The 72089-nt window shown below is 38.4% G+C and overlaps 3 protein-coding genes across 8 annotated transcripts in view; 2 read left to right on the top strand and 1 right to left on the bottom strand.

Moving 5' to 3' along the window:
* The first annotated feature begins 28833 nt into the window (after nt 1-28833).
* Nucleotides 28834-49637, top strand: ppp1r12c (protein phosphatase 1, regulatory subunit 12C). Its single transcript, XM_079431564.1, has 21 exons — nt 28834-28942; nt 29115-29290; nt 29795-29954; nt 31650-31780; nt 33585-33703; nt 34514-34667; nt 36349-36493; nt 37258-37332; nt 40832-40908; nt 40980-41092; nt 41270-41316; nt 41407-41537; nt 42659-42746; nt 42895-43012; nt 43150-43262; nt 44302-44351; nt 44592-44640; nt 44741-44845; nt 44956-45006; nt 48115-48165; nt 48426-49637. Exons 2-21 carry the CDS (start codon nt 29124-29126, stop codon nt 48510-48512), a joined length of 2031 nt encoding a protein of 676 aa, XP_079287690.1. The 5' UTR covers nt 28834-28942; nt 29115-29123; the 3' UTR covers nt 48513-49637.
* A 10115-nt stretch (nt 49638-59752) lies between these two features.
* On the top strand, nt 59753-67081 carry LOC306879396 (UPF0193 protein EVG1 homolog). Of its 2 annotated transcripts, none has more exons than XM_079432314.1 (7): nt 59753-59868; nt 64281-64358; nt 64456-64518; nt 64627-64800; nt 65613-65741; nt 66031-66131; nt 66633-66779. In XM_079432314.1, exons 1-7 carry the CDS (start codon nt 59844-59846, stop codon nt 66750-66752), a joined length of 690 nt encoding a protein of 229 aa, XP_079288440.1. In that variant the 5' UTR covers nt 59753-59843; the 3' UTR covers nt 66753-66779. The 2 variants fall into 2 exon arrangements, with proteins under 2 accessions (XP_079288440.1, XP_079288441.1); XM_079432315.1 differs by lacking the exon at nt 59753-59868 and adding an exon at nt 64090-64189 and having other exon boundaries at nt 66633-67081.
* A 1016-nt stretch (nt 67082-68097) lies between these two features.
* The window catches only part of LOC306879394 (MICAL-like protein 1), a 16701-nt gene continuing 12709 nt past the window's right edge, over nt 68098-72089 (bottom strand). For all 5 annotated transcript variants that reach the window (XM_079432296.1, XM_079432299.1, XM_079432298.1 and 2 more), the window contains 5 exons: nt 72016-72089; nt 70054-70127; nt 69823-69937; nt 69660-69706; nt 68098-69582 (listed from right to left, as the gene is read on the bottom strand). The exon at nt 72016-72089 is cut by the window's right edge and continues 17 nt beyond it. In XM_079432296.1, coding sequence (XP_079288422.1) covers nt 69458-69582; nt 69660-69706; nt 69823-69937; nt 70054-70127; nt 72016-72089 — 435 coding nt within the window. In that variant the 3' untranslated portion in view covers nt 68098-69457. The remainder of the gene's footprint in view (nt 69583-69659; nt 69707-69822; nt 69938-70053; nt 70128-72015) is intronic.

The raw sequence follows: 72089 nt of genomic DNA, 5'->3' as shown, positions 1-72089 counted from the left end.
ATCTCTTTGACCATCAATCTTGATTACTTGCCCCAAATTTGACAGTCTCCTTCCTGAGTTGGGATTATCAATGTGATCTTTTTGTGTTCATGTCGTAAGCTGTTCTGTGAAAGAGACTTGTTGGTTAGGCTTGCTCCAGACTCATGGCGCCAGGGTATCGTGGACAGATTTATGACGTTGTCTTGTTATCCGGGGCCTCTCTGTGGAATTTGCTGTTTTGGTGTTTCTAAAATCAATCTGATCGATTCTTAAATTGTCTGATTCGCTCTGATATCCTACACCATGTAAACATAGTCATTGGCTTTGCCAGCAATTTTGCACTGGACCATCTTATGGTCAGTTTAATTTAGTTACAATACACTCGAATGGAATGGAAGTATGCATCAACCTCCCCTTCACAAAAAATGCAGTACCAGTTTTACATACTTATGTCAAAATCTGGCTCAACTGAAACAGGAACACTAGCAGAGGGAGAGCAAGACTAAGTTACCAGAACCACCTTAGCACCTGGACACTGACATCTAACATCCTCAGCTTAATATCTCAATCTGCCTCTATCTATCTCCAGTATCATGTTCCTGCTACTTCAGCTCCAGATCTTTTAAACCAAACACAATCACAGGATCACAATCTGAACCCCTTCCTCTGTCCTTGGAACCTGCTTTTACCAATGCCTGCTTCCATAAGTTTACTGTACAATTCTTTTTTTGATAATTAGTTTCTTTGCAGAAACAGAAATATTTTAAAAGTCTGCAATCTAATAAGATATTTGTTCAACAACTGTTTCATTACTCTAATGTTGGAGAAAAAGGAAACATTACCGAATAAAACCACACACTTTACTCTCAGCATACTTTGAGAAGGGCAGTGCAAGGGCAATCTGAATATACATAGAGATCTTACACTGTAAATCCAGATTAAATTGCTTTGTTTCAAAACCTAGTGAGCTGCCAAGCTGTTTACTTCCGACATAGGCAACTGGCTTATAAGGCAGTATGTAGGGTGTTTGTCTATTGCGCAAAAAAAAAAAAAAAAAAAAAAAAATACAATTCTTAGTGTTTTTTTCAAGTACAAATATCTAAAAATTCTTAAATCAAGATACATTTACTTGAGCAGCAAAATAATAAGATACTGTCTTATTCTGTCTTTTTTTTAAATAAAAATTACCGGTAATTACTTTTTTGTTGTTGCTAAAAACAAGACAAAAAATATCTGCCAATAAGATCAGAAAATTAAGGTCAAAGGTGAAACAAGATTATTTTTCATACCCCACTGGCACATATTTTTTTCCTCAAGCTCATGCAATTTAGAAACATTTTAGAGAAAACAAGACTTAATATCTTATGTAAATTCCAGTACAAAGATACAATGAAGATACATTTACTTGAAAAATAAAATTATATTATAAAATAGAAATAGAAAGACTTTACAAAATGTTACAAAAATATTAAAATATTATAAAATATTAAATATTGTTATTCAGTTTATGCTTAATAAAATGGGGCCAGAAATATAAACTTAATTCAGAGGGAAAGCAAGATTTCTGTCCACACAACAGTTGTTTTTCTTTTTTTTAAGCATAAACTCACTTAATTGTGATACATTCTTAAGAAAATAGGACTTAATATCTTAAGTAATTTTTCTTCTCATACATGTATCTTGAATTAAGAATTTTTGATATTTCTAATAAAAATAAATAAATAAATGTTAAGAAAATATATTTTCAGTTCAAATTTTGGGGCAACAGTCCAATTTCAATTATATTAAAATATTCAATATATTCAGTATTGAATAAAATATGTTTTTAATCAATACTTCTTATTGGATATGTTAAGTTTGTTTGACCAAAAGAAGTATCTTAGAAGGCAGCATAGTTCTGATGCTGTCTATCTAGGGTGCGCACTAGGTTTTGGACCAGAGCCCAGTGAGCTGAAGTGTGCTCCTGCGGCTCGTGCAGAATATAGCAGCGTTACAGGAGCATCACGGGGCCCGGCGGAGGTGATGCTGCCTAAATGTTTGCAGATGAATCTGACCGATATTTAATCACTGGGGTCAGGAGTCAGCTGAGCTTAAAGTCACTGGAGAATGATGGCTCTACAGCAAACTGTGCAGAGAGATGGCATGAGCTCAGGATACACAGGTTATCACAAGACATGACAGACTGACAGGGAGACAGGTATAAATCCAATGAGCAGCCACCGCGTGAAGAAATGAAAACAAAACAATTGGAGAACAGACTGGAAAGGATAACTAACTAATTGACAAACTGATTACGCAGTTTATACACAAGATAAAAGGATTAAAACTCATATGTCATTATGAAAAAAAACAGCATATGCTGGTTTGGTATGTTTTGAAAAATGGCTGCTGGTCTGAGCTGGTCCTTAGCTGGTCATGTGCTGGTCTTAAGCAACTAGCTCCTGCTCAGGACCAGCTTAGGACCAGCACTTGACCAGCTTAAACCAGCTCATAACCAGCTAAGGACCAGCGTCTGTCTCAGTGACAGTGTCTAAAGTGAACCAAACACATCAAAACAAGCTAAACAGCGTGTTAAATAGGTGGGTTAAATTGATTATGGTATTTAAGTCTGCAAGAGACTGGCCCTCCACGGCTGAAGCTGAAGAGCCCTATGTTACACCTTAACAACCTGCTTCAATATCATGATGGCTTTCGAATTGCAAAACATCATGTTTCAGCATTTGATGAATAAGGTTCTGGCAAGCTTTCCTAACTTTACTTTCATACTTAGACATTATTGTAAGTATGACAATATCATAATGTGTATTAGTACAATTGGGATGAATATCTAAAACTGCTCTTTTCAATGTTTTACCATTTACATGCTTTGTTTACATTAAATGTAAATTCAGAAGAGCCACAGTTACCTATTATAAGATTGTACTGTAGCTGTTAAAATGCAGACTATTGTGCAGTTTCCTGTCCCAGATATCAAGCGGCAGTTAATTTTTATGGAACGCATAATACATTGGATGGTGATCATTCAGGAATTTTAAAGGGATAGTTCACCCAAAAATTTAAATTTGATGTTTATTTGCTTACCCCCAGGGGATCCAAGATGTAGGTGACTTTGTTTCTTCAGTAGAACACAAACAAAGATTTTTAACTCAAACCGTTGCAGTCTGTCAGTCATATGATGGCAGTCAATGGGACCCACAGCTTTGAGAGTCAATGATGCGAATTTCCCGTTCCACCACATCCCAAAGGTGCTCTATTGGATTGAGATCTGGTGACTGTGGAGGCCATTTGAGTAAAGTGAACTCATTGTCATGTTCAAGAAACCAGTCTGAGATGATTTGAGCTTTGTGACATGGTGCATTATCCTGCTGGAAGTAGCCATCAGAAGATGGGTACACTGTAGTCATAAAGGGATGGAGATGGTCAGCAACAATACTCAGGTAGGCTGTGGCGTTTGAATGATGCTTAATTGGTACTAAGGGGCCCAAAGTGTGCCAAGAAAATATCCCCCACACCATTACACCACCACCACCAGCCTGAACCGTCGAGACAAGGCAGGATGGATCCATGCTTTCATGTTCTTTACCCCAAATTTTGACCCTACCATCTGAATATCGCAGCAGAAATCGAAACTCATCAGACCAGGCAACGTTTTTCCAATCTTCTATTGTCCACTTTTGGTGTACCTGTGCAAATTGTAGCCTCCATTTCCTGTTCTTAGCTGACAGGAGCGGCACCGGTGTGGTCTTCTGCTGCTGTAGTCCATCTGCTTCAGGTTTCGACGTGTTGTGCCTTCAGAGATGGTATTCTGCATACCTTGGTTGTAACAAGTGGTTGTTTGAGTTACTGTTGAAAGAAAGTTAAAAAAGTTAAAAAAGAACAGCATTGATAATAAATCAGGTTTGAACTTCAGCAAGTCGTCTTCACCACATCTAGCTGCCTAAATGCATTGAGTTGCTGCCATGTGATTGGCTGATTAGCAATTTGTGTTACCAAGCAGTTACACTAGGTGTACCTAATAAAGTGGCTGGTGAGTGTATATCTATTGGCGCTTTTCCACTGCGTGGTAAGATGGCACGGCTAAAAACGGCATGACACTGTTCAGTTCGGCTTGGTTTGTGTTTCCGCTTTAGAGTGGGCAGGATTATTCACGTGTAGTAAAAGTTGTGCCGCCTCTACTGCCGTGACTCCTGAAAAAACTTTTGAATTCTGTGTAGCTCCATTAAGCTCTTGCTGGATCCGCTCCTTGGCTATCACAGAGAGGATCGTCTGTACTTCCTCAACAGACAACGAAACAGACATTTTTTTGGTTGTTTAAAAAAGGTGCGCTCATTCAAAACATTTGCGTTCGATCCTTCGCTGGCTGTGCCGATTTAAATCTAGCGGGTTTGTTGTGTCTCGCAAGTTCAATGATGAAGGCAGTGACGATTTTCTCGACTAATCAGTGAACATCAGAGTTTATACATCATGTTTTGGTAACGGTATGGCTCGCTTGGAACCTTGGCTGAGGTGGTACTAAAAAAAGGACCATGTACCAGGTACTGTACCCAGTGGAAACCCCCCCAAATGTTAGCTGTACTGAACCGTACCGTGCTGTACCATGCAGTGGAAAAGCGCAATATGTAGTAGACGCATGCGCGGAAGCAATCTAAACAATGAGTGATATATACGCGTGACAGATCGCTTCCACGTATGCGTCTACTATGCCAGAGCATGTTGAAGCGTCACGCGCTGGCTGTTGTGAATGCGTTCAGGACAGTTGGACATTGTGGTGGATCAGAGGTAAAAAATTATATAAATACTGTTCAGTTTTTTGCACAGACTGATTGTTTCATGTCTTAAGACCTCAATCTATCGTCACGAGCCACAGGGTTTAATTTGGTTTTGTCTGTGTATGTTTTTTTTACTCTCAAAGCCGTGGGTCACATTGACTGCCATTATATGACTGACAGACTGCAACGGTTTGAGTTAAAAATCTTTGTTTGTGTTCTTCTGAAGACACAAAGTCACCTACATCTTGTATGCCCTGGGGGTAAGCAGATACACATACAATTTTCATTTTTCGGTGAACTATCCCTTTAAGTTCTTAGAGCCAGGATTAGTTTCCAATGGGACATAAGGGGACATAAGGGACTGCAACATCCTTTGTTTGTCAGAAACGTGGCTTTCGTCCATGGTCCCGGACACTGCTGTAATGCCGAGTGATAACTTCTCTGTTTTTCGGACGGACAGAACAGCAGAGGTCGGTAAATCCAAGGGTGGAGGAGTGTGTTTCATGATTAACAAGAAATGGTGTGATCCCAGGAATATCTCCATTCTGTCGCGTTCCTGCTCGCCTCATCTGGAACATCTTTCCATTATTTGCCGCCCATTTTATCTGCCCCGGGAGTTTTCATCAATCATAGGTACTGCTGTGTAGAGGTGGTGATGGCGCAGTGGATAAGACACATGCCTTTGGTTCGAATGCACTGTGAGACACCAATGTGTCCCTGAGCAAGACACTTAACCCCTAGTTGCTCCAGAGGCGTGCGACCTCTGACATATATAGCAATTGTAAGTCGCTTTGAATAAAAGCGTCAGCTAAATGAATAAATGTAAATGTAAATGTAAATGTGTACATTCCACCACAGGTGGACACCGGCTTGGCTTTGTCTAAACTTCACGATGTGCTCAGCGGCTACATTAACAAACATCCTGACGCTGCCTTTATCATCGCGGGGGACTTTAACAAAGCCAATCTCAAGCAGGTCATGCCGAACTTTCATCAACATGTATCCTGTCCAACTAGAGGACCAAACACACTGGATCACTGCTACACTCAGTTCAAGAATGCCTACAAAGCCCGCTCACTACCGGCTTTTGGCAAATCGGACCATGCCGCCATTTTTCTAACACCGAGATACAAATAAAGGCTCGTTCAGGAACCTCTGGTGCAGAGAGTAGTGACGCGCTGGTCCTCCCACTCGGAGGCTATGCTGCAGGCGGCTCTTGATGACGTCGACTGAGACATGTTCCGGGCGAGTTCATCTGACGTCAGCGAGTTCACGGATGTAGCATTAAGCTTTCTAAACACGCTAACCGAGCAAGCTATAGAAACAATAACGATAAGGACATTCTCCAATCAGAAACCGTGGGTGGACAGATCAATCCGTGCTGCGGTTAACACACGCACTGCAGCTTATAATGAGGCTCTTCTGACCGGGAATATGAGCGAGTACAAAGCATCGTGGTATGCTCTCCGACGCGCAGTAAGAGCCGCTAAACACAGATACAGAGAGAGAATTGTGTCTCATTTCCAGCTCAATGACTCTCGACGGATGTGACAGGGACTGAGGACCATCTGTGCCTTTGGAAACAAATCCTCCTGGCCGTGTTCTGAGGTCCTGCGCTGATCAGCTCGCTGGTTTGTTCACTTCCATCTTTAATGAGTCCCTTGCTACCTCCATGGTTCCCACCTCATTCAAAAAATCTGTCATTATCCTGTGCCAAAGAACAATAAACCCTCTTGCCTGAATGACTATCGCCCAGTAGCCCTCACATCTATAGTCATGAAGGTTTTTGAGAGACTTGTAAAGATCCACATCTGCTCCTCCATACCTGATACTTTGGACCCTCTTCAGTTTGCCTATCGCCCAAACAGATCTACGGACGATGCCATCTCTCACGTCCTCCACTCTTCCCTCACACACTTGGACAGCAACAATGGGAATTATGTAAGGCTGCTATTCATTGACTATAGCTCAGCTTTCAACACTATCAAGCTGGCTTCTAAACTCACAGACCTCGGCCTAAACTCCTCACTTTGTGACTGGATTCAAGACTTCCTCACCGGCAGACCTCAAGTGGTGAAAGTTGGCCAGTTCACCTCAAACCCCGTCACCCTGAACGTAGGAGCCCCACAGGGCTGTGTCCTGAGTCCCCTGCTTTACTCTCTCTACACGCATGACTGCGTGTCCTCTCACAGCTCCACATCTATTGTCAAATTCGCTGATGATACTGTGGTTCTGGGCCTCATCTCCAACAACGATGAGACCGCTTACTTGGACGAGGTAGAGAGACTCACATCATGGTGCCAGGACAACTGTCTCTCTCTGAATGTGAGCAAAACTAAAGAGCTGATCATTGACTTTAGGAAGAGACAGCAGCAGCCCTACACTCCTCTTATGATCAGTGGGACCCCTGTGGAGAGGGTGAGTAACTTCAAGTACCTAGGTGTAAACATCTCCGCGAACCTGACTTGGACTACACACATCCAAACAAAGGTTAAGAAAGCCAGGCAAAGACTGTACCATCTGCGACAGCTGAGGAAATTCAGGGTCTCACCAGCAATCCTGAAAACCTTCTATTCAGGGACCATAGAAAGTGTATTGACTCATTGCATCTCAGTGTGGTATGGAAACAGCTCCAATCAGGACTGCAAAGCACTACAGAGAGTTGTGCGCTTAGCTGAGGGTCTGCTCTCCCCTCTCTGCAGGACATCTACCTCAAACGCTGCAAAAATAGAGCTGTCAAAATAATCAAGGACTCAAATCACCCTGGTAACCGTCTATTCACTTTGCTTCCATCTGGTAAGCGCTTCCGTAGCCTGATGGCAAAAACTGAGAGACTTAGGAGGAGCTTCTTCCCCCAGGCCATCAGGCTCCTAAACTCTAACTCTGTGTCATAACATCACATGACTCCATGTAAATATTACCATATCAATAAGCTATTCATAATTTTTCTCTACCTCATATTGCTGCTATTTCAATACCCTGGACAACTTTTTGCACATTCTTTTTGCACATTCCTCTTATTACTATTTAAGTCAACAACATACTGACCTGCACATTTATATTTATATTTTTTATCTTTTATTTTATTTTATTCTCTTATTTTTTCTACTTTATAATTGCACTGTCCTTGGAGCGGACCTGACCTACATTTCACTGCTGGTTATACTCTGTATAATTGTGTATGTGACAAATAAAAATATTGAATCTTGAAGTTTAAGAAGCAAAAAGTCAGTGTTTGTATGGCTTGTATCTAGTCTGTGCGGACATCTGTGGACCCCCCAATGTTGAAAATTACATAATGCGGAGAGTGTTGGACCGTTAAAGATCACGAACAGCCACAGTATACTTCGTATCTTCTAACCTGAAACTATTAAACTAAGAACCTGATATTTAAAGAGTTCAGTGACAATGTTTTTTCTTACATTGGCCAGAATTACAGGGGGTCTTACTCTCCATCACTGTAACGTTGATGTGACAGTTTCCCACTGTCTATAAAGATATTCATAGTTTCAGCTGCTGCCCAATGGGATCAGGGAGGGACATACTGTATGGTGCTTGCTTAAAATTTAAAGACCATTTTTCACATAAAAAGCAAAACATAAATATCTAAAGCAAAACATAATGTCTAAATGGATAAAGTGGAAATGGTGCTTAAAATGTAACCTCAGGAAAAGCTGCATTATGTGCCATTTATAATTCTTGAAGAATCAAATTTTATTGCTTTGACCTTGAACAGCTAATCTGCAGACAAGTGAGAAATATAACCCCATCAAAAACAAAAGCTAAATCTAAACACTATTTGAATTATTAATGATATTGGTAGAAACACTGCTGCAGTCTGGAGAGCAGAAATATCAATGACACATATTTCTGCCTCCACGATGCAATGAAAGATGATCTATGTTCCCATTTGAAAAACACGTAAATATGATATGTGTTGTAAAATCTTTTACTATATACAGATTGTGTTGTGTTGTGTGTATATGACACTCCTCTGTTTGCCTTCTAACATATTTATTTTCCATTGTCTTTACCATAGATTTTGTTACTATATTTCTTTGCTATTGAAATCTGTCTGTCTGCTATATATGTTTAGTAGATTTCAATGGCAGAGAAATATGGTAAACTAAGATGGTATTCTTTAACTTGGCAAGGTAAGAAAATGGAGCTATTTTGACCTTATTGACCACTGCAATAAATAGCAATGCTCGTAAATGCTACTCAGGAGCTGCTGGAAGATTTCAAGGAAGCTCAAGTCTATGAGAATGACTTTCATATATATTTGAAAATTTGTTATATGGAGAATGTGTTTTCTGGCTATGGTGATAATCCAGATACTTATTCTCCAAACCAGAAAGTTCACATTACATTTCAATGTGTAAGGACTCAACAAGATTATATTGTGGTGCTTTTCTTTAGGCACAGCTGAAATCATGTGCTGTCCATGCAGTGAACTCTTCTTCACATACTTGCATAACTGTTGCTAGTGTTTATCTCATAACTAGTGACAAGGCAACATCTTTATTGGTCAGTTTAATGAAAGGATAGACTGATGGACATGAACACTTACAACAGTATTACTAAAACATCTGAAAAGAGCTGATTATGACATGATTACCACAGTGCTTTCCTGTGAGTCTTTAAATGAAAAATGTGATAGTAAATTGAAGACCTAGGTGTATCTACAATTAACACAGTGCTATTTGAAGTAATATGATAGTAAATTGAAGACCTATTTTTATCTACAATTAACACAGTGCAATTTAAAGTAATATATTAATAAAGTAAAGTATATACGAAGAGTTGGTTCCAAAACGCGATAAACGCCATTTAAAAAGAAAAAAAAGAAAAAAATAAGAGTTTCCGCCAAAATCAGTATTGTATCTGGTCGGTATTGAAAAGTCAATTTTTAATTTCACGCAAAATGCAATATATGCCGTGTTATTCTGTCATATTTTCTCCCTTTTTTTCCAAACCGCGATAAACGCCAGTCTCCCTTCTCTGCAGAATGCGATAAATCCGCTCAACCAATCACAGCGCACCATTCCACACAATGCAGCGGCGCTCTAAATACACCCGGCATCCTAGTTCCCCTTCAATTCGGTCATTCTACATTGCTATGGGAAATACCTTTTTCTCGAATACTACTGAAGCCTTATTGAATCACACCAGTGAAACCGGCCAATGGCGTTTAAGCGCGCAAAATATGAGCGGGAATCCCACTCTATATAAGGCAGTGCTTGTACGTCATCCATTCAGAATCTTTTTCTTCAGCCAACCTTCTACTTGAAGCAGAAAACCTATCAACAAGAAAAAAGAGTTGGAGTGGGCGCCTCCTGCCGAGCTGGCCAGAAGCCGTCTGGACGAGTGGTACTTCCAGTCGGATCGCGGCCGCAAAGACACCCCGCAGAGACCCGGCCCCTTTTTCCCTGAGGTGCACAACGAGATAAAAAAGTCGTTGAATGCACTCACCAGTCGGGTGCATCCTCCCTCCTGTCTTCTGTGGATGGAGCTGACCAAGTGGGGTATGTCAAACTTCTCCCCGTGGAAGAAGCCGTCGCTGCCCATCTCTGTCCGTCAGCCGCGGCGAACTGGAGAGTGAGAAACAACGCGTCTCTCTCCTCTAAACCTTGCCGCGCCACTGCAAACCTCGCCGGCAAGGCTTTCTCCGCGGCGGACCAGGCAGCTTCAGCACAGCACGTGATGGTGATACTCCAGGTATATCAGGCTGTCACGATTACCTAGCTCACAGTAGCAATGACATAGGGGAGACCACACCGTTTGTTATATAAATCCAAAATAATTTATTAAAACTTTAAATCAATAAATGTATCAAGTCAGTAAATGAAAAAGCAAAAGAAAACTAATCAAAAGTGTAGTGCAAATCAGTCAAGTGTAGACTATGTGTACTGCAACGAAGACAAATAGAAATAGGAGTAGGATGGTGCTGGTGCTGCCAGCCAGCCAGAAGACCAGAGCAGAGACGTGCAGCTCTGAGCAGACTCCGAGCAGGCCCAGAACAACTGGCAGGTGGTGTTTTTAAACAGTCCCGCCCATCAGCTACTGTCCGATGGACCGAAAACAAACAGCTCCCCCTTCAGATTGGGGGGAGAGAGACGGCCCAAACATATTCTGTCCATGGTGGAGTGAGCACACCCAACACGGCAAAGCCGGGCGTGACATCACTCCCCCCACAAAACAGAGACCCATATGGGACTCTGTAAAACTACATTCTACTCATTACACCATTCCCCCTAATCAATACTAAAAACAGAAACAAACCCAATAAACTACACCCAAAAAACAATAAACGACTAAAACCAATACCCTTTTTAACCAGTTACCCCGAAAGACTAATGTTAGACTAAACTCTCATCACCCTTAATCCACACTCTCAATACAACAGCTACCCCCCCTTCTTCCCACCCAGCAGATCCTGACGTCTGGATAGCAATTTAAGAATGGAAAGACAGGAGACAAGAGAAAAAGAACCAGAGACCGAAGAAGAGATAAACACCCTCTTAACAGTCATCAAGAGCCCGCGACAAGGCATCAGCCATGACGTTGTCGGACCCCTTGATGTGCCTGATAGACAAGTTATAAGGCTGTAGAAAAAGAGCCCAGCGCATAAGGCGCTGGTTTGTATTTTGAAGAGAAGAGAGGAAAGTAAGAGGATTGTGGTCAGAGAAAACCACCACAGGGTGTAACCCACCACCAACATAAACCTCAAATGTTGTAGTGCCCAAATAAGGGCCAGGGCCTCCTTTTCAATGGTTGAATAGTTAAATTGGTGACGATTAAATTTCCGAGAAAAATAGGAAATTGGTCTATCTATTCCATTCTCATCCTTTTGAAGAAGAACGGCACCTGCTCCTACCTGGCTGGCATCTACTTGCAGCTGGAAGGGCTCCTCCAGCCTAGGAGCAGCCAGGACAGGTGCAGAACTCAAAAGAGACTTAGCATTTTCAAATGCATGTTGGCAATCTGAAGTCCAATTGAATTTAACCGAACCCTTCAACAGGTTAGTTAGTGGAGCAACGACAGATGAAAAATTACAGCAAAAGTTCCTGTAATACCCTATCATGCCAAGGAAGCGCATCAATTCTTTCTTAGTAGCAGGACGTGGGAATTTATCAATGGCCAGGACCTTCATTCTCACTGGCCGAACGTTCCCTTGTCCGACCACCTTTCCCAGATACACCACTGTAGCCCGAGCAAACTCACACTTTGCCAAGTTCACAGTGAGGTTTGCAGCCGCAAACCGCTCAAATAATGAACGTATACGGGCAAGGTGGACCGTCCAAGTGTCTGAATAACAGACCACATCATCAATATACACAGCGCACCCCTCCAGTCCCGCAACGACTCGATTCATGAGCCGCTGGAAACTGGAGGGGCGTTGCGCAACCCAAAAGCCATTCTTGTATAGGAGTAGAGTCCCGATGGCGTTATAAAGGCAGAGATCTCTTGTGCCCTAGGAGTAAGAGGAACCTGGTAATAACCTTTTAGCAAGTCAAATTTGCTCACATAACGAGCCGCACCGACTTGATCCACACAATCCTCTATCCTAGGCAGTGGATACGAGTCTGGTTTTGTTACACAATTTACTTTTCTGTAATCCGTGCAAAATCTGTACGTCTGATCAGGTTTTTTGACTAATAAACAGGGCGAAGCCCAACTAGAGTATGACTGTACAACAAGACCATTTTCGAAAAGATATTGAACACTATCATCCAGACTTTTACGCTTATCAGGACCAGTGCGATAAAACCTCTGATGAATTGGCTTTGCATCACCAACTTCTATGTCATGCTCGATTAAAGTTGTACAGGTCGGAGTATCTGAAAACAGACAAGAAAATTCAAAGATTAAAGCTTTCAATTCTGCTTGCTGTTGCAAATCCAAATGATCTAAAACTCCCTCTAATTTGGCCAACGTCTCTGAATTATTGAGACGAGCATGCAACATGGAATCGTCAGGGCCTCACACATCATCCTCTAACTCTGGAGAAGCTACGACCGTGCTTGCTACGACCAAGACAGAAGATTCACCCTTACAACTAGGCGACTGTGACGATGCATAATATGGCTTAAGTAAATTGATATGACATAATTGTGTCGCCCGCCTACGATCAGGCGTAGCAACCACATAATTGGTCTCTGACACTTGACGAACCACACTGTAAGGCCCTGAATACTTTGCACCAAAAGGAGAACCAGGTATCAGCAACAATGCCACCACCTGATCCCCTGGGCTAAAGACACGAGCTTCTGTTTTACGGTCATAATTTCGCTTCATTTTTCTTTGGGCATCAGTCAAATTTTCAGTTGCCATTTTACATGCTAAAAGTAACCTGCGACGGAAACCATCCACATAACTGGACAAACTCTTAGGTGGTTCAGATGAATCCAGATCACCTGATAACACAGACAATGGGGTACGAACTTTGTGACCAAATACCAAATCATTAGGACTAAAACCTGTGCTTTCTTGCACAACCGCTCTAGCCGCCAACAATAGCCATGGTAGACCATCCTCCCACTCCTGTTTCATCTCTATGCAGTATGCACGCAATAGAGACTTAAGAGTGGCGTGGAACCGCTCCAAAACCCCTTGACTTTGCGCATGGTACGCGCTACTCAAGTTGTGCTGGATACGCAGCTGTTTCAAAGCTGCTGCAAATGTTTTTGATGTAAAATTTGAACCTCGATCACTTTGAATGATTCTGGGAAGACCAAATATTGAAATAAACTGCGACAATGATTTCACCACAGACCTTGTAGTAATGGTCCTCAAAGCATACACAGCAGGATATCGAGTCGCCTGGCACATGATGGTAAACAAATAAACACAGCCTGATTTTGACTGGGGCAAGGGGCCCACACAATCAATGACCAAATGCTCAAAAGGCTTACCAACAGACAGAATGGGCTGTAAAGGCGCAGGCTTAATGACAGCATTTTGCTTACCTGCCACCTGACAGACATGACACGTTTGAACAAACCGTGCAACATCCCTCTTTATCCGTGGCCAGTAGCAATGTTTTAACAATTGATTGTATGTTTTCTTTACCCCAAAATGACCCGCTGTTTCCCCATGAGCTGTTTTTAGTGCCACTTCACGAAACTTTTCAGGCATCACCACCTGCAAAATCTGCTCTCTCACCTCAGTTTCCGCAGTAGGTGACCACCTTCTTAGCAACAAGCCATCCTTCACAAAATAACAGCGATCTAAATTGTCATCTGCAGTCAAATCAAAATATTTTTGTAAGCTCTGATCACTCTTTTGAGCCTCAGCAATGTCAGATCGAGACAAAGGTACTGGTAACTGCGGAATAAATACCTGAGCAGACGTGTGCTTCGATACATCAGACGAGTCTGCATCCCGCTTATGCGCCATAGCGCGCGTCACAGCGCATGCCGTAAACACCTCTGGAAAATCTTTTTGACACCTATCTGACTCATCCAATAAAGAAGCTCCAGTCTTAACCACGGGAGACGGTAAGACCTGATCAAGAAAAACACGGTCATGAGCAAAATTATTACCCACAATCAGATCAATTCCCTCTATAGGTAAAGAAGGACGCACCGCAATGGTTACTTCCCCACTCACAAAACCAGAAAACAACTGAATTTTGTGCAGAGGCACTGGAAATGACTGGAGACCAATTCCCCGTATTAACACACAATTTTGGGTATCAGACTCAGACAAGAAAGGCAAAACAGATTGACAAATAAAACTTTCTGATGCTCCAGTATCACGCAGAATTTTCACTGGAACGCGATGTGCGTCTCCAACCAATGCCACAAAACCCTCCGTGACAAACGGTGCATAATCCGTTATACTAGATGCAGGAAATTCAAGATCATCACATTGTACATTGCTCAACCCTTTATCAACTGACACTATACATTGTGCACGATCCAATGTCTTTGCTGGAATTTTCTTAGCTTTACTCCCTGAGCGCACAGCAGGACCAGATGAGGCGCAAAGGCCAACTTTTCCTCCATCACCCTTCCCCCGATTACGCTCCAATAACGCCGGGCAATCTTTTTTCCAATGATTTTTCCCAAAACAGTAATTACAGTCTGTTTTAAGATCGAAATCCAATGGTTTACCACGTGTAATTGAATTGGAAAACACAGATGTGTCCGTATTAACATGACTATAGCGACGTTCTTTGTAATTACTATTAGAACGCGGACTAACAACACGAACTGGAGTCTTGTGTATGAGAGAAAAATTATCAGCAAGAACAGCAGCATCTGCTGCTGCTTTCACATGATGTTCGCTAATATAAGTGGCTATGCGATCAGGCAAAGTGTTCTTAAATTGTTCTAATATCATAAGATCACATAACTCATCAAAAGAATCTACCTCTTCAGCTGTAAGCCACCGATGAAAAACACTGGTTAATTCCCTAGCCCACTCAGCATAAGTTTTGTCTGATTTTTTCCATGATCGAAAACGCTGTCTATAAGCCTCGGGAATTAACTCATAACACTTTAACACAGCTGTCTTAACACATCGATAGACCTTCTTTTCAGAAGACGGTAAAGCCACAAATGCCTTCTGTGCACGGCCAATTAACGAAGTTTGTAACAATACAATTTTATCCTCATCACTCCAATTTTGCTCAGTAGCAATATTCTCAAATAACGAAAAAAATACATCTGGATCATGCTCATTAAACTTAGGCAGGAACTTGATCATACTGGCCAGGCCAGACTGCTGCGATTTGCCAAGTTTGCCTTCAGCTACTAATTGCAGCCTAGTACGCTCAATCTCACGTTCCTGCTCTAAATTTTTAAGCCTTTCCCATTCCAACTCGCGATCTTTATCTTTCTGTACAGCTTCTAATTTTTTACACTCCAATTCGTTATCAAGTCTTCTTTGAGCCAATTCGTCATCTAATTTTTTCCTTGCTAATTCTTGTTCCAATTCCAACGTCTTTTGTTTAACTTGCAAATCATGTTGCAGTTTTAACAACTCGACTTGCTGTTCAAACGTTAATACACTGGATTTTAGCTGCGGACCTACAGTCAAACTCGAAGTGAGCTCACTATCTGATTCCGACGCTCCCTGACTACATCGTCTCTGCAATTTCTCGTCAGGTAACACATTCTGATCAACCAAACACGCACGAATGAGGTCAAGCAGCTCATGCTTCTTAGCTCCCTTCAGCAAAGTTAAATCAATTTCATAGTGCTTAGCCACACAATGCAATTGTTTAATATTCAACGCTGCAACTGAAGGAGCAGCCAAAAACGCCTCAAGTGTACTCATTATTACAACTTAAATTACAAGTCACCAATCAACAATCAAACCACGCTATATCTACAAATAAACACCCAATAGCAATAAATCTAACCAAACAAACGAAAACTATGCCTATATCTCAACATCTTTCGGGTTATTAAACAATTCCAACCACACAAACTAAATCAAGCGAAGTGGAATGCAGCTCACGTTACAGGACAACCACGGAGTTTCCCCCTAAACATTTACCCCCCTACTATTCTGATCTATCTTCACACTAAGTCCAAGAACAAGGCTAATTTACTCACCAATACCGATGGAGTCGTACTGTCCCGACAAAAGTCAATTCAGCCGGTGCTCCACGGCGGTGCCCTCGTTCGGACTTCAGTGACTAGCAACCTAAACCCACGCCACAGCGCACTAATTTGGGAAAAAACAAGCTCCGTAAAATGTCATCCTGCAACATAAGTAGACCTACAAACAAACTTCGCTACTCAAACTAAGTGAACAAAACATGGTTGGTTAAATTGCTCTAATCTGCGCAAATACTCCCATTTTTTTTCACAACCAAAGAACTAATTTTAATGATCAAAATACTAAAGTAACATTCAATTCATTAACTAAACACTCGATGCGGACCTCCCCAACAAACACAACGCGTGCCAGCTGATTAGATTACCACCATCAGCTGATCACCGGTACCTTTCATTCACAAAAAGTGAACCAATGACGTAGCACTACCCACGCAACTAGGCCTACACAATATTGCAAATTATAGTAGTCTACTTACAAATCGGGATCCAAATGGCCGGACGAGCCCCCATATGTCACGACTACCTAGCTCACAGTAGCAATGACATAGGGGAGACCACACCATTTGTTATATAAATCCAAAATAATTTATTAAAACTTTAAATCAATAAATGTATCAAGTCAAATGAAAAAGCAAAAGAAAACTAATCAAAAGTGTAGTGCAAATCAGTCAAGTGTAGACTATGTGTACTGCAACGAAGACAAATAGAAATAGGAGTAGGATGGTGCTGGTGCTGCCAGCCAGCCAGAAGACCAGAGCAGAGACGCGCAGCTCTGAGCAGACTCCGAGCAGGCCCAGAACAACTGGCAGGTGGTGTTTTTAAACAGTCCCGCCCATCAGCTACTGTCCGATGGACCGAAAACAAACAGCTCCCCCTTCAGATTGGGGGGAGAGAGACAGCCCAAACATATTCTGTCCATGGTGGAGTGAGCACACCCAACACGGCAAAGCCGGGCGTGACACAGGCCAAGTTGCTCAAGTCTCTGGATGAGCACGAACCGGACCCCGAAGTGTTTAAAGAGCTCCGACGTGTCATGGATCTGGCCCTCAGAGCGACGAAGGTGACACCTCGAGCGATCGGCCGCAATATGGGGAATCTTGTGGTGCTAGATCGTCACCTGTGGCTTACTCAGACCGAGTTGACGAGCCACTGAAGAAGTCTGCACGCTCCGCTGTGTGTGCTCACCACGCCCACCTGCCTGTTGTGGGTGGCCAGAGCAATTGTCATGTTTGTGTTTTGACTGTTCCACTATGCAGTGCAATAAAGTCGAAAAAAAAAAATAACTCACCTCAGTATCAGGGCAATTTTCCTCCTCTCACTCCCCTCTCCCCCATCACTCACTCTCACACTCGTGTGGTATTAAACTCCCCGCCCCCAAATGGCGAGTTATCCCTCACGGTGTGCAGTCCGCCTCGCCCCCTGTCACAGTTCACAGAAGCGTGGCAGGCACTGCCAGGGCTATCGGAGTGGGTTATGAAATCAATAAAGAACGACTACACGCTTCAGTTCTTCCGCAGACCCCCCCCCCCCTTCAATGGTGTGTTAATGTCCACTATACAGGAGCGGAATGCCTCAGTTCTGCAAGAGGAGATACACAATCTTCTCGCAAAGCGCGCTGTAGAGGCAGTGCCCCTCACAGACCACGAGAGCGGCTTCTACAGTCGTTATTTTCTGGTGCCAAAGAAAGACGGCGGACTCTGCCCAATCTTGGACCTGAGACCAAAGTGTTCGTTCAAAATGATTACGCTGAGACAAATCCTCTCACATATCAGGCCGGGAGATTGGTTTATCTCCATGGATTTAAAGGATGCTTATTTTCACATTCAAGTAGCCCCCCGCCATTTGCATTCGAGGGGATAGCGTACCAATTCACGGTCCTGCCCTTCGGCTTATCCCTGGCCCCTCGTACGTTTACGAAATGCGTGGACGCTGCTCTCTCTCCTCTGAAGCAGAGCGGAATGCGCATCCTGAACTATCTCGATGACTGGCTAGTCTTAGCCCAATCAGAGAGCGTGCTGCTCAGCGACAAACTCAGACTCCTCGCTCATATTCAGATCTTAGGGCTGACTGTAAATATGCAAAAGAGGATGCTGGTACCGAGCCAGAACATCTCCTTTTTAGGAGTGGAGCTGAACTCAATCAATATGCTAGAGCGCGTTTGTCGGAGGAGCGCTCACGAAAACTGATCAGCTCTCTCGCAGTCTCTCGCAGTTCTTCCCCGCTAAAATGCTTTCAGAGGACACTCGGCCAGATGGCTGCTGCTTCGACAGTGTGGAATCTAGGGCTCCTACATATGCGACCACTTCAGCTCTGGCTAAAGAGCCGGGTGCCACAGAATGCATGGTGCACGGGCACGTTGTGCATCAAAGTGATGCATGACTGTTTGCACACGCTGACGCCTTGGCGCAATATGACTATATCGCCGGGGTGTTCGTAGCCCCCCGTGGACTATCCCACTGAAGAGAGACCTCCTCTCTCAAGCACAAGGAACGATATGGCACCCAAATCCGGAGTCATGGAGCCTTCATGTCTGGCCGCTCCACGGAGCTAACAGATGCACTTCCTCAGCGCGTGTTGAACACTATCTCTGAGGCTAGGGCTTCTTCCATGAGGCGTCTTTACGCACATGGATAATTTTTTCAAGTTGGTGCGTATCGCGGGGCGAAAACCCAATCAACTGCCCAATACCAATAATTCTTGCCTTCCTTCAAGAGCGATTTGATAGTGGTCATATGCCATCCACTTTGAAAGTGTATGTGGCCACTATAACAGCCTTTCACGTGCACGTCGAAATTCGCCCGATCGGCAGAAATGAACTGATCATCTGAATGGATGACATACAAGCATTATATAGAGTGGGATTCCCGCTCATATTTCACACACGCTTGAACGCCATTGGCCAGTTTCACTGGCGTGATTCAATAAGGCTTCAGTAGTATTCGAGAAAAAGGTATTTCCCATAGCAATGTCTCGTTCCCTCATTTCGGGGAACCGAGGTTACGTGAGTAACCGAGAGCATTTTTCCTGATCTACGGAGCCCGGCACGTCACCCATAGGAGAAAAAAAACAATCCGTGGTGACGGTTTTGCAATCCGTCGCCTCAGTTAATAAACCGTACCCACGAATTTCTAATCCATGCGCTCAGATTTTGTAAACCGTACCCTCGGTTTTTGAATCCGTGCCCACAAATTCATAGTCCGTGGAGTAACATCTGCCTGCAAAACCGGAGGCTGCATTTTCAGGAACGCAGTCCTAGGACCGCATTTCTAGGACCGCATTTCTAGGACCCTAGGTTTTTAGTGACAACGCCACCTACCGAATTAGAGGACCAGCGAAGTTGAATGACAATCAGAGTGTGGGTATCCAATGTGAATCAATTTGAATTTTTTTAACATTAAAAACAATTGTGATGCATTTCATTGGAAAGTTAACGTAGCCGAAGTGATTGTGATTTGCTAAATAGTCTTGAATGCATAGCCATCATATATTAGCCTCTAATGCTGTAAAATGAATTGTTAGCACATTCATTTAACGAAACCATTGCATGATAAGCCTGTGTTGACTTATTGACAGCACAATAAACTGTAGCACGTTCGTTGTGAAAGCTTTTTAATTACTCATCGTTTTTCCATTTTAATTAAGTTAAAATAATCTTAATGTTTTAACTGTCACGTGCTCACAGTCAGCCTGTCTCTGCCCTTTCAAACCCTACTGTATATTATACCTTATGCTACTTATGTACAGACCTGTGTATATTTCAATTAACAATTTTCTTTTGATAGGCCATCATATATGGCCTGGCTGGGCTTCAGTATTTGTCTCTGCAGGATGCTGAGCAGGCCTTCCTCTCTGGTCCTGATCATCATCACAGGTAAGAGTAGAAAATGGAATTGTTTTTACACAATGTCCAATGTATCCTTTTTTTAAGCATTAACAGTATTTCTGTTAACCTAGCAGTGATTATGTTCTCCATTTACTATTTCAGTGAAGTGGAAAAATGTAATAGGGTGATAGAGAAACAATTGAGAAAAGAGGGGAGAGCATCCAGGTGGTAGGTAGTGCTGCTGCAAACATCACAATGTGTGCTTTAAATATTTAAAGGTCAGGAAAAGTCATGTCAATAATATGTTATTTCTATTCAGATTTCATGCATCTCTCTCTATTATTTTTTTACTCAGTTCAGATGGGCTTCATTGACGTGAACGTTTCAAGAACCTTTGTTCCCACAACATCAAAATATTTTTTTTTCTAAATCTTTGAACAGTATGCAATAATAGTATTATGAACATTAATTTGTATGAAGATTGATATAATTATCTTTGTTTCGTATATGTGTGTGCGCTCTGTGGTAACTAAGATCTTTTAAATATTAAATTTAAAATTAGAGAGTAGAACATGTTTAACTAAATGTTCCTTATTTCATTCACTTCTCTCTCTTTCTCTCTCTTAGGAGTCAGTGAAGACGTTGTCCATGAGGTTCTTTCTATGTGGTTCATGTCATGAACAAATTTGTTTTTGTGTGTTCAAGTTCAACTGTTGTAATATATAATTTTATAAAATATACACAATCCTAAATCTACCCCGAGTCATCCTTGTGTCTTCCCTCTGTACTTGAAAATGTGGTTGATCTAGTGACTGAAAAGACTATACCATGATTCCTTGTTTATTTTACTTGAGTTATTATATTATGCTACTTAGACCCAATAAATACTCAACATTCCTAGGAACCAGGTTTAATTGCATTAAAGAAAGTAGTATTTGGGTGTAATAAAACTTTTAAAAACTCTAAAACTCTAATGTAGTTAAAACTGGGTGGAAATACTGCCCTGGTGGGACTTTTTTCGGTCCTCCAAAACTAGGGTCCTGGAAATGCGTCCCTGGGACTGCGGTTCTCTAACTCGGTAGGTGGCGCTGTCACAAAAAACTAGGGTCCCAGAAATGCGGTCCTACAACTGCGGTCCTGAAAGTGCGGCCTCCGGTACTGCAGACGGATAATATTGAGTCCGTGCGAACGCTTTCGCAATCCGTTCCCATTGGTTTGTAAACTCACGGATTTGTGGCCCCGCCCCCACCGCCAGATTCAACCAGGCAAACCTGCTTTGGTGCGGAATGCACTGTATTGTGTTTATTAAACATTATTTTTTATAGTAGCCTATAATGAGACCATGATCCGCACTCCCAAAATAGTATTTTTTAGCGTTTATCTTACATTAATCACCAATAGGATAAAACATCGCCGCCTGTGTTTTATCCTATAGCCTAAAATAAACGCTAAAAAGAAGAATAGAAAATATCCTTAATTTCCAAAAAAACAAAACAAACAAACAATACAATATAAAAAATACAATACAAAACAAATAATGTACCGTTGTGTTGTCGTTCCTTTGCTCTCTAACTGAATGCAATGTTATATTTAATAATAACATTAACAGTGAAACATGAATCTAACTCTGGATGGTAAAGTTTAGTATAATAAAATCACCAAAATAAGTCTTAGTGTTAAGAATGAATAGTACACAAACACATTTCCAAAACTGTAAAAGGTCATTTAAAAAGAAAGCATTCTTGAATTATTTTGTGATAAACATTTTACTGTCTTAAGTGCACTCATTTATTTAGCCTATAAATAATAATAATAATAACTAGGGTGAAGTCCGCTAAAATGGGCCACGTTTTGGTAAATTACTTATAACACCATCAAATGGGAAGTTGTGGCCTAATGGTTAGAGAGTCTGACTCATAATCCAAAGGTTGCGGATTCGAGTCTCAGGTCAGGCAGGGATTGTAGGTGGGGGGGTGAATGTATCTCTCTCCACCCTCAATACCACGACTGAGGTACCATTGAACAAGGCACTGAACCCACAACTGCTCCCCGGGCGCTGCAGCATAAATGGCTGCCCACTGCTCCAGATGTGTGTTCACTGCTGTGTGTGTGCACGTTGGATGGGTTAAACACAGAGCACGGATTCCGAGTATGGGTCACCATACTTGGCTGTATGTCACGTCACTTTCACTTTTTGCTATGCAGGAGATCTAATGATTTTCTTATAAATTAGCATGGGTCTCTTAAATATATTTATATTTTTTAAATGTAAAAAAGTGTAAAAGTTTTAAAATTATGAGAGTTAGAGTATCAGCAGGTACCTTCTTGAGCCATGGAATAACATTCAGGTAAAATGGGCCAATATAAAAAGAGAACAACACAGGTAATTTCAGCTTAAATCATTTTATTTTTAACAGTAAATTGACACTATTTTATTTAGTGTGCCATAGCAACACCATAAATGTATTTAATTAAACAGAAAGTTGAATAAATATTTAATTAAACAATGCAATTTAAAAAAGACTGTTAAGATTTTGTATGGATACATCGCTACAGTAGGCCTATAAACCTATTTTCACCCTCAGTTTCTGTGTAAAACTATGTGTGTGTATGCAGCCCATTTTACTGACATGTTCCTTTCCAAACCGCGACGAACGCCAGTCTCCCTTCTCTGCAGAATGCGATAAATCCGCTCAACCAATCACAGCGCACCATTCCACACAATGTAGCGGCGCTCTAAATACACTCGGCATCCTAGTTTTTCCTCATCTACTTTGTACTTTGTGATCAACAAACAAACAAAAATTAGGGCTGCACGATCTCCATCACGTGCTTTCAGATGGAGCGGCATTTAATACACAGAGAGCCGTAGACCACTGACAAGCTACGCAATATCACCTTCAGATGAATCGCATTCGATTATGAACGCGATATCGCTAAGCTTGTCAGTGTAAGTGTTTTTATTAATGCCATTAATGTTTTTGTTAATACAGCGTATAGCACTAGTCAACTAAATGAATATAACATGGCAAAGATGAATGCACGATTGTCATTTAGGAATTTCTAATGTGATGTTGTTCATTGCTCATGATGAAATTTTATTTTATTGTTGTAATTAATTTAAAGCATTAACAAGATATCCTGTTGAATTAATTTAGGGGGCCATGACTGATTGAATGTAGGTTATTTTTAGTGCACTGCCTGTATATAAGATTAGTATTGACCAAGTTCAGAGGCTGGCATACGTGGATCAACTTACTTTGTTGTGTTTCAATATGAAAAATAACTTTTATATTGATTCGATGGATTTATTGCATTTAAAAAAAAAAATAATAATAAAAATGTCATGGATTTATTGCATTTTGAGAAATAAAAAATCTGTTTTTATAATAAATCTTTGAAAATCAAAATCTGGATCTGAATATTTGATCTTATTATAACCTAAAGATGCTATGTGAAAGTTTGAAACAGAAAATAGTGGTTTTCATCTTGCCAGTTTCTTGGTAAAGAAAACACACTGTACTCAGATTTATCAAAATGGATTATTTTGGAACCAAACTTTTCATATGATTAGGTGTCTGATTAATCTGATTAGTGAATCTGAATCTGTAAAGTGGTTATTATTTCTGCATTGAGTTTGGATAAATGTGTCATCATGAATTAGCTGCAGCTGCTTATAAGCAGTTACTATTTATTTCCTTCTGATCCCCAAAAGTTAAAAATAAATGCCCATCCATGAGAAAGATCTAAGATGACGGATGTGAAGAATGATGAGGATGTATTTACTGACTTTAGAGCTGATCGTGGACTTTAGGAAGAGACAGCAGCAGCCCTACACTCCTCTTATGATCAGTGGGATGGAAACAGCTCAAATCAGGACTGCAAAGCACTACAGAGAGTTGTGCGCTTAGCTGAGCGCATCTCAGGGTCTGCTCGCCCCTCTCTGCAGGACATCTACCTCAAACGCTGCAAAAATAGAGCTGTCAAAATCATCAAGGACTCAAATCACCCTGGTAACCGTCTATTCACTTTGCTTCCATCAGGTAAGCGCTTCCGTAGCCTGATGGCAAAAACTGAGAGACTTAGGAGGAGCTTCTTCCCCCAGCCCATCAGGCTCCTAAACTCTAACTCTGTGTCATAACATCACATGACTCCATGTAAATATCACCATATCAATAAGCTATTCATAATTTTTTCTACCTCATATGCTGCTATTTAAATACCCTGTACAACTTTTTTGCACATTCTTTTGCACATTCCTGTTATAGTATTATTTATGTCAACAACATACTGACCTGCACATTATATTTTTTTTATCTTTTATTTTATTCTTTTTCATTTTTTTCTACTTTTCTTTTTATTAATATTTGTATTCTATACAATTGCACTGTCCTTGGAGTGGACCTGACTTACATTTCACAGCTGGTTATACTCTGTATAATTGTGTATGTGACGAATAAAAATCTTGAATCTTGAATCTTGACCAGCTAGAGGTGAGATCATATGAAATCCATTGTTATTAACTGAAATTTAGGTATTGTACCTATGGCACACTTCCCTGACATATTAAATTGTTTAAAGTAATATTTAAAAAATCATTAAATAAAAAAAATTAAAATAATATGGAGTAATATTATTCTTAGATATTTAAATAATATTGCTCTGTTACACACAATAAAATCTTACCCTTAGCAGTTGGGTTTGAAACAACATTAGTGTAAATAAATTAGCTTCCCTTTCAGTCGTTCACTTTCGACGTGAAGAATTGGGAATCTCGCTAGAGAAACCAATCTACTTCGAGTGTAAACTAAACAAGCCAATGCACATTGGCATGAGATGCATTTGACCGCCATTCCTCGCAGCGCAAGTATAAATGATCAGCATGTGCAACACATATTCAGCTTTTTATTCTGCTCCTCTAACCTTTGCTTGAATTGCTTGAATTTCCTAATAAAATGAACAGAATTTGAAATCTGAGACTGTTTCATATCAAAAGTAACAAGGCACAAAGCTTAGCCTACTGCGATTTATTGGATAGGAGGCGCACTATGTACTTTTCATTCATCAACTGAAAACAGCATTGATTGGGATTTAAGAATCGATATTGGTTCATAAAAATGAGAATCTATTAAAATCGAGAAATCATTTTAGCATATTTTGTTTTTATTGGCCACCTCTGTCAAGGCGTATAATAACTAAAAAGATAATTGCATAAATGCGTAAATAAATAAATGCATAAGCTTATATGCTCGTCCTGTAGGTTCATTATTAAAAATGAAAATGTGAACAAAAGTAATAAAAAATAAAAGCAATTAATTGTATTATAATTTAAATATGATGATTAAAATGCTTGTTAATAATAAATTATGACCCTGTCCATCAAAATCACAGACAATGTTAAATTCTAATGCAACCCCTGGTACCAGTCATATTCTTTGGGGCTCCCCCCGACGACCGGATGTCAATTGCTGCATCAGAGGATGAGCCTGATTTCTCTGCAGATGAGAATTCAGCTGCGCTGCCTCCTTCTGGGATGGTGGCAATGCCTGAATCCGACCCAGAGATGACGGCTATGCTTGCCCAGGCCGCCAAGAGGGTTGGGCTTGAGTGGAAACCTTTACCATGTCCCGAGCTATCAAGGCTGGACGACTGGTTTCTGGGGGCGGCTCGTGTTGGTTCTCAGCACCCCATTCTTCCCGGAGGTGCATGACAAGCTCACCAGGTCATGGACGGTACCTTTTACTGACAGAAACCGGCCTGGTGACTCCTCCTCCCTCACCACTCTCAACGAAGGGGCGGCCAGGGGGTACACAGGAATCCCACTGGTGGAGTGGTTGGTTGCGATGCAATTGTGTCCAAATACCGCTGCCACACTCATACAGTCTGACTGGCAGTGTTTACAGGGCCTGTGGAGAGGCTGCCTCTGCCCTGCACACTATGGCGTGAAGCACTGAAGCACCTACACAAGGCTGGTCACGACCCAGCAGTTCTAAAAGAGTTAAGGACAGCAACTGAACTAGCATATTGAGAGACAAAGATCACTGTGTGTTCACTGGGTCATGCGATATCCACACTTGTGGTCCAGGAATGTAATCTCTGGCTGTGTCTGGCCGACATGAGGGATGCTGACAAGACTCGGTTTCTGAATTCCTCTGTGTCCCAGACTGGCCTTTTTGGCGACGTGGTTGAGAGTTTGCCCAGCATTTCTCAGCTGCACAAAAGCAGACAGAGGTCGTAAAACACATCCTGCCCGGTGGGCAACTGACCGCCAGCCGCAGCGTCTCATTCTGCTTACCGCCAAGGGCTGTCTGCTGTGTCCGCCCCCGCTACCGCACTGCAGCAGCATCCTCCAGCCAAGCAGTGCCGTGGAGCTGGTCGAGTGCTGCAGGGTGAATTATCTGGAACTGAATGCCTCAAAGACAAAGGAGAGGGTCATTGATTTTCATAGGGAAAGATCTACCATCTACCATCAAGGCATTAGTTGTCAGCAGTCAGGCAATATAGATGGTGCAAGAATATAAACTTATGGGAACTAACATCGATCAAAAACTCACTTTTAAACCAAACAGTGAGAAGATTTTCCAAATGCCAATTGTATCTCTACTTTGTCAGAAAACTTTGTAAGCTCCAGGTTCATCAATCAGTTCTTTTAACATACTGGCTTGGTTTAGAGGAATGAGAAATATTAACATTAGCACTCTCCACAAGAGTGAGCATCAAAATAACTGATTCAGGCAAGGATGACAATTTACAATAACTGAGTGGTTAAAGGAACTTAAATAGCACAGGACACTCTTGCATTTCTGATAAAAATAAGTTGTATTTTTCACTATTTAAGTTAGAAAATGTCTTTCCATTTCCTTAATTTGTGTTTAATTAAATAACGTAACATCTCGGTTATGTATGTAACCTTGGTTCCCTGAATTGGGAACGAGATGCTGTGATGGCACCATTGCTATGGGAGCACCTCCGGTGTGACGAATGTCTGAAGCCCTTATACCATCACGCAAATTCATTGGCCAAAAGCACTTAGCACCACCCCGAGCATACGTCACATATGCTCGTATATGCGTGCTGCTCGCTATTTCATCAGATTTCCTCATGACGAAGGAAGCTCTATCGAAGGTACGGAGCGGCCAGCATTGCAGCATCTCGTTCCCTATTCAGGGAACCAAGGTTACATATGTAACTGAGACGTTCCCTTTCATAGGTTCACTTCAATGCCCCGATGGCGTCATCGCTATGGGAACACTATACCATAACGCCTGTCATACTTAAGATAGCTGGAAGACAGAGGAAAGAGTCTGCTCAAGCGGAAGAGATCCGGGAGCCAAGAGCCATCCTCACATCCAGACAGTAGAACTTGATGAAACTGCTAGGAGATTACTATACTGCTGCAGCACAGACATCTTCCATCGAAGGCCCTTTAAAGAGAGCCTGAGAAGCCATTACTCTCGTAAAATGAGCACGCACCATAGAGGCGAAGTCACACGACGCGCCTCATAGGCCAGAGATGTAGCCTCCTCTATTCAATGTGACAATGTCTCTTTTTGATGAGAGTAGACCCTTTGCTCTTACGACTAAAAGAGTACTGGGCTGTGCTGTCAACAAAGATTGCCCTCACTGGGCAAGACCCAGAAGTTGCACATCACTATCTGACCCTGTAGGAGAAAGCCTCCAACCACTTGCTGAAAGACTGGTCCTGGGCCATTCTTGGACTAGAGCGTCCACACCCAGAGGCAAACAAACCCACTTCCGCTCAGCCAAACCTCTGCCATATGAGACTCACCACCTGAGGGTGCCAATCTCCATTCTCCGGCCTCCAAACTCTGTATCAAGAGTAAGTCCGCTCCTGAGTTCAGGTGACCCGGAACATGAACTGCTCTGATCGACAGGAACTTGGTCTGCGTCCAAAGAAGAACACGTCTCACCAACCTGCACAGGGGGCGAGAGCGTAATCCTCTCTGACAATCCATGCATGAGACCACAGCTGTGTTGTCTGTCCTTGACCTAAATGTGACAACCACTCAATTGGGGTAAGAACTGTTTGAGTGCCAGAAACGCTGCTCCAAACAGTTTGTGTGATTGAGCTAATATCAGCCAATCGTCAAGGTAACTCAAAACTCAGACACTCTGGAGCCACAACAGGGCATTCACCTTGCGTTCAAGGCCAATTCAAATGGAAGATTACATTACTGGCAAGCTTTATTCCAAAAGCAAACCTGAGGAGCTTCCTGTGTCTCTTGACGATCTGGATGCAGAAGTACACATCCTAAGATAGATGGTCACAAACCAGTTAGAGAAAGGATATGTGTGTGTGTGTGTATATATATATATATATATATATATATATTATTTGTATAATTGTATTTTTTTTTAAATTGCTATATTATTTGTATAATTATTTTTTTTTTAATTGCTTTAGTCTCCATTATTAGGGCAACAATGATTTTGATGTGCAATCTTACACAATTTACCTAATTTTTTGCCCCATGACTCGTATTTAGCAGCAGCATAATAATTAGAATGTAAAATACGTTTGAAAAGGGAAGTGCTAAAACATTACATTTCGGTGGTACAGTATTAAACTTTAATTTCAAACTAACTGACCCCAAGGAGCTGAAACATCATTTGGGGTGGATACAGCCCCCGGAAGCTGGTAAGGAGCTCTACTTTGCCCTCTGCAGGCTGGAGGTGGAACTGCAGGTTTGATCTCTGACCTGAATTTAACGTCATGGCAATTACATAAAATCTTTGTCGGGTTCTTGAACTGTACTGGTCATCGAAATCCCCGATCGGTAGGTATTTTTTAGGAGGACAGAAATGAACGTTAATGACTGGTTGGATGTTTTTAGTAACTTCCTGTGAGTGTGATGAGGAAGTGTAAATAGCACGCATGGAGGGCGTGTCTGTATGATATATGTTCCTGTAGCTGTGATCATGATTTCTCTTAAAAATATGTGTCTGTAGTGCTGGATTATGGGGGACGCGGCGGTAGCGAAGCGTCGGGAGCAGCTGACGCGTTGGTCGGGCTCCAGCACGGACAGAGAGCCGGCGGTGCCTCGGAGTCGCTGGAGAGGAGAGGCGAGCACCGGAGCTTCTGATGGAGGCAGAACAGACACCAATGAGCAGCAGGAAAAAAACAGGTTTGGAGATTCATGACCACAATAATGTCAACCAATACAAAGAAAACGTGTTAGCATTAATTATCAATTTAGTTCCTCGATGTAAACAAGCATGTCCGAATAAAGTGTTTCTCATCTTAACTCTTTAATGAAGGTCTCCAGATTTAGTTTGCTATTTTGGGTGTCAAGGACCATCTGCCATACATTGGATTAGTATCCTGCTAGAATGTATTTACTGATTAGTTTTCATTCTTAATGGATTAAAGAACCAATACAAATGGACAATTTTGTTCCCAGAGCTGATGGTTGCTAAAGATGAAGGTTGCATTTGAGACTGAAGAAACCGAAATACACAATATTTGAGTAGGAATGTGATTTGAATGTGCATCCAAAGCCTTTAATACTACTTACTCATTCTATCTTGCTTCTGATGTATCATATATATTATGAACGAGGCTTTAGTAATGTTATTGTCGTGTCTGATGCAAAATACCATTCCAGACAGCCTGACTCTTCCTCCCTCAGGTGGCGAGTGAGATTTGAGAAGACTGCAGAGTTCCTAGCAGTGTGTGCTAGTGGTGACACCGAAGAGGCGAAGGAGATGCTGAGAGAAGCAAGAGGGCAGAATGGAGAGCATGATTTGGTTAACTGTGCCAACGCTGATGGAATAACAGCTTTACACCAGGTCAGAATCTGGCTGCATTTTTAAACCATTTATTGTCTTGATAAAGTAAACAGATAATTTGCCTGATGTCTCCACATGCATGCTACAGTGCTATTTTTGTAAATGTTTCCAGGAACTTCAGTCTCTTTTATAATAATAAAAAAAAAAGAAGTATGCTCCGTGTATCGGTACTATACTGGGTAATGATTGGCTGTTATTAGAGAATTTTAGTGTTTAAGTATATTTGGCGATATTGGATATTTAAAAGTGCATGCTCATTTCCCCTATTTTAACACTCAGTTAGGCCCTGATTTCACCTGGTATAAGGATGTGTTTTCGGTGATCCGATCAAAAGCGGTTAGTCGAGAAGCATTGTTGTTTCCAGCTTGTATTAACTTGTGTCTCAAATGCGTCTTTTGTGAACATTTGTGATCAAACATTCAAGACTGCCTCTCTTTTATTTCATCACACCGTTTAAGACGTATAAATAAAAAACATTGAAAAGGTGGGCTGTGATTTTGATCGTAATCTTTGTGTTTTGGTACAACTCATAACTGATCCCATAGCAGTTGCACTACCGTTCAAAAGTTTGGGGTTAGTAAGATTTTTAAGCAGCACACCCATTTTCAACAAATAATAAGAAGACCTCTTGAGTACCAAATCAGCATATTCAAATTATTTTTTTTATTGATAATATGGCATATCCATATGAAAATGGAGCTTTCACATTAGAGAAATAATAACAATTTAAAATATTTCACAATATATATTTACATGCATTTTTGATCAAATTAATACAGTCTTGACTAACATAAGTCTTAAAAAAAAAAAAAAAAAACTGTACAATTTACATTACATATTAGATGAGTGCAAATACAATGTGGTAATGTTTGTTTTTGGCAACCTTGTGTGTGTCAAGGTCAGTAAAGCCCATAAGATAACTATAAAGATATAGTTCTAAAAATCGTTCTCAATATTAAAGAATAGCAGAGTCCACACCACAGCTATAACGATAAAGGCACAGAGAAACAATATCATTGGAATCGCTTTCAGAACGATTGACACCCAATCAGAATCCATTCTGCTATAACGAGCTCGAGAATTTAAAGGGGCAGACCATTGTGTGCTTAGAATAAACAGATGATGTCTGCTGGTGTGGACGATATAGTAATCTTTATAGTTATCGTTCTTGGTGTGAACAGGCCTTAAGTCTTTATGAGTCTTAATCACAAGGCAAGGTTAGTTCATGCCTTGTAATAAATAAAGTGCAACCCCTCCAAAAATGTATTAATATAGGTTTTAGTATTCGTATATTATTGCAAAAATATAAAATATTTTGAAGCAAAATAATGATTATGATGTGTAAATATAAATTACATGTATTCAGAATGTATGGAAAATAAGTTATTACATTTTTCTTGATGGTATTGTTTTTTTGTTAAATAGTATAAAAGATTTTTCAAAGAGCATTTTTCTGAGAACTTGGCATATGTTTAAACTTGGTTTTAAAATGTTATGTTATTTGTTTTGTCATTGAGCCACATTATAATACTTAAAATTAACTTTTAAAATTTAGTTTTTGGTGTTTGAATTTTCATTTATTTGCACAAATTACCATTTATTGCTTATCAGCCATAACATGGCTGTGATTTCATATTTTAATTGTAGTGCATTTCTATAAAAATCTGTTGGACTGTACATGGTGTTCTTTCCCAGGCCTGTATCGATGGCAGTATGGAGTTGGTGGAATTTCTTCTTTCTCGGGGTGCCATTGTTAACCGGGTGGACAGTGAGGGTTGGACTCCACTTCATGTGGCTGCATCATGTGGAAACCTGGAGATAACCGAGTAAGTTATGACTGAATTTAATGAATATATATTTAAATGAATGTCAAAATTGTCTAATATGTTTGTTTAGCTGGCTTAGAAGTTGTTCATCCTAAACCCAGAAATTATCTCATTGTTTTTCCCAGTCCTCTGTATATTAAAGACAACCTTTTACCAAGCAAATTCCTTAAGTGATATCCTTCATACAGGTACATCTCCAAAAATTAGAATATCGTGAAAAAGTAAAAAAATTTCTTGTAACTTATTTCAAAAAGTGAAACTTTCATATATTTTAGATTCATTACATGTAAATTAAAACATTTCAAAAGTTTTTTGTTTTAATTTTGATGATTAGAGCTTACAGCTCATGAAAGTCAAAAATCAGTATCTCAAAATATTAGAATATTTACATTTGAGTTTCAATTAATGACCATCCCTACAGTATAAATTCCGGGTATCTCTTGTTCATTGAAACCACAATAATGGGGAAGACTGCTGACTTGGCAATGATCCAGAAGACGAATATTGATGCCCTCCACAAAGAGGGAAAGTCACAGAGGGTCATTACTGAGAGGTGTGGCTGTTCACAGAGTGCTGTATCAAAGCATATTAAATGCAAAGTTGACTGGAAGGAAGAAACCGGGTAGGAAAAGGTGCACAAGCAACAGGGATGACCGCAAGCTTGAGAATACTGTCAAGCAAAGCTGATTCAAACACTTGGGAGAGCTTCACAAGGAGTGGACTGAAGCTGGAGTCAGTGCATCAAGAGTGACCACGCTCAGACGTCTTCAGGAAATTTGAGAGCACTTCATGCTTCCTTCTGCTGACAAGCTTCATGGAGATGCTGATTTCATTTTCCAGCAGGACTTGGCACCTGCCCACACTGCCAAAGGTACCAAAAGCTGGTTCAATGACCATGGTGTTACTGTGCTTGATTGGCCAGCAAACTTGCCTGACCTGAACCCCATAGAGAATCTATGGGGTATGGTCAAGAGGAAGATAAGAGACACCAGACCCAACAATGCAGATGACCTGAAGGCCGCTATCAAAGCAACCTGGGCTTTCATTCCACGTGAGCAGTGCCACAGGCTGATTGCCTCCATGCCACGCCACATCGATGCAGTAATTCATGTAAAAGGAGGCCCAACCAAGTATTGAGTGCATAGAAATGAACATACTTTTCAGAAGCCTGACATTTGTTTAAAATATTCTTTTTTTTTTATTGCTCTTATGTAATATTCTAAGTTTCTGAGACACTGAATTTTGGGTTTTCATTATCTATAAGCCATAATCATCAAAATTTCAAGAAATAAAGGCTTGAAATATTTCACTCTGTAATGAATCTATATAATATATGGGTTTTACTTTCTGAAATGAGTGACAAAAAATATTGACATTTTTCACGATATTCTAATTTTTTGAGATGTACCTGTAATTACTGACATACCAGAACAATACTGTGCAGTGAAAATTATATTCTTTGGTGTCCAGTGATATGGTGAACCGATGCCATTAGTTACTACACCTTGGCACTGCTTTAATCACTGTTTTTGTGTTATACTACCATTTAAGTGTAGTTCAGCAATTAAGCATTTTCAAGGTTAAAATGACTCTGAAAGTCAGATTGCCAACAGAAAAATAAGTTACTTAAAATGTGACAATTTTGAAATGTGTTTTTGTTTGTGGACAGAGTTGTGTGATTTGAGGGGTTTAAAATATTTCTAAATATTTCTGCCTCAAGTGCTAGAAATACACTGCTGTGAAAGATATTTTGCCAGTTAGCATGTATTATACTGTGCTTATTTATTGGCGCTGTCACTTTTAGATTTCTGCTCAGACATGGTGCATCTCTCTGCTCGGTGAACTGTGATGGTGATGTGCCAATGGACATTGCAGAGGATGAGGCCACAGAGACTCTGCTACAAGAACACACATTGACACAGGGTTAGTCAAAAGAACATCTGAAATGTCACATCATAAATACACTTACATGGAACTCAGTTAAATTTGAAGGTGTCAGAAATTAAAGCCTGCCATATTTGCTTAGAAAAATCACCCAGCCCACGTTAGTTTGAGTACAGGTGCAGGTCGGAATGTAGTAAATGTAAAATAAAAGCACAATTGTCCATATACTGATGTTATTTTACAAATTGCAAGTTTTTGACCTCTCAGAGTCAATAAAAATCACCTGATGAAGACTGGAGTATTATTGCATCAATAACATTAAAGGATAGTTCGCCCAAAAATGAAAACTGTCATGATGCCCTTTCAAAATTGTATGACTGTTTGTACATGCATTGGAACTCAATGATAACCAAAAATGTCTGGTTACCAACATTATTAAAAATATATTTTTACAGATACAGATTTAGAACAATATGAGGGTAAGTAATCAATGACAGAGTTTTCATTTTTGGGCATAATGTCCATTTAGTGTGTGGACTCAACAGTTTTACCTTTTTTTTTTTTTTTTTTTTTTTTATTAAGTCACACAATGTAAACAAAAGATTTTTACACCATGTATTGTATAACTTTTTACAGTACATAATACATATTTACCTTCTCACATTTTCATTTATAATCATTCACAAAACACTTCCAAAATAATCACTATCATTTAAGTATTTTTTTCTAGAAATACACAGACCAGTACATTTACATTAAATGAACTTGTCAAGTCAGCTAGTTAGATAAATTGTTAATTCTTCTCTGCAAAAGTGTATGAGACCTTACAATTAGTCCATCTCTCATCAGATGTGGAAGTAGCTAAGCGGGCAGAAGAGGAGTGGATCATGCGTGATGCCCGCCACTGGCTAACAAACGGGCTGCCTGCTAATCTTGGCCACCCCCGGACTGGTGCTACGCCGTTACATGTAGCAGCAGCTAAAGGATATTTGGAGGCCATTAAGTAAGTGTGAATGCAAAAAGATAAATGTTTCCTCTTGGCATTGCAAAATTTTTACTCGTATGATAAAATCGTATAAAGCAAATTTAGTTATATTCTCAACAGAGTTTTAACCCAGACTGCTGGTATCTCAGTGATTAAACCCTAGAGACCATTCCACCATTATTCAACCAGGTTAACACCCCATTCTCATGCAGAATGTTCCGCTACGCCATTGGGCAGTTCTCCGATCACAGAGCAACCATTGTTTACTTCCTGTCTCTTTGCAAAGTGGAAAAGGAGTGGAGGCCTGTGCCGATGTTCTTTCAGCACAGTTTCCATCCCATTGAGCTGTTTAGAGCAGAAGTCACATCAGCTTCCTCTACAATGCGTGATATTTCAAAACTTGAGTGAAGTGGAAAAACAAATAATTTGTCAGTGTTCAGAGTTTTAGAGTTGTCGTCATTATGAGTGTGCTGCCTCACTGCTGGAGGAGTCATGAAGAGCCCCGCCCCCACCTATTTATCACTGGTTATTCTCTCTAGATTTAAAAACATCCCAAGATGGGCATGGAAATGTGGGAGGGTATAGGATGGGAAGAGGTGAGTAGAGAGAATGGGGATGTTTTTTACCTTTTTTTTTTTTTTTTTTTTTTTTTATATGGAATGTTGCAATGTCTCAATGTCTAACTTGAAAATGTGAGCAAAGACAAAACCGTTAATATCAGTCATGGGACAGAAGTGTCTAGGAAGTAATTTACTTGAACAACTTATTTGTCTAGGGAATCCTGGTTGATTCTCAGCCTGGGGCCAGGGCCTGTTACAGGGCTTTAGTAAACGTTCACACCCCAAAAAAGCATGTTTTTGCTTCCACCCCAAAAGGGATATAATACATATACATTTTACTAATTATGCCAAGCTCTAAAATATTTATTAGGTAGAAACCTAAAGTTAAAAATCTTTAGTCCTTAGTTAGACACCTGGAAGAGTAGTGCAAATTCATTGGTTAAAAAGAGTGGGAAGACCCGAAGAACACTCAGCTCCTAAAAATGTTATGTCTTGACACTGAATTATTTATTTATTTATTTTTAATTTAGAGAAACTAGGACTGCTTGTAGATAAAAATAAAAGCTAGGGCTTTTATTTATTTATTTTTTAATCTGAATACAGCTTTGTAAAGGAAGCACGTTCTGTATATCAGAGGCTGTATATCTTCTGGAAACACATGCTGTGAGTGTAAGATGCAGGTTCGCTGTGTGGGAGTGCTTGCCCTCCTCTCAGCATGCAGTTATCTGAGAAAATGGCATTTTCACATAAGACTGATATTTATGTGGTTCTATAATAAATATGTCATTAATTGTCTTCAGGGGGCATTTGTAAATAAGTTTGGACTCCCTCACCATTCCCTAAAAAATTTGCATAAATCTCAAAATTTGTAGATTAAAAATGGCTGCACTAATAATATTTTGCCTATAATTACCTAAATGCAGTTATCAAAGTGGAAACGTAACTAGAATTCATATATGAACTACAATTTATTCAAATCTGTCTCAAAAATGTAGAAGAAAAATAGTAATTTAGCGTTTCATACCCTTTAAAACGCCAGCTTTAAAATACTCACTGGGTTTTGATACAGAGCTTGTGTCTTCACAATGTACTGAACACTTTTACAGATGACTTCATGCAGTTTTTTTTTTTTCCATCAGATTGTTGTGTCAGTGTGGTCTGGATGTGAGTGCTAAAGACTATGATGGCTGGACTCCTCTCCATGCTGCGGCTCATTGGGGTCAAAGTGAAGCCTGCCGTCTACTCGCTGAGCAACTGTGTGACATGGAGGCGCATAGTAATGGGGTGAGTGAGAGAGAGAAAAAATGTGCTAAACATTTAGCACCAAATTCTGTTGGCCAGTAATGTTGCCTATGAGAAACAAAGCTGTCTTCCTTAGGCAAGTGTTTACCAGCCTTAAAGTAATAGTTCACCAAAAAATGAAAATTCCAAACCAGTATGACTTTCTTCTGTGGAACATAAGATATTTAGTGAATGTCTCAGTGTTTTTTTTTTTTTTTTCATCTTCAGACATTGTTCAAAATATCTTCCTTTGTTTTCCGTATAAGAGAGTAAGTCATACAGGTTTGGAACGAGATGAAATTGAGAAAATAATGACAGAATTATCAGTTTTGATTGAACTAGCCCTTTAAGAGCTGAATCCTCTGTAGGGCCATATTTATATGTCAGGGCAGTTTTATCTTATTTTATCTAGCCTATTTCTCTGTGTTGTAATCAGTTGATTCTGAAAAAAAATAATTTTACATCTGTACTGACACCAATAAATATGGTAGCAATAGCCAATACACTGTAATTCTAAATAAAATAAATGTACTGTAGTTGTAAATTGGAATATAAAGGCAAAAGTTGAGGCCTGATATGTTGGAGAAATAAGTGCACAACAGGAGTCATGCAAGAAGAAATATTAAAGGAAGAGGAAGTGTGGAGCTTCTGTTCTGTCAAAATGCACCACAGTTCTGCAGTCAGCAGTGTGTGTGGGTGGGTATGTGTTTGTGCGCATGTTTGGGAAATTATAATAACTGAAACTGCTGTTTTGTTTTGTTTTTAAGGGTCAGACTCCATTTGATGTGGCGGATGAGAGTGTTGCGTCTTTACTGGACGAACTGTCTCAAAGACAGGCTAATGTGAGAACACACAAACCTTTATCTAAACCAGTTTGTCATTTTAGACATACAAGGAAGAAATTCACAGCTATCTATCTATCTATCTATCTATCTATCTATCTATCTATCTATCTATCTATCTATCTATCTATCTATCTATCTATCTATCTATCTATCTATCTATCTATCTATCTATCTATCTATCTATCATCAATCAATCATACTGGTGCATCTCAAAAAAATGGAATATCATAAAGTTCCTTTTTTTTTTTGTAACTTATAAATAGCGAAACCTTCATATATACTAGATTCATTACATGTAAAGTAAAACATTTCAAAAGTTTTTATATTTTTTATTTTATTTTGATGATTAGAGCTTACAGCTCATAAAAGTCCAGTATCTCAAAATATTAGAATATTTACATTTGAGATTCATTAAATGATGAGGGAAGACTGCTGACTTGGCTGTGAAGTCACAGAGGGTCATTACTGAAAGGTGTGGCTGTTCACAGAGTGCTGTATCAAAGCATATTAAATGCAAAGTTGACTGGAAGGAAGAAATTGGGTAGGAAAAGGTGCACAAGCAACAGGGAGGACTGCAAGCTTGAGAATACTGTCAAGCAAAGCTGATTCAAACACTTGGGAGAGCTTCACAAGGAGTGGACTGAAGCTGGAGTCAGTGCATCAAGAGTCACCACGCTCAGACGTCTTCAGGAAAAGGGCTACCAAGCCACTTCTGAAACAGAGACAACGTAAGCATCTTATCTGGGCTGTGGAGAAAAAGAACTGGACAGTTGCTCAGTGGTCCGAAGTCCTCTTTTCAGATGAAAGTAAATTTTGCATTTCTTTTGGAAATCAAGGTCTGGAATCTAAAGGATGACTAGAGAGGCGCAGATTCCAAGCTGGATTGATTCTGATCAGATAAATTCAGCCTTGATGATCAGAAGATATTTATTTCAAAATCATTAATAATTGTATTTTTTCCAAACTTTTGGCAGGTACTTTAATAATAATAATAATAAACAATTCTATATACTTTAATATATTATAGTACTTTATTATAATATATTATCATAATTATTAAATGGTGCTTTTTATTTTTTACAGGAAAATAGTGTATATTATTACAATATAAAATATATTTTTTTTTTGCTAAAATATATATTTTTATAATAAGTTCTGGTGGCGTGGCTTGTGGGCATGGTCCAATTGTCCTTCTTTTTTGTCTCTAGCTGATCACATGCCTGTATGATGTCTGCTGGTGTTGGTCCATTGTGTTTTATCAAGTCAAAAGTCAATGCAGCCGTCTACCACGAGATTTTGGAGCAATTTATGCTTCCATCTGCTGACAAGCTTTATGGAGATGCTGATTTCCTTTTCCAGCAGGACTTTAGCACCAGTCCACAGTGCCAAAACCACTTCCAAGTGGTTTGCTGATCATGATATTACTGTGCTTGATTGGCTAGCCAACATGCCTGACCTGAACCCCATATGGAATCTATGGGATATTTTCAAGAGAAAGATGAGAAACAGTCGATCCAACAATACAGACGAGCTGAAGGCTCAATAGTGCCTCAGCAGTGCCACAGGCTGATCGCTTCCATGCCACACCTCACTGATGCTGGAGTTTGTGCTAAAGGAGCCCTGACCGAATATTGAGTGCATAAATTAACATACTTTAAAGAACTTGAACTTTTCTGTTTGACAAATCCTTTTTTTCATTGATCTTAGGAAATATTATAATATTTTGAGATACTGGGTTTTTGACTTTCATGAGCTGTAAGCTCTAATCATCAAAATTAAAACAAAACAACTTGGAATGTTTTACTTTACATGTAATGAATCAAGAATATATGAAAGTTTCACTTTTTTTTAAGTGAACTTTTTCATGATATTCTAATTTTTGAGATGTACCAGTGTGTGTTTGTATGTGTGTGTGTGTGTGTGTGTATATATATATGTATGCGTGTATGTGTGTGTGTATGTGTATATGTATGTATGTGTACACACACACATAATTCTACAGGACTATCAATCTTCACTCACATTGATCTCCCAGGCCATCATGAAATACTGTAATTATATTTGTACCATTTACTATGACAAGAAAGCATTTTGAATAGAGTGCTGCAGAAATGATGTATTTTTGTAGGCCAACCAGGAAGTTACCGACACCCTGATTCCCTTGACAAAAAACAAAATAGGATTTTAGCTTTTGGATCATTGCAGAAAATCTGCTCTATGACCAAAACAATGTATGATTCATAGAAATGTTGTTCATAATGTTCCTCTCAAATGAACACAAGTTTTGCCAATTTTGTAGACTAAATACAGTTGTCAGAAGGCTGTGTATTTGGGTATTTACAAAGGCTATAACTACACCACAGACTTCAACGTCACATCACTAAGCTTCCTGGAACTCTTTTTCAGTCTGTATTTAAAAAAAAAAAAATATCTCAGTGTGATTAACACAATGAGGCTGTGAAAAGTGGACTAGTGAGTTGATGAGTTTTTATGTTCTTGGTGTTATGACATTTAACATGCTCTCAACCGACAACCCCATTTAGCCACTTGTTAGCAATAGCCTTTTTCAATATAAGTAAAAAAAAAAAATATATATATATATTCACAAGGTGGTATTACCAATGTTTTTATGTCATAGAATAAAACTTGTATCTTGTGCTTGTGTTCACCACAGATCTTATTTCAGGCATTTCACACAAAAAAACATTGACGTCAAGATGATGGAAATGGAAGTGCTAAAATGCCAACTTGATTCTGGGTTTTGGCCTACAAAAATGTCATCCATTCAGTACTCTATTATCTGTAAATGTTTGCTAAATTTGATAACATGAAGCTAATTTAATGTTTAAGGCCTTTAACCTATAAACACACACTCTCAGAAAAAAGACAAACCCTGATAGCAGACGCACATTATGGAGATGTCTGTTTGACGTTTATCAGATGTTTTTACACAGCATGTTTCCCAGATCAAGTGGACTAGTTAGCAGACATCTATAGAGACATATCTGTGCTATCTGAGAAACTGACACTGTGGAGGTACCCTTTCAGTAGGGTACCAATGTGTACACTATGTGCTAATATTTACTTTTAAAACAATAATACATACATTTAAGGTACTAATATGAACCATTTAGGTGTAACTAAGGTACAAAGATCTGCCTTGTAGCTTTTTTTCTGTAGGGTACCACCCGAGTGACATGTACCTTTGTTCCTGAGTGCACATGGAAACGGAATACTTATTGAAGAGATATATATTTTATGTCCTTAAAAACCAACTGCATTTTAACCTAATAACTTACTTAACATTAAATCTATCGACAACTGTAATTTTATTTAATTAGCCATGTTTAGGCTGATTAGTTGTTATTTACATGTTTTTGTACCTCGTTGAACTCATTACTATATCGTTTAAACTATTAATCAGAACGATAAGGGCTATTTAGATCCATTCTAAATAAAGTATGATTATATACATTTTTGCATCTGTTTATTTTAGTGGAGGACTGAACAGGCACTTATTGAGCAACAAAATTCACAGATCTCAAATGCCAACACTGCAAACAAGAAACACAGGTGAGAAAAATGATTGGTCTTTCAGTCTTTGCAGTCACAAACATCTTCACTCATACCTCTCTTTTTCTAAGGAGCTCTGTGTGCCGAATGAGCAGCAGGGACAAAATAAATGTACAGGACCAGTCTAAAGAACGAGGGGTCTCAGGAGGCCTGGGACTCAACGATGAGAGAGAAAGCAGCCCAGGTTTGTCTATCTTTCTCTTTTTCTCTCTCTCTCTCTCTCTCTCTCTCTTTCTCGCTCTCCCTCTCTCTCTCTCTCTCTCTGTCTCATACAGCAGCATTCAAAATATTCACATGCATGAAACATACTTGTACAAGAGTACAGTCTGTTTGATGATGCTTGTTTTGTTCTCTGTTCTAGAAAGTTCAACAGTGTCGACAGCAGAAAGCATGGTTCCCTCTTCAGGGGTCAGACACACACTCTTCTGTCTCAGCTCGTAATGTCAGAATTTCTTTGCTTGTGCATGTGATTAATCACTGTGTGTTTGTGTTCTTCAGACCATTGAGGATAAAGAAGTCAAGGTGAATGATCAGGACAGAGCGAGTCGCACAGCAGTTGTGCAGCCCACCCCTCAAAGACGAGAGTCACCTGCTGAGAGCCCCAGTAACGCCTCTAGTGATCGAAGGAAGTAAGATGGTTTGATCCAAAGAATTAAATGCTTTACAATTGCACTTCTATTTCTTTTATTGATTTTGTTACTGCTGTACAAATCTTGTTATATTTGAAGCGAAAATAGTTCATGAAACTCTTAGGAAGTATTAGTGATGGCATAACGTAGCAGTATTGTCAAGACATTTTAATACTAAAATATAAATTAATAAAAAAATATAAATACCCTCTACGGATGCCTTTGCAATAGAATCGTCATTGGCAAGTAACTTTTTTTTTGTTGTTGTTGATTTGCTAGACATGTTTTTAAAGGCTGAATAATTCCAAATGAGTGAAAAAATATCTGCTAAACTTATACTTACTCTAACTCAAACACCTGCCGAGTGAACTACGTAGAACACCGTTTTAGTTTATTATTCAATGGTAATTTTATAATTAAAACTATTAATTAAATCTCTACAGCAGGTAAACTTATAAAGGAGTGTTTAAAAGCATTTGTACTGTCTTTTGGTATTGCAGTTTGTATTGAGAATCATTCAACATCATTTTGAATTTAAATATCTTTGCTAAGTCAGTATGTAAATTACTAAGCAGTATGTAAAGTAATATGTAAATAAATGTTACTGTTTAAAGCAATAAGCCAAGAAGCCTACTCACTAGTCACAAAGCAGAGCGGAGTGCCTAACCCCCCTTATAGCGCTATAAATTCACTTTAAACTATGGCAACAATGAAGTTACATTTAGAATTAGTTTCTTTAGTGCAGTAATACTAATGTTATGAAGTCACAGGTGTATGTTTTGAGAGTAACAGGCCTCAAACAGTCATTAATTAACTATATATTAGTGTCATGTATTACATTATTATTCTCTGATCTGTCAATCATGTCATTCAGTTTTTGTATTATTGTTGCAGCATTTGTTTTATTGCTAGGCTGAATTTTTTTGTACAATGAGAACATTTTTACACCTAATGTCTAATTATTTCTGCTGAAGTTGTGTTTGGTGCCAGTAGTAGTAAAGAAATTACATAATTCAGAAATTTTAAGGACTCAAACATTCATAATTAAGGACTGGAACTATCCATTTTATAAACTAGATTTAAGATCTGTTCGTGAACAGTGATAAAATTGTGTTTTACAGGTTTCAGGCTCCAGTGAGAGATGAGGAGTCAGAGTTTCAGAGGAAAGCTCGCTCGCGTCTCATGCGGCAGTCACGACGATCAACACAGGTGTGTATTCATAACCCTGAACCAAAACTAATATAATGAATAAAATGCACTGAAAGAAAAGAAAACTGTATTGAGTAGTTTGGCTTAATATTTTGTTAACAACATGTTAATAATGTGCAAAAAATAATTTATTAATTTTGATTGTCAGGGAGTAACACTGACAGATCTTAAGGAAGCAGAACGGATTATTGTTAAGAGCAATGAACCTCAGCACCTCAGTGTTCAGCCTGTGAGCCCCAACATCACAATAACACCAGCTGAGAGAGGTGAGTCTCATTACCATCCAGTGTGTCTGAAGCACCTGGAGTTAATACTTCTATTTCAGGTGACAGTAATTATTCTTTGATGTTTTTGATTCAGTGTGAATTCTGTATAGATATTGAGAGTTTTCTCACTGCACTAGACATGGAGCCAGTGAAGGAATCGGGAGATGCAGAGACAAGACTAGGAGTGAGAGATCGCCGGAAAGGGAGGAAAGAGAGACGCTCAACTGGTATCGTTCAGCTGGCTGGAGATGTGAGCTACAAGCATTCATAAAAAACCCAGGGCATTTTCGTTCACACTGAGCGCTTTCAATATAAATAGACTTTTCTTTGAAGTACACTTGCTGCTTCTCACCTGTATATTACAAAGAATAACAAAGGATGACGTGCACGTGAATTTTCATTTTAAGCAAATGTTGCCCACAACCAGGTTTCTGCAGTAGAACAGGAGGAGTTTGTGGAGGTTCCCTATTTTATGATAATGAATTTAGCAACATTCATATGCAAACACAAACAGTACATGACAAAAGGTCTATAGATGCACACTTTAACACTATAATGACTTGGTTGTCCCAAAACTAGTATATTATTTGTTTTACAGTATTTCCTTGACACACTTCTTTAAAATATGCATCAGTCAGTACTTTTGGAAAAAATCAGCCTATAAATAAACAATATTAATTAAAAATATTTTTTCATTAATATTTAATAGGGGTGTAAATATTTGTTGTGACTTTGATTCAAAAATCTTACGATTGTGCTGCATCATGAAATTGGGTCGTGATTCAATTTAAGAATGATTTAAGTATTTTAAAACAATTCATAACTGTTTCCAAAAAAGGCATTAATGTAATTCGAGAGACCGTTTGCACTGTAGTCAAATAATGACAAAGTAATGAATCAAGTCATACTTTCGCAATTAGAAGTGTTATTTTTTTGTAGTGGACTGTTGAATATGCGTCATAGATTTGTACATTATGAAAAATTCAATGAACCGACAATAAAAAATGTAGGCAAATTATATTAATGCCTTTTATTACATTGTTGTTGGTTCTAATTTGTCAATCATAGCATTCAGTGGTCATTAAATTTTTGTATTCTTGTTGCAGTAATTTTGTTGCTGGGCTGAATTTGTTTGTACAATGAGGACATTTTCACACCTCTAACTTCTAATTATTTTTGCAGTTGTGTTTGGTGCCAGTAGTAGTAAAGAAATTGCATAATTCAGAAATTTTAAATGACTGACTTATTGACATGGACAGTTATTGACAATTAATGTTACTTTTGTTCAGACGGATGATATGGATGCAAATGAAGACGCTGAGCAAGACAACAGAACAAGGTTTGTGTGTGTTTTATTAAGGTTTTGTACATCACCTGGTGTGTGGCTATGTTCAAGAGCTATCCATATCCTTTATGTACTTAGTGTGTACTGATTACGTAGCACAGTGTCTTGTTTTTTGTTCTGTGATGCCTTTTTCTGTAGATGCGATTTTAAATAAGCTGTTAATAAGCTCATGTGGAGAGAGTAATATTGAGACTTTTGTAATGTTATTTTTAAGAGTATTGTTTGTTTTTGTAGTGATCCTCAGTTAGATGATTCCAGACACTCCTCTCTGGATTATAGAAAGGTAATTATTATTATTTTTTTTTTTAAACATTGAACATTCAGAATCTAATGAGCAATATAAGAGCTGGTTCACACTCTTGGTTTGTTATGTGTTCTCTCAGTTGTATCTGCAGGTGTTGCAAGAGAATGGAGATCTAAATGAAAAGCTTCAAGAAACTCAACTGCAGTTAAATGAGAGTAAAGTTCAGCTGGAGAAACTCAAACAGGTGAGAAGTGTTGTTTTCTTGTCCTGAGACCTTGGGATAGGTAAGAAATGTTGAACCACTAAAGTGAGTTAGATTTATTTATATAGTTGTATTTGTTTGTATGTACACAGAATCAAGAGAATGGATCAGACAGACCAGCCCTGCTGGAGCTGGAGAGATTTGTAAGTACCTAGGGCTGCAACTAACGATTAGTTTTATAATCGATTAGTTGGCCAATTATTCTTTCGATTAATCGGATTAAACTTTTTTTTTTTTTTTTATTGACAAAAAACCACTATTTCACATTCTGCCCAATGTCCTTCAAACAAACGTGCCAACTGAATGCTATGAAAACATACAGTGCTTAACAATTTATTAGACCACCTGTCATAATAAAGAGAAAACACAAATATTTTAGGAATATGTCAAAATTGCTTAAATCTAATGTTATTGTCATTAATTGTGAAAATAACAAACTGAAACAACCAATTCACACAATAACAAAAATGTCCTATGCCTTGCAACAGCTTGCATTCTTGCTGACATTATGTACTTTTTGACTGTAATTGGGTATCTGAAAAAAACCCACTATAAAGCGCTCTGCCTTTCTATCATAGATAACAGCAATAATTATATTATAGCATTAGAAATAGCCAACTACTGTTACTAAAGAGCTTACGCATATTGGAGGACTAACCAATTCAGAAAGCTAAAAAAATGACTTTGTTAATCACCAGTACTGTTAGTTTAGAGCAGCAGTGGCAAAAACCTTACATAATTTGTTAAAAACCTTACATAAATTAGATTTAATAAATTTGTTAAGCATTTTATATGGTGAATATAGTTTAAATCTCTATAAAAAAAAAAAAATAATGATAAAGATAATAAAGACGAATAAAAACACAAACTCAGTGTTTAACCAACAGGTGAGAGTAATGTTCTGCAGGAACACATGTTCAGTTTGATCACAGTCACCTCTTACTGTCATTGCTTTATCCTGTAATAAGGCGACTATGAAGCGTCGGATATTTATATTCAGAATTACACTCTGTTATCCCTTAACAGTTCCAACTATCATAAAATATTCACACTGCATGTTGACTTTTAAGCCTTAATTTAACTTTCAACAACATATTTCAGCACAATGGATATTTTTGCGCTGTGTTCCGTCTGTCTGACGCGCGTGTACGCTCCCGCCGCGCCGCCGCTCATTCGGTATTTTAAACGTATAGGGATAGTTCACCCAAAAATGAAAATTCTGTCATCATTTACTCACCCTCAAGGAATTTCAAACCTGTATGAATTTCTTTGTTCTGCTGAACACAAAGGAAGATATTCTGAAGAATGTGGGAAACAGAGCAGTTCTGGGGCACCATTGACTTCCATAGTATTTATTTATTTTTTTCCTACTATGGAGGTCAATAGTGCAACAAAACGGCCTGGTTACAAACTTTCTTGAAAATATCTTCCTTTGTGTTTTCCAAGAATACATTAAACAATTCTCAGTCCGGTTGAAGCATATTAAACTCAACACAACAGCGTAAATTAATCCCGATAGAATAGGAACAAAGCCATGAATCTGAGTCATCTCTTGTTTAATATGTATTTCCCAGGGCATATTATACAATGTACATTTACACAATCACATTAATAATGCAAAGGAGAGCAAGTAGAAAATACAACATTACAATAATAATAATAATAATAATAGCGGAAAAAACTCACGTGGAGAGTCGAAATGCACAGCCAGCAAAGGACAGAATGGCAAAGCTAACATTAACTGAATAATAACTGCCGCTTAGAATTAAACAAATTTGTATTTGTGATGACCCGAGCTGACCAAACAGTTAATTGTGAAATGTTTGCTATGTAGAGTACAGTACCGGTAGTTCAAGCATTTTCATAGGATCTAATTTGTAAAAAAAAAGACTGATTCTCGAATTCATTCTTGTTCAGTACGGCCGCTGTTGTCACCAGAAAAACTTTTACCCTGCAAGCGCCAATCTGGAAGCCAGAAACGCGGAAGTGTGAAAAAGGCTAATTACGCTAATGCATTAGCTTAAAGCTTAAAATAAAGAATTTTCATGTTTTGGGCAGCTTGGATCACGTACTTCTCCCGCAGCATCTCATTCTGTTTTCTCCACAATTTTTTAGATGGATTTTGTCCATAGAAATGCGTTATTCAATGCTGTAATTTGTGGGCAGACCCGACTAATCGATAATGAGAATCGTTGTCGATGATTTTATCGATTAGTTGTTGCAGCTCTAAAGTTACCACATTTTCATGGTTCAGGTGTCTTGGGTGTTTTAGTGGTAACAATGCCAGTAGCCCCTCACTGCAGAACAAAGATCCAGGTTGGATCCACATCTTGGGGGTGGAGATGGGTAGATTTAGGGGTGGGGATGGGTGGGCTTAGGGATCAGGGGGTAGAGACGGGTAGGCTTAGGTATATGTAAGGCGGGAGGAGTTGAATCTAGATCCAACCACACCCCCTGGATCTTGTGTTCTGCAGTGAGGACCATCTCAACAATGCTGCAATTTGTTTACCTTAGTTAATGCACTGGTATCATGTACTAACAATAATCAGCGTTTTCTTTTAATTAATTAAATTTGTTCATTTAAATGATATAAATGTATTGGTACATACATGCTAAAATTAACATTAAGTTAGGAATTGTTGATGAAGGACCATTGAATTATTAGAAAATAATGCATAGTGCATTGTTTTTAATAATTCAACAGTCTTTGTCAGATCTTATAGATAAAACGCTCTTGTATGTAGGACCAATTTCAAGTGTATTTCATCTGAAGCACCTGTTGCTAATTCAAAAACGTCATTTTAAAGCTAATAATGGAGGTGTCTTTGAACAGTATCGTCTCAACAACATTGTCTACTAATAGCGAAACTGAAAGTAAAAAATGTAATTTTGCGAAAATATGTAAATAGTTTGTAATTTTTTTGAAAATTCTGTTATTTAATGCATTTAATTGCTTGGTCAATGTCTTTGTGGGTTTTGGTTATTTTGCCTTCGTATTCTGGAGTTTTGAAATAACTGAAATCATTTGGCGAAGTGATATTGAACTGCAATGTGGTCAAGACCTCCCTGAAAAATAACTGCTCACCATAGAACGTTCATCAAACAATCAGAAGCAAGCATTCAACAACCCTGTAATATAACCTAGAATAATAAATGTTATTTCACCTAATGCATGCATGTTAATAAATTGAACCCTATTGTAAAGTGGGTTGTTTTGTTTTGTTGTTAATTCTGCTCTATTCTTTATTCAGGAAAAGAAACTTCTTCAGCGGAGAGCGTCTGAGTTAGAAGATGAACTCAAAGTAAGAGCTTGAGCTTTACAGTATTTAGAACTGTTTAGATTTTCAGACTAGATTTAAACAGTTAAATTAGTTGAACAGAGCTGTGAGTACTACACTCTTTTTATAGCTGAAAGCACAATTAGCATAACATGTAAGAGGTATGAGTTGTGTAGAACATAGTGTATGATGGATATGCCAGATCTGCAGAACTTTCTGCAAATTTCCATGCATATACAGGTTCCACGTGGGCCTGTTCATCTCACTCTCTGTCCTCCTTCTAGGTGCTTGTGGATTTGCGTGCTGACAACCAGAGACTGAAAGATGAAAATGCAGCTCTCATTCGTGTCATTAGTAAGCTGTCTAAATGAATCTTTGGGTCCTTTGGATTTTTTTTCCTGAATTCATTGGGAAAGTTGTTGTCCTATTGACTGCCCAAAGAACTGCACAGCATTTTCTTTCCCTCTCTCATCTCTGGGACATATGCCCCATGCCTGGAGTGGTTAGACTACTGTTCTTTAAATGGATATGGACATATGTAAGGCCTTGTTTAGCTGCCACTCTAGACTCATCAAAACTGGAATTTTCAGTGACACAACTCAAGTCCGTCTGCTGTTCAGCTGCTCTAGATTATGGTGTTCAGCTCTGATTCAGGGTGCTCTTGTAGCATTTGTAATGTTATTGATTTCTTTTGTGCAGTGTGCTTACTGCTTTTTTATTAATAGCACAGATAAGTCTTATAGCTTTAATGTTCCTTAAATTTCTGCAAACTAGCCATCGCACTTAGTTAATGCCGTTATTGTGCCCTACACTGCGCTGCACTGATGGGAATTTTGAGTAATTTGAAGTTTCAGTTCAGGTTTACTGTTCAGTTTCACTTAGATATAGCTACCATTGCAATCTTTGCCTTGGTACCTCTAGAAACCTGCAAAAATAGATAAATTAAGATTTTATGATATACTAAATATAGAATATTGTTCATTAATGACCAAAATTATATATTACAGATCATAGACCTGCAATGTTAACATAACAGGTTAATGCACGTTGAAATAGAAATGAAGTTTTAATATATTTTCGTATACATTCATATTTAAACACACACTCTAAAAAATGCTGGGTTAAATACAACCCAGCGCTGGGTGAAATATGGACAAACCCAGCAACTGGGTTGTTTTCAACCAACTGTCGGGTTAAATGTTTAACCCAACCTTCTGAGCAGGAACCCAACCGCCGGGTCAAAACAATCCAATCGCTGAGTTTGTCCATATTTTACGCAGCGCTGGGTTGTATTTAACCCAGCATTTTTTTTAAGAGTGTACATAAACCACTGATCTGTTAAGAAGTATCTAATGTTTGTTAAAGGCTTATTACTGAAATTGCAGTGTTACCAGACTTAAATGTTTAAAATGTGCTTTTTAATGCCATGGCAATGTCAGCTGGGCTATGCCATCATTTTAGCTTAAATCTTTTTAATATTCCTTGAAATGGTTAGCAAAAAAGAAAAAAAAATGTGCCAAACAGTAACAGCATGCTCAGGGGTCTCTTAGTGAGACAGTAGAAGGTCTTGGGGTAGTGTGTCTTTTTCTCAGTATGTATCTGAATTAACACTGTACTTTAGCTGACTACTGTTCTTTGGACCAAACAGGCATTAGTATGGATCTTTTTCTCTATTATTGCATATTTATGAATATATTATAAATGGTGAATTTTGATGCTGTTGTGTTCTGCCAGTGGTGTAATCATTTTTTATTAGGAAGAGACACACAAGTGTTTTGTACTGTGACTATGAATTTTGTCCTAAACCAAACTGGCGCCATAGGTCAAAACTTTTAAAGGTTTACCACTGTTTTGTTTTTGTTTTTTTCCTAAAATTATTGCTTTCAGGACTTAGGCATTTGTTCATCTAGCAAGTGTATTTTGCCAAAAATGTGCCTTTCTATATATATATATATATAGAATATATCTCTGTTGCTTTGTTAAAAAATGTTGGAGTCAGTTATTCTCTCTGACCAATAAAGATCAGTGCAAATGGTTGGGTAACAACCATTAAAGCAATCTGTGCACAAGTGCTTTTATCTCTTGTATAAATAAATAATGGCTTGCTAGATATAATTATTTTCAGCGGTGTGATTTCCCATTAAGTGGTAGGAAAATTAAATGAAATGTAAGTAGTAGACAAATGTGTGGTTATTGCGAAAGATAAAGAGTGTAATTCATTAAATTTCCCCCTGGGAAACATCACAGGACAATTTCATACCAGTCTTTACCAAATCCTATTACAAACTTAAAATATGGCTAATGTTGTTCTTCTGGTTTTTGTTTGTATCTTGAATGTGAAATATATTTTTATTGTAATGAAATGAGTGGTTAAATGAAATAATACATTCAGTTAAACTATAACATGGTAATCTACACACATTATTAGTGGATTTACTAAGGCTCTATTACTTGTAAAATGATATAGACTGACTGAACTGAACAGGCAATGATTTGTATACACGCAGTAGCTTATTTTAGATATTTATTTATTTTCAACATTTACTATTAAGACTACATTTAAAATATTTCTATATTAATATAACATTTACAATGACAATTTGTCCCTTTGCATAGTGTATCCCAGCCATGGTACTGGAGTACCCCTGACAGTACACATTTTGGGTCAATTCCAATCGGATGTGAGCATTAGTTAGTATGGCCTACTCAAAAAGCCTATTGAGAGAAGGCAGCAATTGTGTCTCATTATGTGATGTGTTGACCACATCTTTTAGTTATCTCACCCATTAGTATGTCATTATGAGTAGTGCAGTGTCAATTCCATAGGCCAGGAATTTCTTATTTCTGTTAATGTTGTTGCAAATAAATATTTTGCAATAAAGTTTTTAAACATTGCCTTTGTGTCTCAGTTGAAAAAACGTTACTTCCTCATACAAATACATTTATTTAGCCAAAAGTCATTAGGTGCATTAGAGGTTTTAATAATTACTGCATAGCTATATAGCAGTGGTCACAACAGGCAACTGTCCCTCACCCTGGCCAGATTATTTTGATAGCGGCTGGTTCTGAAATAAATCGGTCATGACAGCAACAGTTACTCACAATCAGAGTATGTCAACGGAGCGTGGGGCGGTGTGATTTTTGAACGGACCAAGGAGCGTTTTTTTTTTAAAGTCGGAGTGTCGTGGTTTTCACTCGCTGTGATCGATTGCTTCTGTCTGTCTTCTGCTGAGAGGTTTGCGATTGTAGCTCGGTGTAGTTTCTCTTTTCTGTTGAATCTCTATCTTACTTTCACTCTCTGTTGTCTAAAATGATAATATATAACTTAATTCCAACCATATTTCTGGTTTTATCTATCAAACTAATTTGATTGTTCGCTTTTTAAAACCGCGAGTGCATCGCTAGCATTATTTTTTTTTATTTTTTATATATATATATTTTTTTTTTTCAAATATACAGAAGTACTTGGGGAAGTCGTGGCCTAATGGTTGAGTCGGCCTTGTGATCCAAAGGTTGCGGGTTCGAGTCTCCGGCCGGCAGGAATTGTAGGTGGGGGGAGTGAATGTCCAGCGCTCTCTCCACCCTCAATACCACGACTGAGGTGCCCTTGAGCAAGGCACCGAACCCCCAACTGCTCCCCGGGCGCCGCAGCATAAATGGCTGCCCACTGCTCCGGGTGTGTGTTCACGGTGTGTGTGTGTTCACTGCTGTGTGTGTGCACGTTGGATGGGTTAAATGCAGAGCACGAATTCCGAGTATGGGTCACCACTTGGCTGAATGTCACTTCACTTTCACTTACTTAACTTCAAGCATAACTCACATCCAAAAAACAAAAAAACAACAACAAAAATAAATAAGAACATGGGGGATACATATAACAAATATATATGATGTATGGCAAAGTATTACATTTTACAGATAAATTTTTTTAATATGCGAGATGTTTTTATACATTTCTTGTTTCTGGTAATTGAAGTCAGTGAGTCATAAAATATATTACGTTCTTTACAAAAAAACTTAAATGAGGGACTAATAGATGTAATTTTTGCTTTATGTATATGGACCTTCCCAAGAAGAATTATCACCTTTAAAGTGTTATCAACTACATCCGACCCAGTATTACAGTTCAAAAAAAGGATCATAGATTCATCTATTTTAAATATTTTGTAAAATATATCAAAAACCAACATAGAAACATGCTTCCAAAAGTCTTCAGAATATTTACAGTTACAAAACAAGTGTATAAGTGTTTAATTTTCCAAGTTACAAAATGAACATTTTGGTGAGACATCTTCTAAACTTGTTAATATAAGTGTTACAGGGATAGTACCTATGCAATATCTTAAAATGTAATTCCTTTACCTTATTTGGCAATAAAAATGTATTAGTCGCTGACCAAATTTTTTCAGAGGAAGGAATGAAGTAAAATTGTTTCCATTTACTAAGTGCTTTTGGATAACAGCTGACATCCCGAGTAAGACATTTTCTAATGTGTGAATTATTACACTTAATATCCATTATATTAACACCTCCTATAACAAGGTTTGGAATTTGTCGGACAGCTGAGTTATAACTGAGATGTATTTTCACAAGGTGAAGCAATTTATGAGAAATGCTTTTCACAATCAAATTATAATCTCTACAGGAAGATTCAATCCCTGAGAAAGAAAGAAATTGCTGATAAGTATAAATCTCACCATCAGTATTCAATAAATCTGAAAGAAATATAATCCCTTTATCAAACCATTCTTTTTTAAATATACTCTTGTTTTTAGATAACACAAATTGGTTATTCCATAGTATGCATGAATGTGGAGAGAAATTATGTTTAAAGGCTAATTTCCATGCTTCTAGTGATTGCTTATGAAAGTTAGATAATTTAATGGGAAGTTTACTGTATTTGAAGTCACACGATAAGACCAAGCAATGTTTAATCCAATTATTTTTAAAATAATATTAAGAGTACTAAAATCAAGGACATTAAGCCCACCCTCTGAAACAGTTCTAATAACAGTTTTTCTTTTCACATATTCAGTTCTGTTTTTCCAAATAAACTTAAATAAGGCCCTATCTATATCTGAGCACATTTTAGGGTTGACATACAAAGACAGAGCAGGATATACCAGCCTCAAAATCCCCTCAGCCTTGGAGAGCAGAACACGCCCATGGATGGTTAGATTCCTCTGAGACCAGCAATTAAAAACTGTTTTTGCTTTAAGTAAACATTTAGAAAAATTAGATTCAATTCTTTCAGATGAACATTTATTAATTACAATACCAAGATATCTAACTGTTTGTTTTACCTTAATTCCACATACATCTGATATATCAGAGTGATGAATTGTCATAATCTCAGATTTAGTCTGGTTATCAGAAAGGCCAGAGGCAGGCGAAAACAGTTTTAAGGCTTCTAATATAATAGGGACCTGTCTTTTGTCTTTTAGGAAAATACATGTATCGTCTGCAAGTTGACTAATCAAAATAGTGCGATCTACAATTTGGATGCCCTCAATATTTGAGCAATTCACTGTATAAAGATTAAGAAGCTCTGCAACTAACAAAAACAAGAAGAGGGAAATAGGGCAACCTTGCCTAATTCCTCTCCCAATGGCAAAACGTGGTGACGTTCCAGAAGACAAAGACACATTACTAGTGATGCCTTTATACAGAGTCTGTACAGTTTTCACAAATTTAGGGCCAAAACCGAAATGTCTTAAGGCTTCATACATAAAGGAATGCTATACTGTATCAAACGCCTTATAGAAATCTAAAAACAAAATAAGTGCATCATCATTAACCAGCTCAGAGTAATCTAAGAGATCTAAAACAAGACGAATATTATTTGAAATGTGTCGACCCTTCATGAAGCCAGATTGTGTGAGTGAGATAACTTCTTCTAAACAAGGTTTTAGTCTCCTTGCAAATAAAGAAGCTAATAATTTATAATCAGAATTAAGCAAGGTTATAGGGCGCCAATTATCTAAAAACTTTTTATCTTTATTTGGTTTAGGTATTAAAGTTATTAGGCCTTGCTTCATCGATTCCAATAATTCACCACGATCTAAACACTCTTTGAAAACATCCAAAATAAGAAATTTTATATCATTCCAAAATGATCGATAAAATTCAAATGGCAAACCATCGGGGCCCGTGCGCTAGCATTAGTTAGCCGGTTAGCTTGTCACTCACGTTTCTATTCGAGCCTATTATTGTTTTCTTTTTTCTTGCTCCATTTTTCACGAGTTCGTCAAACAACAGTGGTAAGCGAATCATTCTTCAATCACGGTGAGTAATGGCTTCTTCTCCTGCTATTTTTGTTTGCCACATGTACAGTTTATCTCTCTCTGTCGGTGACGAGGGATTCACATGTGATAAATGCAGGGAAATAGTTAGGCTGACAGAGAAGATTTCAGATTTAGAGACATGCATCTGAACTTTAGTTGAGGACAGTAAGAATGTGAGGGCTGTAGATACTGCTTTGGATGCGACTAGCTCAGGGAGTCCTGTACATTGTTCGGTTCCGGTTGAGCCCATGCAGCAGGGCAGAATAACTTGGGCTTCATAGACAATTGGAAGAATTTTTGGGGCAGACCTGGCCTGTTGAAAAGAGATGGTCTTCATCCCTCTTGGGGTGGTGGCGCTCTTCTCTCTAGAAATATGGCACATAGTCTTAGAGTTCGTACTTGACTAACTGGGGCCCAGATCAGGAAGCAGACAGACTGGCTAAACCGACCGTCTGCTAGCCGCCTCACGTCACAGAAGTCAGTTAATTCTCAGCACATAGAGACTCTTTCACCTAGATATCACACTATAGAGACTGTGTCTGTTCCCCGAACTAAAAAATACAGAAAACATTAAAAAAAAAAAGGTAACAATTTAATTGATGTTCAACAAATAAAAAACAGATACAATACAGATAAACAAATGATAAAGCTTGGCTTATTGAATATTAGATCAATTTCTACAAAAGCACTTTTTGTAAATGATATGATCACTGACCATAAACTAGATGTTCTTTGTTTGACAGAAACCTGGCTAAAACCAGATGACTACATTACTTTAAACAAGTCTATGCCCCAAGATTACTGTAACAAACAAGAACCGCGTCCAAAATGTAAAGGGGGAGGTGTTGCCACAATTTATAGCAATATTTTCAGTATTTCTCAGAGGTCAGGTTTCAAGTATCATTCGTTCGAAGTAATGGTGCTTCATATAACGTTATCCAAAGAAACAAGTGTTAATGATAAATCCCCTGCAATGTTTGTACTGGCTACTGTATACAGGCCACCAGGGCACCATACAGACTTTATTAAAGAATTTGCTGATTTTCTATCTGAGGTAGTGCTGGCTGCAGATAAAGTCCTAATTGCTGGTGATTTTAATATCCATGTTGATAACGAAAGAGACTCATTGGGATCAGCATTTATAGACATTCTAAACTCCATTGGTGTTAAACAACACATTTCAGGACCTACTCATTGTCAAAATCATACTCAGATTTCATATGACAGATTTAATACTGTCATATGAAATTGAATTTCAGGGGCGTGGAAAAATTGCAGCATTGACTCTCAGTTTTCTAGCACTTTAGATATACGGTTGCTCCTTTACGCTTGAGGAAGGTTAAGGAAAAGAGTCCAACACCGTGATATAATGAGCACACTCGGGCCCTAAAGAGAGCAGCCTGGAAAATGGAGCGCAGCTGGAGAAAAACAAAATTAGAGGTATTTCGTATTGCTTGGCGGGAAAGTACCCTATCCTATAGAAAAGCATTAAAAACTGCTAGATCTGCTTACTTTACGTCTCTTTTAGAAGAAAACAAACACAACCCCAAGTATTTATTTAATACAGTGGCTAAATTAACAAAAAATATAACATCAGCAGGTGCAGACATTACCCAGCAGCACAGTAGTAATGACTTTATGAACTACTTTACTTCCAAGATCAAAACTATTAGAGATAAAATTGTAACCATGCAGCTATCAGCTGCGGTCTCTACGCACCAGGATGAAAGGCCCTTTTCTATTGGCCATCACCAACTACAGACAGGCTTAGCTAACGTTATGTATTTAGGTGGGGGAGCATGAGAAGAGAGAATAATTCAGTTCACTAGTCACTGAATTTAAGATGTTAAATTAGTTGACTTACCCAGTAAAGGAGTGGTTGCTGGCCATTGCTGCTAGAAGCTCGCTCTTCTGTCAGACTGGCGTCAGTGGCGTGAACGCGTAGTGGGCGTGGTCAACCTGTCACTTCAATCGAGAGTGGCCAATAGAAAAGGGCCTTTCATCCTGGTGCGTAGAGACCGCCCACTGACACACAGCTTCACTCGCAAGCAAAACTTTTCAACTCGCAAACAAAAGTTTAGACCCGCAAAAAAAGAAGGCAGGAAAGAGAGCAACATTTGTGGATTAGTAATGAAAAGTTTTTGAAGTGCACAAAGAAAAAAATATATATTTTAAAGATTTACACGCACTGCAAATTATTTTGTTTTCAATTACTTTAATTTTGAACCTTAAGAAGACTTTTTTTGCAGACTTTTATTTTTTAATTACAAAATAATTAGTTTTGCTCTCAAATACAGAATTTTTGTTTGAATAATAAAGACACAAAAATAATTCCATATAAATCAGGGTTATATACTGAACTACAGGCTACAGCGCCATCTATTGGATTTTACTGATATTGCATATTGGAACAACTGCCTCACGGGCTGCATGAAAACGCCCGTAGTTTGCCCACCTCTGCAGATTCGTATCTTTTTTTTTTTTAAATCCCTCGCGGGCCGCCACAGGAGTGATAACGGGCCACAGATGGCCCACGGGCCATAGTTTGGACACCCCTGATCTAAAACAACAACCTGTATTTTAAACCCTGTTCCATCTAAGCTCCTAAAAGAGGTGCTTCCAGAAGTAATAGATCCTCTTCTGAATATTATTAACTCATCATTGTCATTAGGATATGTCCCAAAAACCTTCAAACTGGCTGTTAAGCCTCTCATTAAAAAACCACAACTTGACCCCAAAGAATTAATTACAGACCTATCTCGAATCTCCCTTTTCTGTCAAAGATATTAGAAAAGGTAGTATCATCACAACTATGTTCCTTCTTGGAGAAAAATTATATATGTGAGGATTTCCAGTCAGGTTTTAGACCATATCATAGTATGCTCTCATTAGAGTTACAAACGGCCTGCTTTTATCATCTGATCGTGCTTGTATCTCTCTATTAGTGCTACTGGATTTTAGCGCCGCATTTGACACTATCGATCACAACATTCTTTTAAATAGACTATAAAATGATGTCGGCAGTAGAGGAAGTGCACTGGCATGGTTCAAATCGTACTTATCTGACCGCCATCAATTAGTGGCAGTAAATTAAGAGATATCATACCAATCACAAGTGCAGTATGGAGTACCTCAAGGTTCAGTACTTGGCCCCTTACTTTTCACGCTTTACATGTTACCCTTGGGAGATATCATCAGGAAACATGGTGTTAGCTTTCACTGTTATGCTGATGATACCCAGCTCTATATTTCTTCGCGACCTGATGAAACTTACCAATTTGCAAAACGGAATGTATAGTTGATATCAAAAACTGGATGACTAGCAATTTCTGACTGCTAAATTCAGAAAAAACAGCGTTCATTATTGGACCAAAAACTTTTGCATGTAAAAACCTAGATCACTGTCTAATACTTGATGGCTGCACTGTAAATTCTTCATCATCAGTTAGGAACCTAGGCATACTTTTTGATAGCAATCTTTCCTTCAAAAAACATATTTCTAGCATTTGTAAAACTGCATTTTTCCATCTTAAAAATATATCTAAATTATGACCTATGCTCTCAATGTCAAATGCAGAAATGTTAATTCATGCATTCATGACCTCAAGGCTAGATTATTGTAATGCTTTATTGGGTGGTTGCTCTGCACGTTTAATAAACAAACTCCAGCTGGTTCAAATGCAACAGCTAGAGTTCTTACTAGAACCAGGAACAGGAAGTATGACCATATTAGCCCGGTTCTGTCAACAGTGCACTGGCTCCCTATTGATAGTTTTCACGTGACGTCACACCCTTATAGGAACGCCCACCTGGTCAGCTATTTTTACGCAGATTGCATCAAGTAATAATGTAGTAAAACGCAGATATTAAAAGGTGAGATTCAGTAAAAACCTTATTGATGATGTATATTTTGTACAGGCAAGAAGATGAAGCCAAAATATAAACGCAATGTGCAAAGTTTCACATTGAATGGCTTCCCGTAGAAAACCATTAGAAGAAAAGCACTGAACCGTTAAGCGGACTCGGACTGCGTTCATATTCCGGTGTTGTGCCTATTTTCGACTCCCTGCCAAATTATTACCCCCCTTGTTGAAATCGCTACCTGATTGCCTAATCCTAACCCCACCCCTAATCATAACCCCTCCCCCACACCTAACCCTAAACCTGGGGGGTAATAATATGGCGGGGGTCAGAATTCGGCACTGCACCGGCCTCATCTGCTTGCCTGTGTAAACTATGCATCATTAATGTGGTGATTACTGAATTTGATCTTTTAACTGTTTTACAATGTTTAGTCGCACTGTTTATGATTGAAATATTTCCGTGGGTGCTTAATATGGATTGCAAATGGCCAAAACTTGCATTTTGTTCAGAAATACCTTTGTTTATTCTTTTGAGAGGTGATCTAGATATTTGCGGCTGGGAAACAGATGATAAATTGACAGGCTTGTGCTGCAGTTCTGTGGATGTTTTGCCCTCCCTTCAAGCCGGTCACGTGACTGAAAACTATCAATTAAACATGGTATACATTTTAAGATCTTGCTAATTACCTATAAAGCCCTGAATGGTTTGGCACCTCAGTATTTGAGTGAGCTCTTATCGCATTATAGTCCTTCATGTCCGCTGCGATCTCAAAACTCTGGCCATTTGATAATACCTAGATTATCAAAATCAACTGCGGGTGGGAGATCGTTTTCCTATTTAGCGCCCGAACTCTGGAACAATCTACCTAACACTGTTCGGGAAGCAGACACACTCTGTCAATTTAAATCTAGATTAAAGACCCATCTCTTTAACCTGGCTTACACATAATACACTATCGTTAGTGTATTAGGATTGTTAGGCTGCATTAATCAGGTCAACCGGAACCAGGAACACTTCCCAAAACACCTGATGTACTTGTTACATTGTTAGAAGAATGGCATCTACGCTAATATTAGTCCGTTTCTTTCTTATTCCGAGGTCACCGTAGCCAGCCAGATCCAGACTGTATCCAGATCAGATGGTGGATCAGCACCTAGAGATGACCTCTACAGCCAGGACACCTAGATGAGCCCCAGAGACTGATCCCCAGTGAAGACCCTGTCTCCAAGACGGCCATCGGGACAAGACCACAGGAACCAGATGAGTCCTTTGCACAATCTCATTCTGCTTTAGCCTAGATTTAAACTGCTGATTTTGTCTGGCCAGAGGAGAATGATTCAAGCCGATGTAAAGCTGCTTTGACACAATTTGCATTGTTAAAAGTGCTATACAAATAATATTGACTTGACTTGACTCGCTGCGCTCCACCACCATCACAAGTACAATTCATGCCAACGACTTGTAATATAACTGCATATTTAGCAAGAATTCACATGCTAATATTTAGCTAGCTTGATAGAGAAGGATCACTCAAATCAGAAAGAATGTGACTATATGATGACGGCAATGGACATGAGCGGTAAGTTATATTTCTCAAGGAATTTGTTTGTTCCTTCTAGTCTAGATACTGAATATTTTCAGCTGAAAGCATGATTTCAACAAGTACTACAACACTTGTTCACACGCAATCGCTTTCTCAATATTCAAACAAATGTAATCTTACAGTGCTGCTTCATCTGTATCCGATTTCGATTGAGCAGAAATCTGTAAGAAATGCATCGATCCGTAGGTAAAATAACTGACGAAAATGTAATTTTCATCATAAACTTTGTGTAAAATTTGCACCGCAAAAAGCATATAATGTTGACAACCATGTTATTAGTCATGTGGACGTGGTAGGAAAAAAGTTTGCAAACTAGTGTTCCAATAAGTCACTTTGAAACTCTCCTGTTATTTTATTTATTTAATTTTTTTAATATACGTGATGAACAGAACTGTGATATTTCAAACAAACTGAAATACTTTAGACACGGAGTGGTGTGTCTGATAACAGTGAGTGCGGAGTCGAAAATGGTGAACCCGGAACGGAGTGATTATTAAATGCTCGGAGCGCAGAGGGGAAATTGTTGACGCTCCACTCTGCTCATATACTCTGCCGGACACCGCCACACAAATGTGGCTTTTTGTTTATGACTGTCCTACAGGATTTAGCACAGAGTAACAGCTCACTACCAGTTACAAAAGACACTGTAACAGTCTGTCACAGGCAATTCTAGTTGCATTTTTCATCAATTACTTAAATTGTCCTTTGACTATGTTCTGGCCCGCCATCTAGTGGTAATTTTGTTTGGCCCGATGCCAAACTTACTTGCTGACCCCTTCTATATAGGTTTGGTAACACTTTATTTCTCACTATTAAATGGTTGCTTATTAGCATGTTTATTACAAGCATTTTGGTTGTTTATTAGTACTTATAAAACACTTATTAATGCCTTATTCTGCATGACCATATTCTACATCCTTTAATACCTATATGTAAACTTAACCACCTCAATGAGCAGCAAATTAGTAGGTTGAGGAAAAACTCCTAATTGATAGTAAATATGTGTTCCCTGTTCTAAAGTGTAACCATAGTTTTAAAATGAATCATGAGGACAACATGCTCATCAGTGATAAAATTACTCTCTTGAAGTGACCATTACATGTATGGCCTTGTGGGAGAGCCCTTATAAAAGTGTTAATTTTGCTCACTTTAACTTCACTTTATCCCCTTCGTCCAGCACTCTTTAAGGGTGCAAAAAATGGTATTTATAACTGCATTTTGATGTGCCCATTTTAAGTCATGGAGTTTCTACTGACAAGCTGATGATTCGAGTCGGGAATATTTGATTAGGGACTCAATCAATCATAATTATTTCTACAGCACATTTAAAAATATAATTTTACCCACCGTAACCTCATTTCTCTGAGGGAAAGGAATGAGACAAAGACCAATCAAGTTGCACCTTCTTGTGAGTGTTCTTCTTAAACATCTCTTTAGCAGCGGGAATTGGCCATGCCGTTAACTTACTGTAAGGCCAGCCAGCAGTCTATTTATATTTAGGCTGCATGTGAAAGCTAGCTGAATAGTTGCCTTGCTGCCCTATCAGCTAATGACTTTGCAGGCAGCGTTTGTGCATGAAGATACTATGGATTTAGCATTTTTCGTACCCATCACACACTTCTTATAAAAAGTGCACCAAATGACTGCAATCATTATGCCATTAACATTAAGATGTAGCATAAGTGAAAACGCACTTTTGTTTTTATGTGTGCACTAGAGTATGCGTTCTTTTCAAATTTTGTCATCAGCAAAGCCCCATTTTTTTTTTTCCAACCATGAATTCTCTGTATAATTTCAGATGTGCATGTGTTGACTGCCTGTGTTTGTGCAGACTGAATGAAGTTTGCGCAGACTGAATTGTGCAAGTATAAATTGGGCTTAACTGTGCATACTCGCAGGTCACCCATACATTTTTTTCTTTCAGTAGTCTCTCTGCAAGGTGAGAACTCTGCCTCGGTCTGGAAGATGGAGAAGTTTCCTCGCTCTATCTTCCAGCCCATGACCAGGAAATCTAAGTCAGCCATCTTGAAAGATATCTCAATTCTCTAATTGCACTTCAAGAAATTAAGGAAGTTTCCAGAGAAGCTAGGAGAGAGGGCAGTTGTATCCTATGCTGTAGACTCTTCTGGCTTGCTTAATTGGAGTCTAAAAGACACCAAACTTTCAGAAATTTATTGATATGACTGCAATGACTTACACTATTTGATGAGAGCAAAACTTGAAATGAATTAAGCTGGATGATGGCACTAATGTCTTTTGTAGAGCTAGATCTTTTAACATTAGAATTCAGTATTAGGCTGAAATAAATCGACATTGCTGACTTTTATAGAGCTGCTTATAGCTGAATTAAAACTGGCTTCAAACTGATGAACTTCACACTGTTATTGATCTGAACTGAACAGTGGCTTGTTTAGATGGGGTCTGAAAGACACTTAAAATTCAGTAATTTATCAATATGACCGCAGGGACTGACACCATCGGATGAAAGCAAAACGTTAACTGAAATAAACTGGATGATGGCACTATTGTCTTCTGTAGAGTTTCTTTATAGCTGTATTGCATTTCCAACACCGACACTGGTATCAAAACTGAATTGAATCAACACTGAACTGACTCAAACTGCCTTTCATTACTGCCTTTGTAGAGCTGCTTATAGCTGAACAGAATTTGTTTCGAACTTATGAGCTTCACACTGTTATTGATCTGAACTGAACCAACACTGAACTGACCTGCAGGAGTAAAATAATGAGAGTATTGTCTCTTTTAGAGCTGCTTTACAGCAGAATCTGAATTGTCTCTATTGTTGAGTTTCCAAAATTGATTCGGATTGTTTCCTGATTTTGGGGGTTTTCTGTGAGGCTGCTTTAACAAAATCTTTATTGTTAATAAATAAATGTCCCCTTAATATAAAACAATAACAGCTGATGCTTTGAAGTGACGCTTGAGTGATCAAGAATAGTCCAATAAATGCTACAAACAAGTTTTCCTTCTTTCCTTATCCTTACATCCTTCCCTGGACTTCTGGTGATGATACCCGGGGCAACTTTTTGAGCAATATTGCTGTCAACGGGCAACCAGGTGAGACACAGGACCCACAACTGATCTAAAGTATCCAGATAGAAACTGGTTACCCTTTCTCAATGGGAAAGTGTCCAAGCAACATTGCACAAAAAGTTACCCCGTGTATCATCAGCCTAAGGGAGCTAAAATGCTATGAAGAAAGAAAATGGGAAGAACCCCTAGTATGCATTTTTAGAAATATTATTTATTTTATTATTATAATTATTATAATTAATTTATTTTTTGCCCATATGCCTTCAATGTAAGTCAATGGTAATGAAAGTTGTTAGGTTACCAACATTGTTTTTACAACTATTCATCAGAGAAAGAGGTCTAAATTGCCACTATAAAATGTGCTAGTTATAAATGAGTTCTGTATGAAAGATCCTGCAGTAGGCAGTTTCAGGACTGCGCTTCCAGGACCATAGTTTTTGTATAGCAGTTTATACTATTTCATAGCACTATATTTGATTCTGTATTTGTTTTATATATTTATTTGCTATTGATGTATATTTACTTTTAAATTGACTTTTTGTGTTTACTGTTAGATGTAATAAAGGTAAAAACTGAACTTCAATAAATAGAATTAGGACATTGTCTGATGATGAAGTGAATCAAAAACGTATTCTTAATAAAGTATTTTATATAAACTATATATATATAATTATTATATGTACTATATATTAATTTTAAGGGATGATGATGTACTGTATTTATTATTTAGATTTAGTTGATATATCATAAACAATATTTTTGTTGTTTTTTGTAAGCCCTTGTATTCTGGTTTTAAATTCAGTCCTGAACCTGCAATGATTATAATATTGGAAAGAGAAAGTCATACAGGTTGGAATGACATGAGAGTGAGTAAATAATTAAGATTTTAATTAAGATTTTGCTTTTTGTGTGTTCCTTTTAGAATGGGGCCAGATCCCATGCCACAAACAGATGATAGCCTAACTTAACATGCCCTTATTTGACTTACTATTTTAGCATAGTATAACAGACTTTATTTCCAGTTGATATGTTTTCAAATAGTTCGTGTTCTTTATAATAATGATATATTGATCTTCAGCGGAAAAGTGACCAGTGCTTGCTCGTTTCACGTGATTGGATGTTCGCTGGAAACGTCACACTTTTGAAGAATAGGCTGTGCTTTGCTGGATTGTTTGTTTTGCTTGTTACCATAGCAACCACTCGACTTCTTTTGCGTTTACTGCTTATTTCTCGTTTATGTGAGGTAACTTAACGTAACCAGCTTGTATATTGATGCCCAAAATACCTACGTCAGCTCTCTTTGTCTAGAATACTTGATTGTTTTTATTTTGCAGGAATGATGGCCAGCGGATCAAAATATAAGGAGCCCAGAGTCAATCACTACAGAACAGAGACACGACAATTAATACAAAGTGTGTGTGTGGTAATGCATGCCAGCACTAATGCATCTTTTCTTTTAGTTGTTCTTTTCTATGGCTCCACCTGTGGGTTTGTTTCGTTTCTTTGCAGTGATGATGCAGGAGTCTCGTCTAACAGACTTTCAGCAGAGGCAGATCAATAATCAGCTGAAAAGTGAGTTCAGGTGACAGATTTTATAATATCCTACAACTGTCATGACAGGACTGCTCAGTTCATGTTTTATGAACTGAGAATCTAATACACTATTTTCTGTTTGAGCAGATGGCGGCGCTCTTCCACTAACATTTAATCTCACCCCGCTGGAGCCCAGTGTTCAGTCAGAGCCCAGAGTCACTAAAGGGACCGGACTGATTGGTCACCAGCAGAGACGCAGTGCAGAGAGATGCAGTGCTGGAGATAATTACAAACGAGAACAGTTCAAGCCTAGAGCAAGAAGTAAGTGCAAAAAACGGTGAATATTGATAAATGGGAAATTATATTTTTAATTAAGATTCAAATTCCATAGCATGACATAATACATTTGTCTTAAGCTTAATATATCTTGCCTTATCAAAAGTAAAAAAATTAAGAAATTAAAGTTAAATAACTGTGTGAGCTCTCCTTTGATCAAACCCCACATTTCTTTGAAACAACAATAATTTACAAAGTTTTTAGTTTTTTTCCCTCAAGTTAAATGGGGGCTTGTTATTAAATGTAGCTGATTTTGATTTTGTTTGCAACAGGCTTAAATAATTATTAATATATTCACTTAAATCAGCATACATTAACACATTTCAGTAGTAAAAAAAAATTGTAGTGTAGTGCTTTTACTATTTGTCGTATATTTATGGTCTTAGGTGTGAGAGGTTATCATTTTGCATACTATTGCCTTTCCTGTTTGTGGTTAGCTCTGCCACAGCATCTAGATGTGAGATCATTAACATACAAACCTAGCAATGGAACAAAATACTTCCCAAAGATAAATTTAGTAATAATGACTTTTACCCATTTAAGGAAATTTGTATAAATATGTCCTATTTTACCCATATTCACCCCCTATATAAGAAATATATAGAAAACAAGTCTTTTTGTATTACAGTATATTAAAATGTATCCATGGTCATCATCAGTGTGAGCTATCAAGTGTGCCTTGTCTGTACACATATAGGCTTACATACATTGTTCTTACCTTTGTTTTATGCAAGTGTTTTCAAGTGTAACAGGAAAGACTTTTCTATTCATCTCTGCTGATTTGTCTCTCTTTCTAGGAGACCTAGAGAAAGAGAAGAGGCAGCTACAAAATCTTTTTTCTACTGGTCAAAAGGATGTAGGACCAGCTCACTCCCAAAGAGATTCCACTGAGAGAAGAGAGCAACAGATAGACCGATTCCAAGAGGGTGAGACAGGCAGTATATAAAAGCTATTGTTCTTTCGAATCCATCTCATCTAAGGGACCTGAATATATATTTTATTTATAGTGATTGAATATTGAAATAATTTTGTAAGTAATGTTCTATTTTTAAATTTCCTTTCCTTTTTGTGGTGGCCACAGACTGATATGCTTTCGGTTTATTATAATTTAGAGGGGTATGGGGAGTCATGTTTACAAAGACATTTCAATGGGAGCTCAGTATCAGCATCTCATGGTAACATGGAAACTATAATTATGGAATTTCTTACCAACAGTTCTGGATGAGATTGAGGAGAGGAGGCAGTTTTTAGAGGACATGGTGGCATTGGGAAAAGGTCACCAATACCAACACCTCATAAACACAGAGATTTCCCAGGTGAAGATACAAACACACAAGCTGACAAATAGAAGCCAGTACTATCATGCAACATCACCAACCTTCATCAGTTTTTACATGCACCTGCAGTTTCAGTTCAAAAACCTGAGACCATAGCAAGTTATTCATTAATGTTTATGGTACCACACTTAAATGTCCACATTTTTATTCTTGTGTGGTCATTAGCTGTTTCTAACACCAGGGACACACTGCCTGATTTTCAAAGCCATCGGATCGCTGATCTTCGCACACAACATGACTGTCTGGAATACCATCTTGATGCTGTTGTGTTCACAACGGATCAGATCGTGTTTTTGATCATTTACACTACACGATTGTCACTCACATGAACGAACACTGATTTGCCTCAGATTTCAAGCATTTGTCTGCGATTTCCACATAACTGTCGGCGAGTAAAAACCGGGGCTAAAACCATGCAGTCTGTACCTGGCTTTAGTCTTAAATCAAAACTGCTGCTAACTGTCTTATATTTTCTAACAGAAAATCCATGAACTTGAAGAGATTGACAGGAAACGGAGTGAAGAACTATGCTACCTCAAGCTAAATGTAAAAAAGGAACAAAGCAACGAGGGGGATAGAGAAGGTGAAAATATGAGTTAAGACATCTGAGTATTAAAATATACTTTCAAAAAAGGTCGAAACTTCAGAGGGTTTTCTTTTAAGTAGTTTTATTTTTAATGTCCTCCATCCTAAAAGCACAGACTGTAAGACACAGAACAAGCACAATACTGAAATATGATAAATACATTTAAACACCCAAATACTTGGAGAAGACACACAAACTGAAATGTTCACAAAATAGTCAAAGACACTAAACAGCCAATGCTAGGACATATGCATAAATTAAACCGATTAAAGGCACTCCTTCAGAAATACACTCCTGATTGGGTTTACAGAGATTAAGGCCCAACACACAACATTCTACAATGAAAATAAAATTAAAAATTAAAAACATTACAGATAACATTTTGTGTGTGGTGTTAGTTTATATATATTTTTGTCCTTTTATTAAAGGGGTTTAGACTCATCTCTTATTTTAATGTTCACCTGTCATCGATTCTTCAGGCTGACCAGCTGTCTGGTCAGTCTGTAACAAGCTCAAGGTTAATTTACAAGTTTGATACACTTAGATAGGTTAACCTAAATTTAACACTCAGCTATTGCTAGTATGAAGTTATGCTATGAATTAATACCCTGTCAGTACATTTCTCATCATAGGGTTATAACAATATCATTTAACAATATTTTCAAAGTTAATTTTTTTATATGAATAAATCTAATAAATATTAATAATAAATTGCCTGGCCCAAAAAAAAAAAATACTTAAGGAAATACTCAAGAGTTGGATTCGTCATCATTGGAGTATTCATCGTTTCTGGCATGTTATATTTGCCAATAATTCTTTTAACCTTAACTGATGCAGTGTGTAGTTTTTTTTATTACTTAAATATGTTGGAAGATATATCCAGTAGCCATATTCCACAATGCAAAGATTCATTGGGCTCAAATTGTGAAAAAGTGGTTCAGGGAGCATAAGGAATCATTTTCAGATATGAACTGGCCACCACAGAATCCTGACCTTAACCTCACTGTGCTGGAGTAGACCTTACAGAGTGGGTTGACTTTCCCATTGTCAATACATGATCTCTGACATAAAATGAATGCAAAAAAAGGTTGGAATGTTGCATAAGGTTGTTGAAAATGTGTACATTAAAATGTTGTCCAGTGTAGGGTTGCACCAGCTGTTCATGTTATTCATGAGTTCTTGTTTAAACTGGAACATAAAGTTTCACACTCTCTTTGTAATTTGGTTCTGAAAGCAGAAGCTATTAAATCGTAACATATCTAATAATAAAAAATTAAAAAGTTTACCTTAAATTATTCAACATCAGCTTTTAGATTCATGAGCAGAATGCGATTTTCAGTTTATCCTTTTTTTTTTTTTACTTTATTACTATAGGACAGTGTAGAAGTGAACTCGGGACACCCATAGCATAATGGCATGCTGCCCACAGGGCTATCTGCGCCGATTTCAGTTCATCATCTTAAGGTTGATTCCAACTTCTTTTTCCTCATGTAACTTATGCTAAAACTATGTTTCTAATGTCTCTATGTTTCGACTATTCTGTAAATAACACTGTAAATGACAAAATAAGGAGCAATAAATAAATATTGACGCAATACTGTTTTTTTTGGCACAGAGCGATGCACACAGGTTCAGATCCAGTTTAGTGCTGGGGAGCTGCAAGTCAGTTATTCACATAACATTTTTTTTTTTTTAAATAATGTAAACGAATGTAAATGTCAACACAAACAAACCTGTCTGAAGCACTGTATTCTGTCATGCAAAACATGAGCTTATTGATGCCATTTAAAAATCTGCTATGTGGTTGGAGGCTTCCATCATTATTTAGTGTCTATTTTGTATATAAATCTATCTATATGTACAGTTATGTTTGAACCAAGTTTAATGGTGCAGTTCTCGAATATTTAATAATGGGTAAACTGTAACTCAATGTGCATTTTAAACTAGGCTTCTTTTTCTTTCTTTTTTTTTATTAAGCACAGCTGGTGCAACCAAACCCAGGCAGACAAAAAAAACACCAAATCCGTTACTTAAAAAAAAAAAAAAAAAATCTAAGCATTTATGAGATGGAAATACTTTTCACTCTCTCTTAGCAATATTATAGACTGCAAGATTGGTAATTCATTTCTGCTTTCATCTCAACAATGCTTCTTTAATAAAACGAAAGGGTTGAATGTGGCCTGAAAAGATTCACTACAACTGTTTTTGTTGTTTTTTTAACTCTTCAGTGTAGACAGAAACAAGTAGCAGTACCTCCATGCCATTTATAAATAAATATAAAAGAAAAAGACTAAATTAAGTTTGTCAAAAATAAATGTCATACCATCTATTGGGCTTCCTGTTGAGCTCTTCCTATGACTAACGATAAGTTTAAAAGAAAGGTATGTTAAAATTTGGGACTCTCAATGTCCTGTCTTAATCACATTCAGTATCAGTTTTCTTTTACTTCAAAATGTAGAGATTAAAGTAAGATTATATATTTGGCTGAGCCTTTCAAGATTTTTTTTTTTTGTTAAAATAAAAAAAAACTCGTATCTGACCAAGACAGTCTTTTATGTACTGCAGTAGTGCAGTTATCAGTTCAGCTGCTACTACCTCAAAGGCTAATTTAACTTTGCTGGCTGTGTTTTATAGCAATATATTCAAAAGTGTTAATTAGACTTAAGAAGCATTTAGTATATCTTTTTTTTGTTTCTCTTTCCGTCAGTAAGTTTCCTCTTCAGCTGTTCTCTTTTCGCGGACTGTTGTCCTTTACTCCTTCATTCTTGGTGCTCAGTCTCTTCAAAACCTTCATGGGCTTAAACTTCCCTGCTTTCTTCTTCTGCTCACCCGGTCCATGAAACTCTGAAAAGAAATTCAAGAATCAAAGCATGAATGAGGTGTAAAATGAGAGAGTCAGTGAAAAGAGAATTAACACTGACCTTTTTTCTTTAGCATAGCAGCTACTAGTTTGTCTTCCTCCTCCTCCCTAAAGAAGAAATTCATGAACTCCTCAAAAACAGAATCTTTATTCTAAAGACAAAATTACTTTCTATTTCATATTAAATTTACAGAAAACCATTTTAGCAGAGACACTCTGATTACCTCTGTCTGTCCAGGTCCATGCTGTTAACAATCTGGTTCCTCTGCTCAATTATCGTGACAAGTTCTGCCATCAATTGCTTTTCCCTGTCTTTGTCTTCAGCTGTCCATTCTTTCTCTATCAGATGTAAACAATTGGGAGAGAGATATAAAGGAGAGATGGAATAAAACATGGCTGTTATTTAAAAGGAAGAGGATTTACTCAAAAGAAAAGGCTTTTGTGTTGTTTCATACCTGGCTTGTTAAGTAAACATCTAAGCTCATATTCCACATCAGCCTGCCTCTCCTCCAGGTTCTGCTGCTTGGCTCTAAAATCCAGACAATAATCAGACAGATTTATTCCAGTTTCATATTTAACTTTAACCCAACTGACCTCCATTGTTCTGTGTAGAGATCCTGAAAATATCAGGTTGACATACAGTATATTATTATTATATTGACGGCACAATGAACAGGAACTGGCAAGAGCCTGACTGTTAACTGTAGAACCTTGTTATGGAAGTGGTTCTCAAATTGTAGGGCAGCTATTTGGCACCAGTGTGGCTGCATAAAAATTATACATCTAAAAAATTGCTATACATGTACATAACTATAAGAAACTTGATTGTCATGGAATATTATGTACACAAGGATGAAGATCAAATTCACTTTATAATGGTTTTCAGAAATCTCCAACCAGCAGAGAGAGAGTGTTGGTTGCTTCAATTGTGTACATTCAGAGTTCAAAGTTTTTTTATTTGCTTTCTTGTCTTTTCTAGTCTCATTTTTATTTTCTAGAGCCGTCAGAGTTGCCGACTTCTGCGTGAGCGCCAAAACTTAAACGCATACTGCTGCTTTTGGTACTGGATGCTGTAAACTATTAATAATGGTGCCAAAAATGAAGACGTTCACTTGACGCTCATGCATTGTGTCTAAGGTGACAACTCATGCAGTGTATGTAAAACAAGCCTAAGATGAAACTTCATTGAACAGACATCAGATATACTGATAGATATACTCTGATAGAACACTTGAAAGGATTAAAAAATAAATAACAGAAGAGCCTAACATGTAAACCGTTAAAACCATGCAAGCTCAATCAACATCGCCTAATTCATCTAGGGCAGGGGTGCCCAACCCTGTTCCTGGAGATCTACCTTCCTGCAGAGTTCAGCTCCAACCCTGATCAAACACAACTGACCCAACTAATTAGGGTCTGAAGGAGCACTTGATAATTACAGACAGGTGTTTGATCAGGGTTGGAACTGAATTCTGCAGGAAACTAGGGCTGTATCCGAAATCGCCCCCTATACCCTCATTCACTATTCCCTCCATTAGTCCACTCATATAGTTCACTTGAAGGAGTGAATGAAAACGAGTGAGTGAATTCGGACACTAAGTGCACCGGAAGGACTGCCGCTTTTGCATAGTTTGCTTCCTGTTAAATAATCATTCGAAACGGGCAGCTCCAATAGTAAGATTGAAGGATTTATCTTGAACTCTGTCACGGAAATTATGTATAAACCCTACTAGTCAATTTACAATTCATTTTGTTACTTTGTTGTATTCTGTACTGTATTACGCCGTGGACGAGCGCTTCTAAAATCAATGAATGGCTGATTCAGCTGCGGGCGCCATCTTCTGGTGAGATGCGGGAATTCACTCGGCGCGCGACTCTCGCAGTGCATTCTGGGGATTCTCAAGCCGTTGAGTGTACATCGCTTGTACACTCGTTTTTGCGGTGCATTGTGGGAATGAATGAGTGCACTCGAGAACATCCACTAAGGTTTCGAACACCACTTAAAATGGCCGTCCCCTGAAATAGTGCACTATTTGAGGGTATAGGGGGCGATTTCGGATACAGCCTAGACCTCCAGGAACAGGGTTGGGCACCCTTGATCTAGGGCGTCTTTTTTTTTTCCTCCAGAAAGAGGTTCTGCAGGTAAAGAGAGTCTCATCCTTCTCTCTAGGACTAGCTGGGAGCATTTGTAGTGTCATTAAATTGATGTTCCCACATTTTTCAATGATATGTATTATTCAATTATAAAATGTAAATTGAGATTGTTTTGCATCATATGTTTTCTTTTGGAGAGGTTGCAAATGGATACCATACCATACACAAGGGGGGCCTTAAGAGTTTAGGAACCACTGAGCAAATGTCAATATAGTTGTTACAGATGTTACAGCATTTCAAATGTATGCTAATAGTGCACTTACGTGTAGACCAGTTCAGCCTCTCTCCGTACCAGTAAGTGCTTCTCATGAATCAGAGTGAACCAGTCAACAAGTAG

Source organism: Barbus barbus (genome assembly GCF_936440315.1).
Source record: "Barbus barbus genome assembly, chromosome: 13".
Taxonomy (NCBI): Eukaryota; Metazoa; Chordata; class Actinopteri; order Cypriniformes; family Cyprinidae; genus Barbus; species Barbus barbus.
This window is presented reverse-complemented; position numbering and strand designations above follow the sequence as displayed.

What these genes read in the sequence shown, in the direction of transcription:
- ppp1r12c (XM_079431564.1), top strand. Translation starts at nt 29,124, where the DNA reads ATGGGGGACGCGGCGGTAGCGAAGCGTCGGGAGCAGCTGACGCGTTGG. An exon ending in GGAAACCTGGAGATAACCGA is followed by an intron (nt 31,781 to 33,584) that starts GTAAGTTATGAC and finishes TGTCACTTTTAG; the next exon opens with ATTTCTGCTCAGACATGGTG. An exon ending in AGTCACGACGATCAACACAG is followed by an intron (nt 42,747 to 42,894) that starts GTGTGTATTCAT and finishes TTTGATTGTCAG; the next exon opens with GGAGTAACACTGACAGATCT.
- LOC306879396 (XM_079432314.1), top strand. Translation starts at nt 59,844, where the DNA reads ATGATGACGGCAATGGACATGAGCG. An exon ending in GACGGCAATGGACATGAGCG is followed by an intron (nt 59,869 to 64,280) that starts GTAAGTTATATT and finishes TTTATTTTGCAG; the next exon opens with GAATGATGGCCAGCGGATCA. An exon ending in TAAACACAGAGATTTCCCAG is followed by an intron (nt 66,132 to 66,632) that starts GTGAAGATACAA and finishes ATTTTCTAACAG; the next exon opens with AAAATCCATGAACTTGAAGA.